Source organism: Pseudophryne corroboree, chromosome 3 (assembly GCF_028390025.1).
Source record: "Pseudophryne corroboree isolate aPseCor3 chromosome 3, aPseCor3.hap2, whole genome shotgun sequence".
In the NCBI taxonomy this organism is placed as follows: Eukaryota; Metazoa; Chordata; class Amphibia; order Anura; family Myobatrachidae; genus Pseudophryne; species Pseudophryne corroboree.
Genome location: NC_086446.1, coordinates 229,175,341 through 229,247,429, shown reverse-complemented (window position 1 = coordinate 229,247,429; position 72,089 = coordinate 229,175,341).

Here is a 72,089-nt window from a genome sequence, read left to right as displayed (position 1 = left end):
GAAGCCATGCACTAACCCTGTTTTTACCTGTTAGAAGGGGTGTAGTACTGCTGACCGGCGGTCTCCTGACCGCCGGTCAGCTTACCGACGCCGGGATCCCGGCAGCATACCGACGCCGGGATCCCGGCGGGGAGGGGCAAGTGCGGGCTCGGTGGTGACCTGCGGTTGCCACGGGTTCTATTTCCACTTGTGGACACCCACGAGTGGAAGTAGTCCCTGTTGGTCGGCATGCCGACCATAGGGATAGTGACCCGTCGGGCTGGTGGAAGAGGTCATGTGACTGTCGGTCAGCTGACCGGCGGTCACATGAATACCACCCGTTAGAAGGGGGCGCCAAAGGAAACTTTCTCCTTGGGCACCACAAGGTCTAGAACCGGCCCTGAATGTAATTCAAACTAGATGTAATTGTTCTGTGCCAGAATTGTGGCACAGCAGGCAGTTACTGTTTGCCTTCCTTCTTGTGAACTTACCTCATTATAGCACATTTCTATAAGGGTGGCATGTACTAATCTCTGACAGCATATTACGCCACACTTCACATTGATACTAATAGCATCTTCTGATAAGAGCTGCCCTTTGCGATGCCGGCACTTCTGGGTTTTGCCCCGGGGAGTCCATCTGCGCATGCACAGAGGAATGTGGGGAGTGCTGTGAGCGATCTGATTGGATCCCTCTCAGAGCACAATGCAGAAAGGGTAATGCCACCCAAAGATGGCGTTACCCACTGCACCAAAGCCCAGCATTGCCCAGCTTAGTATATATGGGAAATGCAGCCAGTCTGAAAATGGGCTTTTGCCTGTATTTTCCCTTTAGTGCATCCCACCCTCAGTCTCTCTCTCTCTCTCTCTCTCTCTCTCTCCACACACTATATTCCTATCTATGTAATATAAGTATATGATAAGTAAAATAGAATCTCATAAAATTGTCTCCGCCCCCTCCCCACAGGCCCGTGAAGTTTGGCAAAATACCGCAGAGGGCAAGGCTTACTGATGTACAGATGTCCATCAATGGTTACTATCGATGATATGGTGCAATGAACCATCAATGGTTACAAACTACAGTATATGGTAATGTACCATTGATGGTTTTAACCATTGGTGGTACATGCATGCACAAATAGACGCGGTATGTGGGGCTATGGTAGCATGCCGTGAAATTGCAGTAAGTAGGAAAAAGTCTAGTGTTCAGATAAGAGTACCTTTACTGATCTGTGTTAGGTGTCTGTCTGCAGAACACCCCCAGTGCAAGCAGCCTTCCGATCATGTACCTTTTTTCTGTTCCTCCTTTTCTCAACCCTAATCTGTCATCACCCCCCTCCACTCCTAGAAGTAACTTCTTTGTCCATCACCCCCCTCACCCCCCCCCCCCCCCCCCCCCCGAATCCAACACAGCACAATGCCAATGTGGAACCCTAACCCACCAGCTACCCAGGAAGAGAGGAGTGCTCAGCAGGACAAAGCACAGTCAGCAGTAATCAAGCAGCACTAATGTCAGACTGTTTAATTTAAATAAATTATACATATTTACAGTGTAAAAAAGTGTATGTGCACAATGCCTTTGTGAGATGCCTAAGTCACCCTTGTCAAAGACTGCCTCCTCCTGCCATACTCTGCCTCCCCTGTCACACACTGCTTCTCCCTGCCACCTACTTACTGTCCCTGTCACCCTCTGCCCCCCCAGTCACAAACTGCCTTTTCTTGATACCCTCTGCTTTCTCAGTCACCCACTGCTTTTCTCTGTCACCCTCAGCGTCCCTAGTAAAACCACTGCCTATTCCTGCCACCCTCTGCCCCCACTATCACCTGCTGCTTCTCCCTGACATGCTCTGCCTCCCCAGTCACCCACTGCCTCCATCTGCCTCCCTCAGTCACTCACTACCTCCGTCTGCCTCCCCCAGGTACCCATTGCTTCTCCCTGTCACCATCTACCACCCAATGCCTCCTTCTGCCACCCTCTGCTTCCCACTGTCACTCACTGCCTCTCCTTGTCACCCTCTGCATTCTCAGTAACCCTCTGCCTCCCAAGTCATCCTTTCCTTCCTTCTGCCACCCTGGTCATCCACTAGCTATCCCTGTGCAACATATCACCCACTTCTACTCCCAGTCACATGCTGCCTCAGCCAGTCACCCATTGTTTCTCCCTGTCGCTATCTACCACCATCTTTTATTTAAACAGATTGACAGGTTGCAGGCCATACAGTAGTAAAGTATACTACAAATATTTTATATATATATATATATATATATATATACATACATACACACACACACACACACACACACACATACTGTACAGGGATCTGCTGTGCTCACCATTCCCAGGAGAGGGGTGCACTCACGTACTCCTCACCCCTAGGTTGGGGTGCGGTGGACTGTGACCACCTAACTCAAATATACATATACAGAGAACCCTGCACTCTCCTTAGCAGCTTCAATCACCTTTATGCTTTATGGGCCCTACAGACTGGGAAGCCTGCCACCGAGCTGCCCGACCGCTGATACGACAGACGGGTGATCCGGCGGCGGGGGGAGGTGATGAGGGGAGTGAAGTTTCTTCACTCCCCCCATCACCCGGCTCCATAGCAGTGCATGCAAATATGGACGAGATAGTCCATATTGGCCTGCATGCACAAGCGACGGGGCACCAACGATGAACAAACGCGGGGCCACGCATCGTTCAACTTTGGTGCCTCCACACTGAAAGATATGAACGTGCATATCTTTCACTGGTATCGACCAGTGTGTAGGGCCCTTAAGTATACATCTGAATAAACAATGGGGTTTTGGTTTATGAATTGTACAATGCATCCCGTGGAGTGGGTTGCAAGCTTATATGCTTTGTACAATTCATAAACCAAAACCCCATTGTTTATTCAGATGTATACTAAAGCATTAAAGTGAATAAAACTGCCAAGGAGAGTGCAGGGTTCTCTGCAGGCCCATCTTAACAGCAGTGTAGGCCCCTGGGCACAGCAATGCACTGGGGCCCCTACTCATCCTCCAGTGGTAGGGGTGGCAGGTGCTATCAGTGGCAGCTTTGATGTCCCACGGGTGGTAGGGGGTGTTCTATCTTCCGCTCATCATGTGGGACCTGGAGTAGTAATTTCTGCTAATTACTCCTTTACTGCACAGATGGTGGGAGATGGGGCGGGAGGGATAACACTAAACTGTAGAAGGGGACATTGGGCTCAATAAGGGGCCCTGGTACATGATTTCCAGGTTGGTAGGGGGGTGTTTAATACATAGGGGAGAGGTGGATAGTGGAGTGGGCTTAATATTCATAATTTTCTTGTGGGAGGACAGCGTGCTGGACTACAGATATCTCAAGTTCCTGGAAATAGATTTCTTAGCTTTGAAAGGGATAAAAAGCTAGAGAGTCCCACATTTCAGGAGGTACTGAGTGCTTGAAGATCAGAGTTCAGGAGCCAGAGCAATTCACCAACGAAAATATAAAACTGCATACCAGGCATGTGGAGCTGGAGCAGGGACCAGCTGCTTGAAGGCTGATATCTCTGGTTCTGGGCATAATAGAGACAAGCTGCCAGTGTCCACCAAAAGGGAAAAGTCCCAGCTTTTGGCATATACCCTCAGAAAAACTCTACGTCAGCCAGAACTCGAGACATCTGGCTGGCAAAAGCAATTAACAGGCTTGCATAGGGTTCACTGCTTTGAAGTCAGATTTCTCCGGTCCCCCAGGGCAGATTTTCAAAAATCTGATACCCTGGAAAGAGGAGACCCTCAGCTATCAGTCTAGGGCCCTTATACTCTTGGGGCCCTTGGGCAAGAGCCCATACAAAAAGACGGCCCTGGTTCTCTGTATACATATGTATATTTGAGTTCGATGGTCACAGCCCACCGGACCCTAACCTAGGGATGGGGAGTACGTGAGTGTACTCCTCTCCTGGAAATGGCGAGTGCAGTGGATCCCCGTATGTGCATAATAGGGTTAATTTTTAATTAGCCCATTTGTGATCATATCTCTCTCTCATGCACCCCTAAGCTCATTTACTTTTAACCTGGGTCAGCTGCTGTTTAGGTGTGTTGGTGACTGTCTCACTTTGAAAGCCAGAAGTCAGATGGCAGGTAAGCTTTAAACATACTTGCCTACCTGACCCTCTCCATGAGGGAGAAAATGCTCTGTTCCTGGACTTTCCCGGTAATGTATGATTGCCATCACCTGTGGTGAGCTAGTTAATTGATAAGAAAGGTGTTTCACCACAGGTGATGGCAATCATACATTACCAGGAAAGTCCAGGAACAGAGCATTTTCTCCCTCATGGAGAGGGTCAGGTAGGCAAGTATGGCTTTAAACCAGGTAAGCACATTTTCCCCTATGAGACATCAGTAGCCAGATCCCTAAAAAATTTATGTGAAAGTTTATGTGATAGAGTAGGACATGCGGTGAAATGGGGTTTCGTGGAGTGGGCCGCAAGCTTACATGCATTTTACAATTCATAAACCAAAACCCCATTGTTTATTCAGATGTATACTAAAGCAGTGGTTCTCAACCGTGGTCCTCAAGTACCCCCAACAGTTCATGTTTTCCAGGTCACCTAGCAGTTGAACAGGTGTATTCATTACTCACTGACACATTATAAAAGACCCACAGATGGAGCTAATTATTTCACTTGCAATTCTGTGAGGAGCCCTGGAAAACATGAACTGTTGGGGGGTACTTGAGGACTGAGGTTGAGAACCATTGTACTGAAGCATTAAGGTGAATGAAGCTGCTAAGGAGAGAGCAGGGTTCTCTGTATGTATGTATATGTATATATATATATATATATATATATATATATATATATATATATATATATAGAGAGAGAGAGAGAGAGAGAGAGAGAGAGAGAGAGAGAGAGAGAGAGAGAGAGAGAGAGAGAGGCTCATTGAATATTCCGATATGGAGGCTCATTGAATATTCTGAAGTGCATCACTAAGGTATAGCTCTAGGTGGGATACATTAGAAGGCACTGCTTGAGATCTACTTGATGTATACCTATGTATAAGAGTAACACAGTTGACAACATGACCCAAATTTCATGTGGCGATGCCTATGATTGGTGTATAAGGAAAGCACTCACTCTAGAGAGGAGTTTTGTGTTATATGGGGACCTCACAAACGCCACTAATGGTACTATTATATCAGAGATGTTATTTCTCTTTGGGGTAAAGCATCTAAAGATTGTTGACAAGCAGAGGAGGGAAACTGCAGAGTTGAGTACAGTATTGATTATTACTGGCAATGAACTAGACCAGTGGTCTCCAACCTTAATTGGGGTGTGAGCTACTTTCTCAAAATAAAACCTCTGAAGGAGCTACCCCCTCCCCCAATGCGCGTGCATTCCTGCGAAAGTGGGTGTGGCCTCACAAAAGGGTGTGTGGCCTCACAACTACAAGTAATGCCACGCTGCGTAGTGCCAGATACACAAATAAGGGTGGTCTTCAGTATGCCGGCTGTCGGGATCCTGGCGCTCAGTATACCGGCGCCGGAATCCCGACAGCCGGCATACCGACACTTATTTTCCCTCGTGGGGGTCCACGACCCCCCTAAAGGGAGAATAAAATAGCGTGGCGCGCGTAGCGCGCCACCGTGCCCGCAGCGTGGCGAGCGCAGCGAGCCCGCAAGGGGCTCATTTGCGCTCGCTACACTGTCGGTATGCCGGCGGTCGGGCTCCCGGCGCCGATATGCTGGTCGCCGGGAGCCCCGACCGCCGGCATACCATACTACACCCACAAATAATGGCCCTCAGCAGTGACAGATATACAAATAATGCCTCCCAGCAGTGCCAGATATACAAATAATGCTCCTTAGCAGTGCCAGATATACAAATAATGCCCCTTAGCAGGGCCAGATATACAAATAATGCCCTCAGCAGGGCCAGATATACAAATAATGCCCCCCCAGCAGTGCCAGATATACAATCAATGCCCCCCATCAGTGCCAGATACACAAATAATGTCCCTCAGCAGTGCCAGATATACAACTAATGCCTCCCAGCAGTGCCAGATATACAAATAATGCCTCCCAGCAGTGCCAGATATACAAATAATGCCCCTCAGCAGTGCCAGATATACAAATAATGCCTCCCAGCAGTGCCAGATACACAAATAATGCCCCCCAGCAGTGCCAGATACACAAATAATGCCTCCCAGCAGTGCCAGATATACAAATAATGCCCCTCAGCAGTGCCAGATATACAAATAATGCCTCCAAGCAGTGCCAGATACACAAATAATGCCCCCAGCAATGCCAAATAAACAAATAATGCCCCTCAGCAGTGCCAGATACACAAATAATGCCCCTCAACAGTGCCAGATATACAAATAATGCCTTTCAGCAGTGCCAGATACACAAATAATGCCCCCCAGCAGTGCCAGATACAATGCCCCCACCAGTGCCAGATACAATTCCCCCCGCAGTGCCATTTAAAATTCCCCCTGCAGTGCCAGATAAAATGCCCCCCGCAGTGTCCGATACAGTGCCCCACACAGTGCTAACCCTTGCTGGCTTCTTCTACTGCTGCTGGTGCTGCTCCTCCTGTATGAGGGACGGAAGGGGAGGAGAGCATAGCGCGTGCCTCTCCTGTGAAGTCCGGAGAACGGCTGCGGTGAGGCTGACAGAGTCTCAGGCGGTGGCAGGCATTTAAAATATGGTGCCGGTAAGTGAGCCAATCAAAACTTGCGGTCCCGCAGCCAAATAGGTGCCTCTACGAGCTCTGATTGGCTGATGGCCGGCACCATATTAAAAACGAAGGGAGGAGGAGTGCCAGTGACTGCCCAAGCCTGTGCACTCTGTGAGCTACCGAAAATACTACGGTGAGCTACTGGTAGCTCGCGAGCTATGGGTTGGTGATCACTGAACTAGACTGTTCTTTACTCCCTATAGTGGTGGCTGTGAGGTGTAACCCCAAAAATAGGTGGAAAATTATAAAGCCTGAAAAGGAAAGCAGTGAAGGGGATGCTGAGCCCCCAGCTGTAAATGACATTCAATCCTAGACAAGTGGTATTCCCTCTGTGGCCATGGGTGAAGATGGCCATTCCCAGGGTACTGTTGAAGTTTTAGCCGATAGGGTAGTACACCAGTTAGAACGCTGGCAGCTATTAGGGAGCTGAGGATTTTCTCTGGAAAAATCCCTGCCCCAGAGGGGAGGAACCCTATGGGGCCTGGAGAGAAGTGTCCATTCAGCAGTCGGAAGAGAGGCATTGCCCTGATCATATAAAAAAAGGAGATTTATGGTAAGAACTTACCGTTGTTAAATCTCTTTCTGCGAGGTACACTGGATTCCACAGGGAATTATATCGGGAGTGTAGAGTTGGATCTTGATCCGAGGCACCAACAGGCTAAAAGCTTTGACTGTTCCCAGGATGCATAGCGCCGCCTCCTCTATATCCCCGGCTCCAGGCACTGGAGCTCAGTTTTGTTAACCAGTCCAAAGCAGTAGCAGGTAAAAGAGACGACAATAGTTAGTAGCCACAGACAATCACATTATCATGACAGGAGAAGGTACCAGCAGCTAATGCCATACCAACCCAAAGAAGCTAAGTGCGTCAGGGTGGGCGCCCTGTGGAATCCAGTGTACCTCGCAGAAAGAGATTTGACAACGGTAAGTTCTTACCATAAATCTCCTTTTTTGCAGAGGGGTACACTGTAATTCCACAGGGAATTACATCAGGGATGTCCTAAAGCAGTTCCTCATGGGAAGGGACGCACTGTAGCGGGCACAAGAATCCGGCGTCCAAAGGAAGCATCCTGGGAGGCAGAAGTATCAAAGGCATAGAACCTGATGAACGTGTTCACTGAGGACCATGTAGCCGCCTTGCACAACTGTTCTAGGGAAACGCCACAACGGGCCACCCAAGAAGGTCGAACAGACCGAGTAGAATGGGCCTTAATAGTAGCAAGGGCTCCAAGTGCAGCTTGTACATAAGCTTGTGCAATCACCATTCTAATCCATCTAGCAAAGGTCTGCTTATTAGCAGGTCAGCCACGTTTGTGAAAACCAAAAAGAACAAATAGAGAATCAGATCTCCTAAGAAAGCCGGTTCTCTTCCCATAAATACGGAAAGCCCGTACCACATCCAAAGACCATTCTTTGGAGGACAAACCAGGAGAGGTAAAGGCCGGAACCACAATCTCTTGGTTAAGGTGGAAATACAATACCACCGTAGGCAGATAACCAGGGCGAGTTCTAAGAACCACCCGGTCACGGTGAAAAATCAGAAAGGGTGACCGACAGGACAAGGCACCTAAGTCTGAAACCCTTCTAGCAGAGGCAATAGCCAGTAAAAATAGGACTTTAGGTGTAAGCCACTTAAGGTCCACAGACTCAAGAGGTTCAAACGGAGACTCTTGTAGGGCATCCAGAACAACCAACAAATCCCAAGGAGCCACAGGAGGAACATAGGGAGAATGAATCCATAAAACATCCTGAGTGAAGGTATGAATGTCAGGCAGAGTCACAATCTTCCTCTGAAACCATACCGACAAGGTTGAAATATGAACCTTGAGGGAGGCCAGACAGAGTCCTAATTCCAGGCCCTGTTGCAGAAAAGCCAAAATTTTTGCAGTACTGAACTTGTATGCATCGTAATTCTTAAGGGGGGTTCTGACGGGAGAGATGTGTGCTGAGCGATCTTAACACAGACTGTTCAGCACACATCTCTCCCCCCGCTCAGCACATCGCGATGTGCTGAGCGGGGGGAGAGACGGACGGGGGGCCGCTCACTTTACACAGCGGTGAAGAGAGCGACCCGCTAGATTGAGCCTGCATGCAGGCTCAATCTAGCACCGACGATAGCGATGCGCAGGGCCACGCATCACTATCGCTGGGGGGGGCATACACACGACAGATCCGTGCTTAAAATCTAAGCAATCTAGTCAGATTGCTTAGATTTTAAACACGAATCTCTCCTTTTGTATCCCCCTTTAGCCGCACACCAGGTGAAGTAAGAATTCCAGACCCTATAATAAATCCGAGCCGAAGCCGGTTTACGGGCCTTCAACATAGTTTGAATAACCACCTCAGAAAATCCTTTGGCTCTCAGAACTGAAGCTTCAAGTGCCACGCCATCAAAGCCAGTCGGGCCTGATCCTGGTAGACACAAGGGCCCTGAACGAGGAGGTCTGGGCGTTGTGGAAGTAGAAGAGGATGCTCTATTGAGAGACCCAGCAGGTCTGAGAACCAATGCCGTCTGGGCCACGCTGGAGCGATTAGAAGTAGTATTCCTCCTTCTTGCTTGAACTTCCTTATTAGCCTGGGCAGGAGTACACAGGGAGGGAACACATACAGCCAAAAGTTCCACGGAATTGCTAGTGCGTCCACGAAGGCCGCTTGAGGATCCCTTGTCCTTGCTCCGAAGGCCGGAACCTTGTGATTGTGTCGAGACGCCATCAGGTCCACATCTGGTAGGCCCCACTTATCCACTAGAAGTTGAAAGACTTCTGGATGAAGGCTCCACTCTCTACCATATAGTCCATGGGCTCCAAGGCCAGAACAATAGAGCGAAGAGTTTCCATACGGAATTTGGATATCTTCACAAATTTGAAGGAAAATTGGATACCTTCTCAAATGAATGAACACTGCCAATATGGCTGGCAGATGTTCCGCCCAAAAAAGAATCTTTGACACTTCCATCATTGCCATGTGGCTTTGAGTGCCGCCTTGATGATTTATGTATGCCACCGTGGTGGCGTTGTCCAACTGTACTTGAACAGGGATGTTCTGTACTAGACTCAACTCCAGAATGTTTATCGGAAGGTGAGAATCCTCCCTGGTCCACCGACCCTGAAGAGAGTGTTGCTCCAACACCATGTCCCAACCCCGCAGACTGGCATCCGTCGTTAAGAGGAACCAGTTGGAGATCTAGAAGGGACAACCCCTGCTCAATCGTTGGTCCTGTAACCACCAGCCCAGTGACATGTGAACTTCCGGAGTCAAGGAGATCATGGGAGTCCTGATCCGGTGAGGCAGGCCATCCCACTTGGAAAGGATTAACCTCTGCAGAGGGCGGGAATTAAAATGAGCGTACTCTACCATGTCGAAAGCCGACACCATGAGGCCTAGTACTTGCATCGCCGAGTGTATCGACACACGTGGGTGAAATAGAAAGCATCTTATCTTGTCCTGAAGTTTCAGGACCTCCTCCGGAGACAAGAACAACCATTGGCTGTGTGTGTCCAATAATGCCCCCAGGTGCACCATGCTCTGAGCAGGGACCAAGGAGGATTTTTCCAGTTGATGAGCCACCCATGGGCTTGCAGGAATAAGACCGTCAGTTCCAGATGACGGAGGAGAACCTCTGGGGAGTTCGCCAAGATCAACAAGTAATTTAGATACGGCAGGATCCTGATACTCTGACGGCGGAGCAGAGCAGTCATGACCGCCATGACCTTGGTGAAGATTCTCGGAACCGTGGTCAGACCAAAAGGTAAGGCCTGGAATTGATAATGTAGGTTGCCAATAGCAAACCGCAGGTATTGCTGATGCGACATGGCAAACGGTATATGTAGGTAAGCATCCTGTATGTCCAGGGATACCATATAGTCCATGGGCTCCAAGGCCAGAACAATAGAGTGAAGAGTTTCCATACGGAATTTGGATACCTTCACAAATTTGTTCAAAGACTTGAGTTTGAGAATGGGCTGGGAGGAACCATTCGGTTTTGGAACTAGGAACAGCGTGGAATAGTACCCCCTGCCTCTCTGAGCCAGAGGCACCGGCACTATCATTCCTGTGTCCAGGTGGGATTGTACCACCAAATGGAGAGTTTTTGCTTTTACTGGAACTAAAGAAATGTTTGTCGAGCAAAACTGGCGAGGGGGACGTTTCTTGAAAGAGATGGCGTTTCCGTGAAGTGACGACTTCACTTACCCAGGCACCTGAAGGGGTCTGTAACCATACCTGAGCAAACCGTAGAAGTCGGCCTCCCACCCTGGGGTACCCCAGGGGGAGACCCGCCCCTTCATGCAGCAGGCTTGTCCGGTTTGGAAGCAGGCTGACGGGCAGCCCAGGAATGTTTAGGTTTGAGCTTAGAGGTTTTAGAAGTGCGAGCCTGTTTCGGGGTAAGCCTGACCCTTTGCTTTACTTGGAGTTCGAAAGGAACGAAAGGAGGTACTTTTAGCATTCGGAGCCAAAGGATTAGTACTCGGCAGACATGCAGTTTTAGCAGACGCTAAGTCAGCAACAATCTTGTTCAGATCTTCCCCAAAAAGGATATCCCCCTTAAAGGAAATCACCTCCATGGTCTGTTTAGAGTCCAGGTCCATAGACCAGGACCGCAACCACAGAATCTGGTGAGCCAGAATGGACGTAGTAGACGCTTTGGCTACCAGGACACCAGCATCAGAGGCCGCCTCCTGATTGTAATGAGAGGCTGTGGTAATAAATGAAAGACACTGTCTGGCATTATCAGAAAAATTAGAAGGTAGCTCCGCTTCCACTTCTTGAACCCAGGCTTCAATAGCTTTTGCATCCCAAGAAGCTGCTATAGTAGGTCTATGCACAGCACCCGCTAGAGTATAAATAGACTTCAAGCAATCCTACTACACGCTTATCCGTCGATTCCTTTAGAGAGGTGATGGTAGTAACAGGCAGAGTAGAAGACAGCACCAGACGTGCAACATGTGAGTCCACCAGCGGCGGCATTTCCCAAATTTTACTTAACTCTGCAGTGAGTGGATAACGAGCTAGCATCTTTTTAGATAGGGAGAATTTATTTCCTGGAGACTCCCAGGATTCCTGACGTATGTCAACTTAATGGTCAGAATGGTCAGAATGTGGCAAAACTAATTTAGTGACCTTCTGATGCTTGAACTTGTTTGTGACGTGTAACAAATTCCTGTATATGCCTATAAGAATCCCTAGACAATAAACCAAAGTGGGCTCATTCTTATCAACATAACCAAGCGTGATGTTGTCTGATTGAGTCTCCCAATCGATTGGTCAAAGGTATTTAAACAGACAACCGAAGGAACTTGATATAGGAGAAGGTTTTATCTCCAATAGTACTTGTCCGCGATCACTGGCAGCTGCCGCTGGTGGATGACAACACGACTGGTGGCCGTATGCAGACACTGACAAAATCCCTGGGGTGAGTAATCTAAAAGCTTGATCTTCATCTTGATTACTCTATCACTGCCCGTCAGCCTGTTTATCCATAGGCAGGTAAGCTATACGTGAACCCATTTTGTCTGTTTAAAAGGTGCACATTTTTGTTATGTTTCTGTTCTGTTTTTTTTTCTGATAACGTACGTGCATAAGTTTCAGTTTCACATTTGCAAGGAAAAATTTGGTTTTATTTTTAAATGACGTGTCAGAATTGCAAATGCTCAATATTTTTGTGGTATAATCCTGCTATTGTGTTTGAATATTGTGAATTTTAAAGGTCTATTGCAGAAAAGTAATTTCAGTTTTGTAGGGAACCTTAAGACAGGTTTTGCAACAGTTGTGGGGTGTCATGTTGATAAAGTGATTGATTAGAAAAATGTATTAGTGATAAATTTCCGTATTGTCTTGATAAATTACCTGTTAATTATATACCAGGAACCTATCAAGTGGTTTGTTCTAAGTCTTTGTCATCCTTACCCCTTGGTCCCAGAGTTATATAGTTGGTGAAGGAAATTCTACTGATTATAAACAGCATTTAACCAGATGGCATAGAATTAGGTTAAGACATTGAACACTCACATATTTTTTTAATCCAGTATATTTTGTAGACAAATAAGGTAACCTTCTGAGATCAAATTAAGAGTTTCAGGATATAAGGGTAATATGGACTCAATGGAAAGGGAGTTCGGGCATCTTTGCCCTAAGTGCAAGTCAGAGTCAATAGAAAGAAGGCTCAGATATGACTGTCCAGGGTGTACGGGACACATACATCCAGGGACTGTGTGTCTCTTTTAATAACCGGAAACTGCAGTTGAGATTTAACATACAAGGTTTGGTAATAGCGGTATCAGTTTTTCATAGAAAAGTATACTAAATCTTTTTGCCACTTAAAATGTATTTCTTGCTGATTCAAAGAGATTAACATTGTTAGAAGACGTTAAAGCTATTATTGACAAAGGTAATATGACTCATATATGAAAAACGTATGGCTCAGTTGTTAAAGAGGTCTTTGTGGACTAGATAGAGTCCAGTCAGCAATATCAAAGTTTTGGTTTGTTGTGTCAGAGATTAAGATCTAAATAGTTTGCTTCATTTTTGGACCTATATATATATATATATATATATATATAAAAAAATGTTTAATTTGGCTTTCTCTCCCATAAATTTAGACTGACTTTTGAAGATACTGCGCAGTACAAGTAATGGTTGCGGCCCCGAAGGATATCGCAAGGTGACCTGATCAATCACGTGATGGGTTCGCACAATAGTACTCCTAGGGAAAAGAGTCCCCTAGACGTTGTCCAGTCAAAAGGGAGGGAAAGAAGCACTTCGAGGGGCAAGTGCAATTTTTAAAAGGGGGGTTTCAGATAAATGACAAACATTGGATTGACAGCAAGGGTTTTTCTGACACTGTTAGAATCTGGCAGACTGTCTCACAGGAGGTTGAGAATGAAATAAGACAGAGAAAAAGTGAACTATGTGGTATTAATGATGTTGCTTTACCCCCGCCATGTGTAACTGCACCCATAGTGCAACCCCAACCTGGGGTACTGCCCACAGCACATAGTACTAGAAGCTGTAATAAGTAAAAGTTAAGGGTTACTCCCTATAAGCAAGGTTCCTGGAAATGTAAATCGTCATCTAGATTGCGATAGCAAAGAGAAAGGAACCGACAGGCAAAGTAATCATACAGAAGCACAGCTACAGCCTGTTTATGTTGTAAATCCCATAGGGAAGCCACGAAAGCTGGTTCCGTATGGGCAAAGTACCAGTATATAAGTCTAGAATATTACAAAATCAGAAAATTAGATAATTGATATATCAAAGTTTATCGTAATAGTTATATTGTCAATTATAAAGTTGGGGATGGCAAGTAAGGTAACAATTCACCTGTGAGTTCTATGTGTCTGATGACATACGGATGTAAAATATTTTTGACTGCAAAATATGAATAATATCATAGTAAGTAAAAGTTGCATGAGGGAAAATAACTCACCTTATTCCTGAATGCCTTATAAGGTTTTAAAGATAATTAAGAAGCAGTAAGTTTAACTACATAGAACATGCTACTACAAATTATACTAATGGGTGGTCATGCATAATTATGTAGATATATATATATATATATATATATATATATAAATATCAAGAGGTTCGGCGGCACTCACGGCAAATAACGACAAGACTCAGCTCTGAGTCTTGTCGTTATTTGCCGTGAGTGCCGCCGAACCTCTTGCTGTTATTGGGGAACAGTCCGTGTTCCTACGGAGGGCACCGGCGCTTACACGTTGCTATACACACCTTGGGAGGAGTGCCGCTGGACTGTATGTATATATTTATATATATATATTTATTTCCATAAGTCATTTTGCATATATGCAGTGTGTATTTTAGCTTTTGTTTAAAAAATAATTCTCAGCTGTTAGGTAGCTGAAGACAGTAGCATAGTGGTCATTATTACAGTACGTTACTATTATTTAAAATACTAAAAGTTTTGTTAATGCAGTTTTGATAAAGGGGAAAATGAATCAGACATTCCAACCCCAGACAATGGTTTTAAAATGTTATGGCCTTTATTTTATGATCCTGTAGTTACCCATGGGTTATTTGCCCATATAACAAACAATTTTTGTTTTGCGACAAGGTTATCACAAAGGGAAAGGAGTAGAATATATTTGTTATAGGCAAAGATATCGTTCCAATCAATATTCCAGTGCATTTTTTTTGTTTTATTTTTTAGAAAAGATATGCAAGTGAAGAAAGGAAAAGTATGTAGGGCAAGTGAAGGAAGGAAAAAGTATGTAGGATAATAAATGGATCATAAAGAGAGGTGACTGGAAAAAGAAAAGTTGAGAAGCAATATGTAGGTCGCATGAAAGGTTGAAGACTAAAAGAAAGTCTGTTTTAAGAAAGACTAAGAAAGACATCTGACAGTGGTCAGTATTACATGGCAAGGTTACAGAGGTGATGCCATGATCAGAGGATTTGGAGCACCAGCAGCTCCAGAGTTAAAGCAAGAACTAAGGAACAAGACAGAAGAAGTACCAGAAGGCAAATCAATTATGCTTCTTCTACCAATATGAAGTACAGGCTTCTCCAGGTACCTCCCAGTGAACATAATGTCTCCAGAAGAAACAACAGAAGGTATGGTCCAGACACCTTGCCCACTGGAGAAGAATGTTTGTGTCTAATCATACTGGAGCCAGCAGAAGACAGCAGAGGGAGGTACCACAGGAACTGATGATATCAGAAACACTTAAAGAGACAGGAGATGCAAGAACTACAGTCACCAATACTAGTCCAGTTCTTGACCTCGGGTACATGTCCAGTGACTTTGCTGGGACATAATGTACTGATGCTTATCCAAGCAAGAATACAGTACAACCCAGTAGAAGTTGAGTTTTCCAGCAACTTATCAAAGGAGGTACATAACCATTTAGATGCAAGTGGGAACAGAAGTTCAGTATTGGCTCGTTCCCGCAGTACCAGTTGTGGAAAAAAGTAAGCAATACTGCTAGACCAGATTACCCCAGAGAGGGCTACATCACCAAGTGATTTATCCAGAAAACACACAGCTAATACAGTATGTGAATGACCTGCTGATTGCCACCACCACTGAAAAAGGTGCCAAGGAGAGACAATGTCCTTACTGAAGTTTCTGGAAGACCAAGACTGCAGAGCCTCACAAGGAGAAATTGCAGCTAGCAAAGCAAAAGGTAATCTTCCTAGGATACTCAAGGTACCCGACATCTAACAGAACAGAGAAAGAAATTCATAATGCAAGCTAAGATGCCAACTAGTGTCAAGCAAGTCAGATGATTATTCCTGGGACTAGTGGGCTACTACAGAGAATGGATACCTCTAGCACCAGTCTACATGCAAGCATTGTATGACAACACTGAAAGGGAGGGAGGGTCCACATCCTACACAGCAACAGATGAATGAAGCAATTGAACAATTAAAAGCAGCAGTTGCCTCATCTCCGGCCCTAGGACTACCTGAATATAGAAGAAGGAGGCCATGCATGGGAGTCCTTACGCAAAAATATGGACTAAGGCAATGACCAGTGGCCTACCACTCAAGCAGCTTGACAACATTACTCAAGGAGCACCTACCGGCATCAGAGCTGTGGCAGCAGCAGCAGTCCTAGAAGAGGACAAGAGCACAGGCACAATGCTGAATCATGGGCTTATCATCTAGGTACCACATGCAGGTACGAACAAGCAAGAACCTAACACCTGTCAGCAGCACGACTGAACAAGTATGAGGTAGCACTGCTAAGTGCAAACAACGTGACTATCAGAAGATGTACTACCCTCAACCCAGCAACCCTTTTCTCTGCATTCATAAATAAAGATGTTGAATCTCCAGATTCAAAAGGAGGGAGAAACAGATTATCTTCTCTATTGATGGATCAACAAGAAGATGATGAGGACCAAAAGGATGGCCCAGAAATGGAAGAAGAAAATAATAATTCTAATAATAAAATGTTTTCTTTTTCCCATGATTGTGTGGCATTAATGGAACAAGAAACTCAACCTTTGCCATATGTTACAGACACATCCCTACCTAATGCTCAGCATGAGCTATATGTGGATGGATCAAGGTATTATGAGGATGGAATTCCTTATACAGGATATGTAGTAACCACTGAACATGAAGTTGTGGATGCAGGATCCTTACCATCCCAGAACAGGATTGTGGGCCAGATATGGAAAAGCAGAGGCTTCAAGACGGCAAGTGGCAAAGACATACAACATGCTTCACTGATCAGACACCGGTTCAGAGCTCTGCAAGGGCCACAAAAAAAATTGCAGTAATGAAGATCCAGGCACACGCAAGAATTGACACTCCTGAAACAAGAGGCAACAATCTGGCAAGGTGCTGACAAGGTGCTTAAGACCAAATGCCTGATTATGCTACACTGATTGAACTTCAGAGCCGCCGTGGAACGCATAGCGCTATTGGCTATAGAAACGGAAGTGCGTCACCGGAAAGGACCGGTGGAACGCATACAACTTCCGTTTAAAACGATCGTGGAACGCATAGCGTTCCGAAATACAGTAAATTTTAATATTTTAATATTGTATGTTTGTAATTAATGCGTTTGCATAGTAAAGCACCTCAGCATGAGCTTTTGAAAGGGGAATATATGTGTGCTGCATATCTGGAGGTCATCTTTTGAACAAATAGTACTCTGACCACCAGGAATCACTTATGTTATCTGTACAAAAATATGATTTTTAGAAGATGGATCCTATGCATCATTAATTTATACCTATACAACTATAATGAATTATAGAATTCTGAGTTTTAAAGTAAGTGTGTGAATGTATAGACAATTAAGGATTCACATCCGGGTCATATTTCAGTATAAATAAGGATGCTTACAGGTATGGGATCATTCTGCCCTGAGGAAGAGTTGAGAACTCGAAACGCGTTGGCGGCATTCAGTGATCCTTTACCTGTACTTAGAACCAGAGGGGAACCTTGCCAGGTCCAGCGGTCAGCAGTTTGCGTGAAGGGAGGAGGGAGGAATTCCGGAACCTTCCGATTTTACTTTCTTCATTGCTCCATGCTGGGAGCTTGACACGGTACGGTTCCAATTTTATCAGAGAGTGGAGTTATCATTTTAATTGGATAAAAATATATTTTATGCTTTTTTTCATTGAATAAATTCCATTTTGAGCCTAAATTACTATACTATATACGCCATTTCTTTCTCTTTATGAACTACATCGTCACATAAGAAAATTAACTTTTAGAAGAAGGAACAGTCCAAGCGAAGCAAGTGATTTTATTTGGGACTAATAATTAAGGACACTACATGATCTCTAGAAAGTGGTAGCGCCTAAAGGTGTATTCAATATTTGTTGTTGTGTATTAGCCTTTCCGGTGATTGGGAGTCACCAGAATACACCTTGGGCTGCTTTATTCCCATTGAGCGCTATTTTCTATTCCACTCGTATATATCTCGTAACAATCTGGCAAGGTGCTTAAGCCAAGAGAGCAGCAAAATGCCCCCAGCAGAAAAGGCAAGCCTATACAGTAACCATTCCAGTGCCAGACCAAATGCCTGATTATGCTACACTGATTGAACTTCAGAGCCAGGCAGGAGAGAGTGAGAAAGTAGCCTGTGAAAAAAAAAGAAAGCAACCATACAACCAGTGAAGGTAGCAATCTACGCTACACAGACAGAAGAAACAGAAGAAGTAAAGACTCAAATGCCTGATCTACAGGATTTGAAGAAATTTCAGGAAAAAGCAGGTTCTAAAGAAAAAGCAACATGGCAGAGAAGAGGAGCCAGACAAGAAGAAGAAACTGGCTTGTGGAAATTAGAAGAGAAGTTATGCTTACCCAGAAGCTTATATCCACTTATGTGTCAAGTCAGCCATGGACTCACACACCTGGGAAAGGATCAAATTAGAAATTTAGTTAATGAAAGATGGATAGCTCCAGAATTGTATCCAGATGCAACCATGTTTGTACAAGCCTGCAGGATATGTGGAAATGTCCAATCCAGGACAGAAGGTCAAGACAACCCTTGGAGGAATCCCCAAAAGTTATTTTTCATTTCAAAGACTGCAAATCGACTATATTTAGCTGCCAAAGATATATTGGTAGTCACAGACATTTTCAGTTACTGGCCAATGGCAAAAGCTACAGCAAAATCAATAGCCAGAAAATTAGTTTCAGATGTTATTTGCAGATATGGAGTACCAGAAGTTATAGTAGCAGATAGCGGTATTTATTTAATTGAAGAAACAATGTAGTACATAATGTATGATTTGGGAATACAACAGACATTCCATGTGTTGTATCACCCACAGGTTATTGGGTGTGTCACAGAAACTAGGGATGCTAAAGTGTTTTTTTTTTTAGTGCTGGTTAATAGTAGAACCATATTCAGTAAAACCACAGGTTATTCACTTTATGAAATATTGTTTGATAGCATACCTAAGATAGGATGTTATTAGCCACAAGAGTTATAGCATAAATATGGTAATTTGACTGCATATGATAAAAAAGTCTTACTGAAGAAACTGACACCTCTGTATTCTCTAGTTTTTGCCTTTCTCCCAGATTCAGGAGCAGATCTGAATCCCCGCAAGCTTTAACCAGGAGATTGGGTGTATCTGGAATGACACGTGAGAAAGTCACTTGAGCCCAGAATTGATGGTCCATATCAAGTGTTGCTGACCATGCCCACTTCTGTGAAAATTGAGGAGAGAGACTTTGGTCCCACTGCAAACTTTCCCAAGTTAAGTTCGAACACACAAATACACAAACATGAAATACACAAACATGCAGAGGCTAATTGGGCCTAAACTAGACAGGCCACTATGGGTCATTATATTGGGAACTTCAGTACTCATTGTAGTCATAATATACTCTATGTCCCTCATAGGAGAGGGCAGGGACTGGCATGTCCGCCAATCCAAAGTCACAAACCAGTTTTTAGTATGTAAGAAGTATGGTATCAGAACCACTAGATCCTGTGTTAAGCAAGTTAGAGGAAAGATCATGAAATCTCTAGGGTTTCAAAGAGACCAGTTAGTTAAGAAATGCTGGGCTCACATCTGGAAAAGGAGGGGAATGGACATTTGTCCCCCTTACATATGAGCATATGGGGTTTCAAGATATCTTTGGAGCAAATACGTACTATAAAATAGAGTATGACAGTTTTAGATATGTATAAAGAGAACTCCAAGAATGTGTTGTACAATTATCACTAATGAAACAGATAATGCGCAAGGAGTGGTTCAGAGATATGTCCAAGAAATAGAAGATGAGAAACAGGCATATGCCAGCAAATATAATACCCCTCACTACCTGTTGGGGACTTGGGATAGGGGGCGAAAGGGAGGATAGTTTTCCTCTCCTGGTTAAAGGAGGATGGTTTTTCTCTCCTGGTTAAACCCAGCTAATTGGTTTAGTGGGATCAAAGGACAGATTGTTCAAATTGTGATGTTTTTTTATTAAAATTGTTGGCTTAGCAATTTGCCTATATCTGTGTTTTAAGATACTATTTTTGTTTCCTTTAAGCTTGCAAAAGTCTATAAACTCAAGATGTGAAACCTCCAAGTTTAAGAAGTTACAGAAGAGCTTGGCAAGAAAGAGCCATGAGCAGTCTACCTTGATGTATATGAGTGAACGGCCATCAACCCTCCGTTGGATAAAGCGAAAAGCACCGTCTCCCGGGGATATAGCCATTAGCACCATCATAGCTAGACTGTTTGCCTAGACTCGTTAGGTAGAGATTTTGTGATGCCTTGTAGCTCAAATGTAATGTCAGATTATTATAAATAGGAGGGACTGAAAGAGACAGCATCAGGCTAGAGTAGTTTTCAGCCATTTGTGAATAGCAGTAGCCATTCTGTTTAAATATAAAGAAATTATTTTGCTTTAAGGTTATAAGTAATGCTGACATTTTATTAGTCAGAGAGAAGTTCTTCTGAAAATCAAGGTTAAGTTAATCGCTTAACTCCTGGTACATTTTTTTGAGAACAGTGATGTTTTGAAGAACAGCAATGTTTTGGGAACAGTGTCTACAGACTGACTCTCAAGGATTATAATGTCTCATAATTTCTATGTGTGAGAAATGACGCTTATGCTTATGTTTTGTGACGTGTAACAAATTCCTGTATATGCCTATAAGAACCCCTAGACAATAAACCAAAGTGGGCTCATTCTTATCAACATAACCCAGCGTGATGCCGTCTGATTGAGTCTCCCAATCGATTGGTCAAAGGTATTTAAACAGACAACCGAAGGAACTTGATATAGGAGAAGGTTTCATCTCCAACAGTATCATCATCAATCTGAAGAATCAGTTAGATAGCCTTCAAGAGGTCAGGAACATCCACCTGTGTAATAGATTCCACATCAGAAGCATCTGCATCAGTGTCTGAGGGGTCAGTATATGCGCCATCTTCATCGGATGAAGTATCCAAAACATGCGTGGATTGTGAGGAAGTAATGGCCCGCTTAGATGACCCCTTGGTCCTAGGAGGGCGAGGGTTAGGCTTTTGTTTAAGCAAAGACTGATTTAATTGCTGCAACTGAGTGGACAGAGTATCTGCCCATGGTGGATTAACTGCAGGGGCCATATGTGGCTGCAATGGCACAGGAGATCCCACAGAGTGTGCAAGTCTCGTTACTAGCGTAGTCAGTAGATTAGAAAAAGCAGCCCAAGGTGGGTCTTGGTGTGCCACCAGTGCTGCAGACTGAGGGATATAGAACCCCCGGTACCTGGACCCTCAGCTGGAATATTTTCCTCAGATAAATCCGTGGCGTCAGCACTGCATGACGCAGGATGGACCACGGATCTCCCGCCCTGTGTAGCAGACATTATTTGGAAACATAGCCTTAGGGCGTAACAGTACAATATCGCCAGACAAACTACCTGACAAAAAACCCCTGTGGAGTGTGACTGCAAATGCAACACACAAACAGAGGATTTAACTGGTATATGGGGACTTTGAAATACACAGAGAAAAATACCAAAGTAGTATATCCTGTGAACACTATATATATTTATATGGAACCCTGACGCACTTAGCCCCCTCCAGGGTGCAGATTATAGGGATAGCAATATGTGTGAGATACACGGAATAGGAACCACACAGTCACATGTACAATGCAGAAATTATTACAAACAACAATAAAACTGTACTGGACTAGCAATACTAAGTAAAGCTATATATGTATACAGATATAACAATGCACAGTAAATACTGGATGTATATCACAGGATACTTGTACTAAATAACCCTTTAGTTGTGCACTTGTTCTTAACTAACACTGTCTAAACGACATGTAGAATACTTAAGTGTCCTTTAAATGCACAGAGGAGACATTGCCTAGCAGTCCCAGGATCAGTGCATCTCTGTGTAATGGCGCACGACAGGAAGTGAGGGAGAGAGAGAGAGATGCACTCCAGGGCGGGAACACCTGCTGTAGATGGCGCCTGGGGCTGGGGCAGGGGCTACAGGTCAGAGCCTTATCCCCTCTGCTGGACTTCACCACAGGGTACTACAGGGCCTATATCAAACGGATTTTAAGAAATCTGACCTGTGCCCCTTGCCCTGGTGGTCTAGTGGGGTCCCTGCACGGCCACAGTGTCCATGCCAGCGGCACGGTCTGTCTCTGGAGATCACGCCGGATCACGATTTCAGCGGGCCCCGTCTGGGAGACCCTCTTACCTCCTCCCTATGATGCGGCCACGCGATTCAGGAAAGCAGCAGCGGTGAGTATGCCTAATGGAACCGGAGCGCCTCCACTTTAAGTACCTGGCAACCAGGGCGCGGGAGTATACAGCGCTGCTGAGGGGGGTGAGGGAGCCACAGCACGATATGTCAGACTGACATATAGTACTTTTAAGTGCCTGTGCTGCAGCCCTTGAAGTTTTCTTTCTTAAAAAAAGCTGTTTTCAGGGCTGCCTAGCGCAGCCCTCCCTGTTAACTACCTGCACTGCAGGCACCAATTTACAAACTGAGCTCCAGTGTCTGGAGGCGGGGATATAGAGGAGGCGCTATGCATCCTGGGAACAGTCAAAGCTTTTAGCCTGTTGTTGCCTCGGATCAAGAGCCAACTCTACACCCCGATGTAATTCCCTGTGGAATCACAGTGTAACCCACTGCAGAAACAACAGATTGTACAGAGAAAAATGCTAGAAAAATAAATCCTTGTGTGGCTGATTACTTTCAGGCCTTAGAGCAGTGGTGGCCAACCCGCGGCTTTCGAGCCGCATGCGGCTCTTTCATCTGCCGCATGTGGCTCGGCCGCATGCGGCTCGGCCGCTCCTGGCCACCGCTGCCCAACTTCGGTGGCGGTGTCTCTACAATTCAGCGCCGGTCAGTGAGCCAATCAGAGCTCGCAGACCGGCAGCTGAGCGTCCTGTTAGGCTGCCGGACTGCGAGCTTTGATTGGCTCATGAACCGGCGCCTAATTGAAAAGAGATACCGGCGCCGGGGACATCTATATTTGGCACTGGGGGCATAGCTGGCTCTGGGGACATGTATATCTGGCACTGGGGGCATATCTGACACTGTGGGGACACTGGCACTGGGGGCATATCTGGCACTGTGGGGACACTGGCACTGGGGGCATATCTGGCACTGGGGGCATATCTGGCACAGTGGGGACACTGGCACTGGGATCATAGCTGGCACGGTGAGGACATGTATATCTGGCATTGTGGGGACATGTATATCTGGCACTGGGGGCATAGTTGGCACTGTGGGGACATGTATATCTGGCACTGGGGGAACATGTATATCTGGCATTGGGGGCATATCTGGCAAAGTGGGAACATGCATATCTGGCACTGGAGGGCATATCTGACACTGGGGGCATATCTGGCACTATTGGGACATATATATCTGGCACTGGGGACATGGCTGGCACTGTGGGGACATGTATATCTGGCACTGTGGACATAGCTGGCACTGGGGGAAATGTATATCGAATTGGGGGCATATCTGGCACTGTGGGCATAGCTGGCACTGTGGGGACATGTATATCTGGCACTGGGGGCATAGCTGGCACTGTGGGGACATGTATATCTGGCACTGGGGCATAGCTGGTACTGGGGGGCATGTATATCTGGCATTGGGGGCATATCTGGCATTGTGGTGACATGTATATCTGGCACTGGGGGCATAGCTGGCACTGTGGGGACATGTATATCTGGCACTGGGGGGGCATATCTGGCACTGTGGGGACATATATATCTGGCACTGGGGACCTAGCTGGCACTGTGGGGACATGTATATCTGGCACTGGGGGCATAGCTGGCACTGGGGGGGACATGTATATCTGGCACTGGGGGCATAGCTGGCACTGTGGGGACATGTATATCTGGCACTGGGGGGGCATATCTGGCACTGTGGGGACATATATATCTGGCACTGGGGACCTAGCTGGCACTGTGGGGACATGTATATCTGGCACTGGGGGCATAGCTGGCACTGGGGGGGACATGTATATCTGGCATTGGGGGCATATCTGGCACTGGGGGCCAGGGCCGTAACTACGTGTGTGCCAAGTGGGCTTGGCACACAGCGCAGTTGCCCTGAGGGCGCAACGGCCAGCGGCATGTAATGAGTCAAATTGACTCAATACATGCCGCCTCTGGCTGCTGTGTGCGCCGTGCGCCGCGCTGGAGGGAGAAGAGACCAGCGCCGGGCAGCGTTCAAGGAGGAGGAGGGAGGGGGAGCAGGGAGCCGCAGCAGCGCTATTTGATTGGTAGTAAGCGCCGCTGCAGCATCCCCCTCTCCTTCTGTATTGGCTGCCCGGCGCTGCTATGGATGCTGAGATGCGGTTCCTTCATCCCAGCATCCACAGCAGCGCCAGGCAACCAATACGGAAGGAGAGGGGGATGCTGCAGCGGCGCTTACTACCAATCAAATAGCGCTGCTGCGGCTCCAATCCCCCTCCCTCCTCCTCCATCTCACCTCACTGCCTGCACCGAGAGGGAGATGCCAGCACGAGGAGCCTGTCAGCGGGGAGAAGGTAAGTATATCCCTCCCTCCCTCTCTCTCTCTCTCTCTCTCTCTCTCTCAGGGGGACACCATCTGCCGCAATGTGTAAAAAGGGGGCCTGGCTGCCGCAATGTGTAAAAAGGGGTCCTGGCTGCCGCAATGTATAAAAAGGGGGCCTGGCTGCCGCAATGTGTAAAAAGGGGTCCTGGCTGCCGCAATGTGTAAAAAGGGGGCCTGGCTGCCGCAATGTGTAAAAAGGGGGACTGGCTGCCGCAATGTGTAAAAAGGGGGACTGGCTGCCGCAATGTGTAAAGAGGGGGCCTGGCTGCCGCAATGTGTAAAAAGGGGGACTGGCTGCCGCAATGTGTAAAGAGGGGGCCTGGCTGCCGCAATGTGTAAAAAGGGGTCCTGGCTGCTGCAATGTGTAAAGAGGGGGCCTGGCTGCCGCAATGTGTAAAAAGGGGGACTGGCTGCCGCAATGTGTAAAAAGGGGGCCTGGCTGCCGCAATGTGTAAAAAGGGGGACTGGCTGCCGCAATGTGTAAAAAGGGGGACTGGCTGCCGCAATGTGTAAAGAGAGGGGGCCTGGCTGCCGCAATGTGTAAAAAGGGGGACTGGCTGCCGCAATGTGTAAAAAGGGGGACTGTCTCTGCTGTAATGTGTAAAAAGGGGGACGCTGTCTGCTGTAATGTATAAAAGGGGCTCTACCTGGTGTAGTAGCGCTACTGTGCAGCGTAATTTGAATAATGTAGACTACTGTGCACCGTAGTATGAATTGCTATTATTTTGTGGCCACGCCCCTTCCCCGTGAAGCCACGCCCTATAATTTTTTTGCGCGCCTGCGCCGCGCACTGCCCCTATCTTACATGGGGGGAAGGGGGCGCCACTGTCGTTTCTTGCACACAGCGCTAAAATGCCTAGTTACAGCACTGCTGGGGGCATAGCTGGCACTGTGGGGACATGTATATCTGGCACTGGGGGAATATCTGGCACTGGGGTGTCAAAGTAAAAAAAAATATTGCAGTACACACATCACGTACAAACTACACACAGATGGCCTCCGCACGTGTACTTGTTCTGTCGTGCGTGCACATATTCGCAGTTTGCGTATGATCGGTCCTGTGCATTAGCGCGTGGTATGGGTATTTACGGTAGAGTTTATGAACGCATGGAAAGCTATCAAAACACATTACATATTTAAATCCAAATAGTGCACAATGTACACATAGCCTCCCTGTACCACATCAGAAAGTAACAACAGTTTAAATGGTTTCAGAACAAAGGGATTCACCTTTACAGAATAGGAGGGGACAGAACAAGGTTATAAGGTGGTGTTTGGTATCCAGCTGAAGGGTATATTGAGGGTAACATTCCGGTGTTGGTTTGAGAAAGATTGCATGTTCCTGCGGATAGTTATGTGCAGGAGCAGAATATAGATATAAACTGTATTTACTGTACATTATGTATGCTGCGGGAATCCAGAGGAGACCACCCACAAGAGCAGTTGGGAAAGACATCGCCTACCTATTCAAACCAACCTATGACCTCTCCTGTACTGTAAATGTGCATCCCTGTGTCCAATGGACAAAGAGATTACAGCTTCTATTGTATTGCTTTTGGAAGAATTGTATAAAGAGAGCCTGCTGCAGGCCTGGTCAGACACAAGACTCACAACGTTATCTATCAGATGACGGAGGACCGGACCGGGTAGCGCAAGCGAATCCACTCACGTATGTACCATTGAATGTAGCCATTTACTCTGTTATATTGTATTGTATTATTTGTATTGTAATCCCCTTTCAGCAATAATACGCTGTGGTGTCGGAACCCAGTGGTTTAATTACAATCTGGTGTCGTGTCTTCATTGCCCTGCTAAGGTTTAAAGTGTATTATCATTGCATTGCATTGCTGTAAAAGGTTTAAAGTGTATCTCTGGGTGTGTATGCGCTGTGAGTACTTTGTACCGTCAGCGCGGTGTTTGTACGCTAAGTCCGTACACAGCACGGACTTTGTACGCTAATAGCGTACAAAGTACATAGAGTGTGTATTAAGTACAGCAGCCGCAGCGGCTCCATGGTAAAGTGTATTTAAGGTGTGTTTAAGGTATAGCTTTCATTCCTAAGGATAAAGCAGCATTATCAATTGGGGGCTCCTCCGGTTTTCCACATACTTACTACCTAACAGGTCACAGCAGACTTAATCTATCAGCAAAGGGTGGACAGAAAGTTATCCTACGTATCCTTTTCCTGGTCGATGGATGCACTGAAAACCCTACTTGATTGCTGATTAGATGGTGTCTGCTCTGTATGGTTTGTAGAGATGCTGGTAGAACTCGTAAGGTAAACAGGAAAAAAAAGCTATTTAAAATCTGTGAAATTTTTTTGGGCGACAAAAGCGTACAAGGCACCCATACTTTGCATACTCTCTCACATTGTTGCCATAACATTCAAATTGCTAGATTCATTTAGACCTGTGTGAAACCGGAGATATTTGTTGCTGTATAGTGAAAAATAAAATAAGTAAGGAAATAAGAGTAAAATCACAAAACGCATTTCTGGCCAAGTAGTAAGAGGGTTAAAACGGAACAAGTGTGGATTGTGTTTAGTGGGCAATAGTAGTTTTATTGCTCACATTTATAGAATTGTGTGATTTGTGCTATTGCGGATGTACGGTTTTGTACACGTGTCTCGGACAAAGTACGGAACTGCACACGCAGCGTAAGAGACACGCACGGTCACGGGTTTACGCAAATTGCGTAAGAATACGGTCGCTAAGTACAAATTACATAATAGTTTGTTTCGTTTAAAGGTGGGACAGTAGCCACGCTACAATAGCACCAAACTACCCGGTTTCTAAAGAAATTTAGTATAAAAACAAAATTTAGTATAAATATTTTTTTTTTAAATTGTCTCTGGGGGTAAAGCTTCCAACTTGAATGAATCCTAATTTTCTGTACAGAAAAACAAAGTATACCTGAGTCAGCAAACGTAGGAGTGAGTGAATTTCGAACCCCGGGAAATCGGGATCCCGTCGTTTGGTACATCAAGTGAGTGGAGACTTGGTGGCGTGAGGTGGCTGTCTCACGTTAGTATAAGATTGAAATACGCAAATCGTTAGGTGATTTGTAGAGGAGCGTGATAGTGCATTGTATTGCGAAGTATTGAAGTTAAAAGGTTTTTGTATTACGCTTCAGACTGAGGGTTGCAGTTGGTACATCGACCCATGGTCGTATGGCAAATAGGTAACAAGTAACTATATGCTGTGCGATTGGACCACGCATTTGTGGGTGCGATATATATATAGCGCAACTGGATACCCCTTTACGAGCTTTTGCGTAAAGTCGCGGTACCATTAGCGCTGTATAGAGCATACGCAAGTGTGATTTGTGTATAAGGTTATAGGGAGTTTTCGCTGGTCTCTCTCAGGAAAATCTCCAGCGGTGTATATTCATTGGAATAGGTAAGTCACTCCTAAACACTTCCAGTAAATAGAAATCAGATAAGGGCCTCGCTGGGTACGCGGTGTTCATTATTGGAGTGAGTCATGGTACTTAGTGGAGAAGGAGTGGGTGAAAGCGCTCTAAGAACTTTCACCGTCTATTCGTATTGTGCATTGGGGATTGCGTAAAAGGAAAAAGTCCGCGATGGGATCCAATTGCACAAGCGGTGGACGTCTTGTAGCCAGGGTTCAGGTTAAAGAGCCGCGGCCCAAGGGGTCGGCGAGGTTTGTTATGTGTGGTAAATATGGATCACACACTGAAGACTTTTTGTCTGAATGGGTACGTATGACTAACAATGATAGGGTACCATTCCCTAGGGTGGGCAGCTTTGAACCAGAGGTATTACAGAACTTAAGGTTAAGGATATGTCTGATAAAATCCAAGAAACAAAGGATTAAACATACAGATTGTTTAAATTTATGGCAACAGGAGGGGGATATGCAAAGGGAATTAGCTCGCGCAGCAGGTTCCAAACCTAGCGGGAAAACAATGGCGACCGCACCACCACCATCATATATTGTGGGGGAGAAAGTGGCTACAGACAATGGTACATTAGTACAGGATAGGAGAGTAATTGATAAATGTACTAACGCTAACCCTTGCCAGCTGTATCCTGTTTTAAATTTTCCCCAGGACTGTGGGCAGGAAGATGAGCCCAGCACGATATCGGCACTCTCTCTAGCAGCCACCATACAAGACACTCAAGTGGGCATGGCCCAACCAACAAGAGCAGTAGTCAGGCCCCCTAGTGGAGGGATAAGTGAGGTCGTGTCCACAGGTAAGTACGGTACCGTACATTACGCTGAAACAATAGCACCTCACATTGTAAAATCCAACCAGAATGATGTAATTGAATTAAATCCTGTCAGGGTGATTGCAGTCTCCAATGGGAAGACTGACGCTCAGGGAGTCACTCCCATCAGGAACATTGCCATGCATTGTCCTTGGTCCCGAGCAGAGTTAAGGTCAATTATGTCAGAATTTCCCAATCCCAGAAAAGATCTAGCCAAAGGTTCATTAAAGAGTTAGGTAATGCCAACGAACCAACAAACAAAGATTGGCGAATAGTGCTACGGGTATGTTTACCCTCAAATATTGACCCCGCAAAATTCATAACCGATTGTAAGTTGGACGCAGAAGTACCTCTTACTGATGAATACAATCAGAAGAATGTACGGCAAATCAATCTGCAATTAGGAGTATATTTCCCTACTGTTGTCAAATGGATTAAAATATTTTCCAGAAGACAAAAGGAAGGTGAAATGGCATCCGAATATTTCCATCGAGCACTGCAGGAAATGTCTAGATACACTGGGATCGAGGACATAAAAGATAATGCGCATCACAGGGAGGTAGCTGTTACTGTATTAATGGAAGGGTTAAAGGAGGCATTAAGAACAAGGGTACAGACATCTCTACCAAACTGGAGAGGTATTTCGGTGGCTGCATTGAGAGAGTCCGCTATCGAGCACGATAGGAACATCAGTAAGCACAGGGAGTCTCAGGGGGAAAAGTTGATGACTGTGAGTATAGACGCGCTTACAAAAAGGCCATATCAGCCAAAACCCCAGACCCCTGATGGTAAGTCACGTGTAGTAACATGCTATACTTGTCACAAGGTAGGACATTACTCAAGGGAATGTAGGAATAAAGGTACACATCATGTATACCGACCCCTAGACCAGAATATGAACCGCACTACAATGCACATAATTGGGATCAGGGACCACTTAGGATAAAATACAAGCCACATGCAGGGGAAACAAGGAGGTACCCACCAAGGAGAGACTGGCAGGCCTCCGAAAACTCACAGCTACCCCCCTCACATATTGTAGCTGCCAATGCGCTGCGGGAGGGTTTCGCCACACAATAGGGGTTGGGCCACACCTGTAGTCTGCAGCCAGTGAAGTTAATTGCTAGCCTTGGTAGTGAACCTGAGGTCACGGTTGATGTAGCTGTAGTTGATGTAGCTGGTGTACCATTACCTTTTCTTGTAGATACAGGGGCGGCCAGGTCAGTGTTAAATTCAACAGTAGGTATAAAAACCACGGGTAAAACAATTTCGGCAATGGGAGTAACAGGAACTGTGCAACAATACCCTTTGAGTAGACCTGCAGAGATTATGATAGGGCCCTTGCAAACCAAACATTCTTTCCTGTTAGCTGCATCGGCTCCGACTAATCTACTCGGGAGAGATTTATTGTGTAAAATGCGGTGTGTCATATACTGTACTCCCGAGGGTGTCTTCTTGGATATACCTGGGAACCACGCTCAAGAAGTACAGGATAAATTAGATACCCCATAAAGGCTAATGTCTCATTCTACTGTTATAGACAAGTGTCCATCAAAGGTAGAGGAAATTATCTCACAAATACCGGGTTCTCTTTGGACCAAGATGGACAAGACACTGGATTGATGGCAAATGTAGCTCCAGTAGTAGTGCAAGTAAAAGATGGTAGGATAGCTCCAAAAATCCCTCAGTATCCTCTGAAGCCAGAGGTAGAATTAGGAGTGTACCCCGTCATAGAGCGGTTGCTACAACAGGGCATCCTAGTCAGGACGTCCAGCACTGCCAATAGTCCCATCTTCCCTGTGAAAAAGAGTGGGGGGAGGGGTTACAGGCTAGTGCAGGATCTAAGGGGCATAAACAAGATAGTTGAGAGCCAATTCCCCGTAGTGCCCAATCCTGCTGTCATCCTCATGCAAATTCCCCCTACTGCAAAATTCTTCACTGTCATTGACCTCTGTTCTGCCTTCTTTTCTGTCCCTCTACACCCTGACAGCCAATATCTTTTTGCTTTCACATACAGGGGAGTACAGTACACCTGGACTCGGCTTCCCCAAGGTTTCATTGACAGCCCGAGTATTTTCTCCCAGGCCTTGCATGATTGTTTACAATCCTTTCAACCTGAGAGTGGATCAGTACTAATACAGTATGTCGATGACTTATTGTTGTGTTCTGACTCACTCGAATCGTCCTTGAAAGACACGAAACAGCTTCTGTTTCATCTTTCCCAAACGGGACACAAGGTTTCAAAGGATAAGTTGCAGTTGTGCGAGACCAGGGTAAAATATTTGGGACATTGCTTGACGCAAGGACTAAGACACCTCACCGCTGATAGAATACAGGCGATTCGCGACATGTCTCTGCCACAAATGCAGCAGCAGATCCGCACTTTCCTTGGAATGTGCGGGTACTGCCGAAACTGGATTCCAGGGTTCTCTATACTGGCTTTACCTTTGCAAGAAATGGTCTCTTCAAACAAACCAGAACGGGTCTCACACACAGATGAGTCCGAACTAGCCTTTGAGAGACTCAAACAGTGCCTATCACAGGCACCTGCATTAGGTATGCCAGATTATGGGAAGCCCTTTGAATTATACGGTACAGAAAGTGCAGGGTGCGCAGCAGGAGTTTTAACCCAGAGACATGGTGATGCCAGCAGGCCGGTAGCTTACTACAGTGCACAGTTGGACACCGTAGCGCGGTCTCTCCCCACATGCTTGCGAAGTGTTGCAGCGATAGCTTTGCTAGTAAGTAAAAGCGAGGACGTAGTGTTAAGACACAACCTGACCATCCATACACCTCATGCAGTATCAGCCTTACTGAACTCCGCCCAAACCAGACATGTCTCATCTGCTCGGTTTACAAAGTGGGAATTATCACTGATGGCCACGGTAAACATCACCATTAAGAGATGCAGCTCACTAAATCCTGCAACTTACTTGCCAAGTGTGCCTGGACAGGCACAAAAGGTGGAAGATGAGAATAATGGTGAAGGAGGATTTAGTGCAGATACTGATACGCATGATTGGAATACCTGAATCATACTTTCACTGCAAGACCTGACATCAGTGACAGCCCACTGGAAGGGGTAGACTTTACCTTCTACACTGACGGTAGTTGCCACAGACAAACGGACTCAGGAGACCTGTGTACTGGATATGCAGTTGTAGACGACAGAGGTGTCATAGAAGCTGAACCCCTGGGCCCACCGCACTCAGCACAAGTTGCTGAGTTGGTCGCCCTAACCAGAGCATGTGAATTGGCCAAGGGTAAGTCAGCTAATATATACACAGATTCTAGATATGCCTTTGGAGTGGTGCATGATTTTGGGGCCCTATGGCGCCTCAGAAATTTCATGACGGCAGCTGGCACACCCGTAGCGCATACGTCCCACATAAAAAGACTTCTAACAGCGATACAGGAACCAGACAGAGTGGCTGTTATGAAGTGCAAAGCTCATACTTACAACCAAGACCCAATTTCACTTGGTAACAGCCGGGCAGACGAAGCTGATAAATCAGCAGCCAGCACCCCCATACAAATGAACATCAGATTACTGATGACATTTAACGCGATCAACACACAACAATTAATTGAAATGCAAGATTTGTGTTCATTACAGGAAAAGGCAGTCTGGAGGTCAAAGGGATATGGCCAGGAATCCTCGAGACTGTGGACAGGTGGACAAGGTAAGCCAGTGGCCCCCAGAGCATATCTTCCAAGCTTAGCTGAGGCGGCACACGGTCTGACTCATCTGGGTAAAGAGGGTATGTGTAAGCTGGTCAAAGCCTACTGGTGTGCGCCAGGATTCTCTTCTCATGCAGGTAAGAGAGCAATGACATGTTTTACTTGCTTGAGGAAGAATATTGGAAAGTCAATACCAACAGAGCCATCCCATATCCCTCCGACAGATGGACCTTTTCAGGTAATACAAATCGATTTCATACAGTTACCACCGTGTAGGAATTTTAAATATGTGTTAGTTTGTATTGACGTATTTTCTAATTGGGTAGAAGCGTTCCCTGCTGCCACAAATACTGCTACGTTCACTGCAAAGAAAATTGTGCAGGAATTTGTGTGTAGATATGGTATCCCTAGAATAATTGAAAGTGATAAGGGTACCCATTTTACAGGTGAAGTCTTTCAGGTCATCTGCAAGCTGATGGGAATTAATAGCAAGCTGCATACTCCGTACCGTCCACAGGCGAGTGCAAAGGTGGAGAGAGTGAATAGCACTATTAAGAACAAGCTGAGCAAATTAATGGTTGAAACTGGATTGTCGTGGCCAGAAGCTTTGCCACTAGTGTTGTACAGCATCAGAACCACTCCCAGGTCTCCCCTTAACCTATCACCCTTTGAAATTATTTTTGGTCGACAACCTCACGTAATGATAGACCCCCAGGATGATTTGAAATGTAATAATGAAGTGACTGTGAAATACTTGGTTGGGATGAGCCAGCAGCTGAGAAATCAAAAAAGAAATTTAAAGCTGGTGATTCCTGACCTACCGAACAGTAATTGTCATGACATTGAACCTGGGGATTATGTGATGATTCGAAATTTCTTATGCTCAGGTTGCCTCATAGACAGGTGGGAAGGACCATACCAAGTCTTGTTAACCAGCACAACAGCATTGAAGGTCGCCGAAAGAGAGACTTGGGTCCACTCGTCCCACTGCAAGAAGGTCGCTGACCCGGAGAGAATTCGTGACAAAGAGCAGAGTGTAGAGAACCTCGTATCACTGGAGTGTTTGTTTCGGGAAAGTTGAGAGACAGGACTGTTGAAGGGCATCTGAGCACAGAGAGTAACAAGAGATAGAACGGTTGTCGTGCCACTTTCTTTTTTTTTCACCTCCCCCTGCATTCTTTTCCTTTCTTTCTCCTTCTTATTTTCCTCCTTTCCCCTAACGAAATGGATCGATCACCAGAGACTGCGTTTCTGGTTCTATTAGTAATTCTGGTTTTGATAAGGACAGTTTGTTTTTGTGAGGGTCCCAGAAAGGTCGAGCAGGGATCTGGAATGGGTTCTGATGGCAAGTATGAATTTGTAGGATCTCAGAATCAGCACATCATTTTGGTAAAGGCTGGCATCAGTAAGCGCTCTGGTAGTCAGGGAGCTCGGAGGCACTGTGAGGGGTTATTGTCTGATGAATATTGTATTTGTAGGAATTGTGAGAATATAGTTGAGGATGGGTGTATCCAGAGATGTCAGTCCAACCTTAATATCGACATGGACCGTCATCCGTTGAGTGATTACCACTCACTAGTGGGTAAGGTCTTAAACCAGACAGAATGCTGGGTGTGCTCACAGGTATCTCAAGGTCAGAGCAAGTCAGGATTAGTACCGTACCCTTTAGCAATAGATGAGGTACTCGAATTACGGGGTGGGAGACCGGTGGACAAGAAATTCAATATTTCTAGGCCCCCTAGTTTGAAGCTCCACCAGTATCATGTAGACAGATCCTTATTATGTTTTAATATTTCCAATTACCAAAAACCGGGAAATTGGGAAGTGACGTGGAATAACCAGACAATGACCTTTTCACACAGAGCTGATAAGATACCCATAGATTCTGAACTTGTATGCCAAATAGCCAACAGTGGGAGGTATTTTCGGTATAGGTATACTCGTGGAAGCAAGACCATGTGGGTTGGAAAAGTATCGCCAGGGTATTGTGCTCATATCATCCAACCTGATACTTGTACTGAGCAGATGGGAGAACTAGGGATAGGCTTCTTTACTTGGAAAGTTTGTAATATGGTGATGTCATATTTTGTCCCCTATGTTCTCCCAGATGATGCCTATTTCATATGTGGGAGGAAGGCGTACAAGTGGCTTGCCCTGAGCTCAGAGGGATTGTGTTATATTGGGAGAGTACTACCAGAGGTCATGACCATAACCCATGATAAGATGAAAGACGTTCACCGCAGTGCTCAGACTCCTTATACTCATACTCACTATGAACACATTATCAAGAGACACCTCATAGATAGGACAGAGCACGCAGCCTCTGATTTGATCCACGAATCCACCAGGATTCAATTCCTTCTCGCATTAGACATCACCCGTACTGCCAGAGGAATTATAAATTATAGGTATATCCATGCGCTAGCGAACTTGATAGATAATATCACTGAGATGTATGACGACACCTTCAGGTATACGGGAAGGGAGTTACAAGCTTACAAGAAGGAACTGATTCAGCACAGGATGGTCCTAAATAATTTCACAGCCGTGACAGGTGGATACTGTGTTACTCTGGCAACTCAATATGGGGTGAAGTGCTGTACGTATATTACGAACAGTACTGATGATCCAACGGAGATTATCGATCAAAAGATGGACGATATCTTGCAGTTGAAGTGGGAGTTCAGGTGGAAACACAACCTTACCTTGGCGACTGTGAGTAATGAACTGACCGGCTGGGTCTCATAGTTGAACCCACGAAATTGGTTCTCAGGTTTAGGAGAGTGGGCTCAAAATGTTATTATGAGTGTAGGGAAGTTTCTCCTTTGTATCCTGGGAGTCGTCCTAATTGTTGGTTTGATATTTAGGTGTGTTCGAATTCTAATGCGGCGCAAGCACGGTACAAAGTTTATGAGTCTAAGTAGCGAGGGAGCTGTTATAGCAGCAGACTTAATTTATGACCCATCCATAGAGACAGTGTTATGGTAAGGATTGCAAATGAATTTCATGGCCTGTTTCTTTCACCCGTTTTTCTTTTGTTTCCCCCTCTGCCCAGATACATCCATCCGGAAAAGACATCTGCCCTACCCAAAATGTTTATATGAATGTATTTTAGATATGTGTCTTATCTTCACCTCTGCAACCTCCAGTTAATAGCACACATAGTCGACAGGTGATATCCACATATACTAGCACTCACATATGTTTCCCCCTCCATGTATCATCAACTAAATGTGCACCCCATTTGTTTTAACAAGAAGCCGAAAAGAGCTCGGTAGTGTTTGTTGGCCCATTTACAGACCCTTGATACGGGATGAGAAGGATTTAATGTATACTTCGCAATACCTCGAAGCTTATTTAGAACATATACGGCACGATGATACATGCCCCTCAGACATGGATTCATACATACATGCTTTTTACTATCCCACTAGGTCATACATTTCCTACCTACCACTCTACCCCGACCATCCAAACTTCTGTAGATATTGTGTAGATATTTTTCTGTTTAGTGATTAGATAGTGGCAGTTATTGGTGACTGCCAAAGGGTGGACTGTCAAAGTCGAAAAAATATTGCAGTACACACATCACGTACAAACTACACACAGATGGCCTCTGCGCGTGTACTTGTTCTGTCGTGCGTGCACATATTCGCAGTTTGCGTATGATCGCTCCCGCGGTCCTGCGCATTAGCGCGTGGTATGGGTATTTATGGTAGAGTTTGTGAACGCATGGAAAGCTATCAAAACACATTACATATTTAAATCCAAATAGTGCACAATGTACACATAGCCTCCCTGCACCACATCAGAAAGTAACAACAGTTTAAATGGTTTCAGAACAAAGGGATTCACCTTTACAGAATAGGAGGGGACAGAACAAGGTTATAAGGTGGTGTTTGGTATCCAGCTGAAGGGTATATTGAGGGTAACATTCCGGTGTTGGTTTGAGAAAGATCACATGTTCCTGCAGATAGTTATGTGCAGGAGCAGAATATAGATATAAACTGTATTTACTGTACATTATGTATGCGGCGGGAATCCAGAGGAGACCACCCACAAGAGCAGTTGGGAAGGACATCGCCTACCTATTCAAACCAACCTATGACCTCTCCTGTACTGTAATTGTGCATCCCTGTGTCCAATGGACAAAGAGATTACAGTATCTATTGTATTGCTTTGGAAGAATTGTATAAAGAGAGCCTGCTGCAGGCCTGGTCAGACACAAGACTCACAACGTTTTCTATCAGATGACGGAGGACCGGGTAGCGCAAGCGAATCCACTCACGTATGTATCATTGAATGTAGCCATTTACTCTGTTATATTGTATTGTATTATTTGTATTGTAATCCCCTTTCAGCAATAATACGCTGTGGTGTCGGAACCCAGTGGTTTAATTACAATCTGGTGTCGTGTCTTTATTGCCCTGCTAAGGTTTAAAGTGTATTATCATTGCATTGCATTGCTGTAAAAGGTTTAAAGTGTATCTCTGGGTGTGTATGCGCTGTGAGTACTTTGTACCGTCAGCTCCGCGTTTGTACGCTAAGTCCGTACACGGCACGGGACTTTGTACGCTAATAGCATACAAAGTACGTAGAGTGTGTATTAAGTACAGCGGCCGCAGCGGCTCCATGGTAAAGTGTATTTAAGGTGAGTTTAAGGTATAGCTTTCATTCCTAAGGATAAATCAGCATTATCAGGGGGGACATGTATATCTGGCACTGGTGGCATATCAGGCACTGTGGGGCAGATATGTATTTGGCACTGTGGGGCAGATATGTTTTTGTCACTGTGGGGCATATGTATACTTGGCACTGTGTGGCATATGTGTACTCGGCACTGTGGGGATATGTGTATCTGGCACTGTGGGGACATGTGTATCTGGCACTGGGGGCATATATGTATCTGGCACTGTGGGGACATGTGTATCTGACACTGGGGGCATATATGTATCTGGTACTGGGGGCATATATGTATCTAGCACTGTGGGGACATATGTTTCTGGCAGTGTGGAGGCACCCATGTGTCACGTTTGAATAGAGAAAGGAGGCTCACAAATGATATGTGATCTAAGGTGTGGTGATTACCTGCAGGAATAATCACCAATAATGTTTTCAAGTGACTGTATATATATCATTTTGTATTCTTTCAGCCGAGATGTGACAACATGGCTGACATGCAATGTCCTGCATTTGACCCCCATAGGTCCAGGCCAAGAGAGATCTGCAGTCCATAAAGTTTGAGATGACATCCCTACATCAAAAGCAGAGATTTGCAAGCTCTGGACATTGAGGGCTGATAAGGCCATTTGTTGTTGTATCAACAGAGGGGCTGTAAACAGACCAGGAATCCTGTTTCCTGGCTAATGTCATAAACCTTGCTTTCTTTGAAAGAGATTGCTACAGTATACTCATTACCTCCCCCCTTGGCTGTTGCCAAGCACCAAGTATGTAAAACCTAGTGTAGGTGTTTTGTCCAGCAGGAAAGTGGTTAAAAATCCCAAGGGAGGGGGCCTGATGAAGCTGGAGACTATATCTGTCCCACTCATGAAAATAGGAGTGTGATCTCTTGGGGATACAGCTAGTATGCTGGAGGTGACCTGAGTTTCTGTGAAGTCCCCCACAACAGAAATACTTAAAACTTGTTTGCGTAAGTGTAAAGATTTCTGTAAGTTTTATTTCCTTTTCATTTATTGAGATTGCTGTATTCTGTGTGTGTTTTTAAAATATTCTTAATAATCTTTGTAACCTTTTTGTAACCAAAGCTCTGAAATATTCTTGAAATTAAAATCCTAATTTTAGTTCTGATCCTGTTGTTCTTATGAACTCCAACGCCTGTGTGGCTCACGTCTATCTATTTTTCTAAGTATTGCAGTGTGTGTGTGACAGGTAAAGCTAAAGACGCCTGCAACGTCCGTAATACGTTGAAAAGTCTTTGCTGGTGGCAGCTGAAAGTATTTAAATAATCCCGTGTGTCAAAATTGACCCCCGAACGGCGCATGCGGCAATTCTCAAATTGGCGTATTTGTGGAATTGGCCGGCAGCGTCGTCACAAAGTGGTGGCAAGCGGTGGGATGATAATTGTTTGTTTTTATCTAAGAACTTAAGTGAAGGTGGTAATAATTCCGTGAGCGGAACATCCACTTCACCAGAATCAGAACTCAGAGCTTTATTATAATTTTAAAATCCACACAGTGAGTGTCAATCTCTGTTCCCCTCCCCATCTCTTGTTTTTCTTTTCTATCTGTTTATTTGGCAAAAGCTGAGGTCCAAGATGTCTGAGTATAAGCAAATGAGGAAGGATGACCTTGTGCAGCTGTGCGAGGACAGAGGAATTGCCAGCACCAAAAGGACCAAGGATCAGCTGATCCAAGCACTCCAAGAAGCCAACCAGAGGCAGGATGCGGAAAGGGATCAGACTGAGGAAAATGCTGTTGGGGGAAATTCTCTGTCCCTAGATACTACAACAGATACTGGTACCATTGCTAGGAGGAGGTCGGAGCACTCTACTAGTTCCAGTGATGATAGTGCCTTGGACCATTATTTGCAAACTGTCCTCAAACATAGGAGGGATACGGATGATGTGACACCTCTACAGCTGATACAGCAATATCGAGAGGCTGAAGAGCGTAAAGCCGAACGAGAGGCTGCAGAGCGTCAGGCCGAACGTGAGTACCAGCTGGAGCTGGCGAGGCTCAGAGGCCAGAGTGCTGTTGGTGACTCGGGTAGGAAAAAGCCCCGGCATGATCAATTTCCGGTGTTGGAGGAAGATGGTGACCTGGATACGTTTTTCAGGAGCTTTGAAAAAACTTGCCGACAGTTTGCACTGGACACCAGTCAGTGGGCAAGCTATTTAACCCCAGGGCTGAGGGGAAAAGCCCTGGAAACATTTGCAGACCTTCCCCAGGAGCAGGATGGTGATTATGCTGCAATCAAGAAAGCCTTGTTAAAGCGTTTCAACATCACCCCTGAGGCTTACCGACAAAAGTTCAGAGACTCTAAGCGCAGTCCCTCTGATACCTATGTGGGACTGTTTGCGCAATTGTCAACCCATTTGCATCAATGGGTTGAGGGCTTGCAAGTGAAGGACTATGCTACACTGAAAGATCTCATACTCCAGGAGCAGTTCATCGCACTCTGCTCAGCTGAGGTCAAAGAGTGGGTCCTGGATCGGAACCCTAAGACATCCGAAGAGGCTGCTACCCTGGCAGACCAGTACACCAGCACCAGGGCTTCTGTGGCAAAGAAGAGCTGGGGAGCGCCAGGGCAAGTCGGGTGGAAAGAGCGGAGACCCGGTGGATCACCCCCACGGTCCTTTTCAATGAAACCAGCGGCTGCTGCATTTGTTGGGAGGGTGGGGGAAAAGCCTGTTTTGGCAAATGGCCGCAGGTGTTTTAATTGTGGTGAAGTGGGGCACCTCAGTTTTAGTTGCCCCAACAAGAAGAAACATCCCGCGGGGGGTCCGGCCATGAAACCGGTGCCGTCCGTACTGTATGTGGAAGGACCCGAGGAGAGACCACGTGACAATCTACAATCCGTCCAGGTAGGACACAAGGTGGCGTTTGGGCTATTAGATTCGGGTGCTGATCTGACTCTCGTCCATTCAGCGCTGGTGGACCCGGAGAACCTTATCCCGGGGAGGACTATTGCTGTACGGGGAGTGGGAGGGATCAACCCAGAGGTTCCTATGGCCCGAGTATTTCTGAACTGGGGGGTTGGAAGGGGTGTCCGGGACGTTGGGGTGCTGGACAATTTACCTGCCAGTGTGCTTCTGGGGACTGACCTGGGAAAGATGCACACTGCCTATGTAACTGGAAGTAATGTTGTTGATGACACAGTATTGCCAGATAACCCTGCTTCCCCTCAGGTGACCCTTGCTGATCCGCAAATGAATGCAAATGTATGTGATGCTGAGAATGTTACCAACCAGTGTGAACTAGAAAATAACATGCCAATGTCTATGTGTAGGGACAAAGAAATTACTCCCTGTATTGTTGAAAATGTTCAAATTGATTTGCAGGTACTGAGGGCCCCCGAAAACAGGCAAACGTCTATGTATAAAGGAGGGGCAATGATTCCTTGTATTGATGATAATACTGTGTTGAATACTGTATGTAATACCACGCCTGGGGTAGCAGTAATGACACGCAGTGCAGCAGTACAGAAAATCTGTGATTTAACCCCTGCAAGTGGGGAGGGTGACTCAAAAGCCAGAGATCCCCCTCCGCCCCCCTCCCTCCCTGTGAAAGTTGCAAGCTCAGATGCTAGCCTAGAGAAGGGAGTCAATGAGGATGATGTATTGTCTTGTATACGTGTTACCAGTACTTCTGATGATGCATGTATCAATGTAGGAAATAATGTGTCTGTCGGGGGTGCTGCCAGCATGTTAGGTACCAGGGCTGTGTCAACAGCTGAGAAGGGAGAAACACACATTGCTGTCCCTCCCCCTCAGACTCCCCTTCCTGCCCTGCTCTTGCATGCAGACACCCAGCAGGAATTCCCATACACTGAGGCTTCAGTGGAAAACTTATCTCTCCAGGTTGCACAGAGAGCCAGTCCCAATACAGCACAATGGCAGGAAGAAATTGTTTGGGAGAAGTGTCTAGGTGTATTTTCCCCAGTATGTGTTAATGAGGAAATTTCTCCCCATTGTGGCACCACTAGACCCACCGAGTTACAGACACCTGGGAATGATGTGGGCACACTGTATAAAGATGTGTCTGATGTGAGGTGTGACCTAGCTATAGGTACCAAGCAGAGGGCAATGCAGAAGGGCTGCACATTAACCCTTGGAAAGGAATCAGAAAATATTTCTGCTGATAAGAGACTGTCTCCTTTCAACTTAGCAATGAAAGTAGAAAACTTATCAGTGTCAGGAATGACTGTGCCTGACATAGGCACTGATGTATGTAAAAAGCCTGAAATTGTGTGTAATCAGAATGAGAATTCCCATTTACAAGTGCCAGGTGATAAGATGAATAAAAGGTTTGGACAGGAGTGTGATGCAAGTCCGGCCATGCAAACCCCCCTCTGTCCTGACAGAGAGCAGCCAGGGAGGGGTGGGCCACAGTCAGAAGCTGCAGAACCTCTGAGGGCGAGGGCCTATCAACCTTCTCCTGAGGCTGAGCCAGGGAAGGAACATGTTATTCTCTCTCCAGGTGTAGATAACAAGAGTGTAGAAGTATACAGTGGTTATTCACAGAGGTTGTGTGTGGAGGTGGGCGACCCCAGTCTTGTGGAGATGGGGCAGAGTGACAAAGACTGGAGCAGTGACGTCACTGATACAATAACAGCAGAGATAGCAACACAGGGAGCACCGTGTACGAAAGAGTGTGTTCCCATCACAAAACACATATTTGTCCACTATACCAAGGAAGGGCAACCAGCTGATTCTGACTTAGCCTCTGTAAGGACGCAGATCAGTCAGACAGGCTGGGGAGATAAATCAGGAAGAATATATCTCAGAAAGGGACATTTAGGTGAGGATCCCAATGTCCTAGGTATACCCCAAATGATGTGCAGGGAAACCTGTCCAGAGCATCCTGTAGGACAAGAGGCCCTGACCTCAGGGCCCGTGTGGGTGAGGGGCAGGCCACCATATCAGGAAAGGGCACAAGGTGAGATTATGTGGAAGAAGAACATAGTCACCTGTCCCACCGTGAGCATTAATAATGAGAGTACTCCCGTTGGTAATATATTCACCCATGTAGAGTTGAAAGTAACAGGGGATCATGTGAACCAAACGTGTAAAAATGTGTCTGATGTCGGTCAGAGTAAACTTAATAGATTGTCTGGAGACAATAGGAAACTCCTGAGATGGAGTCTCACCTTGCCGCAGGGTGAACAAGTGGTCAGTAGCGCAGCAATGAGTCGGTGACGTGGGTCACCGCCCCTTGTGCGCCATTTGCCGGGGGAGATGTCACGTTTGAATAGAGAAAGGAGGCTCACAAATGATATGTGATCTAAGGTGTGGTGATTACCTGCAGGAATAATCACCAATAATGTTTTCAAGTGACTGTATATATATAATTTTGTATTCTTTCAGCCGAGATGTGACAACATGGCTGACATGCAATGTCCTGCATTTGACCCCCATAGGTCCAGGCCAAGAGAGATCTGCAGTCCATAAAGTTTGAGATGACATCCCTACATCAAAAGCAGAGATTTGCAAGCTCTGGACATTGAGGGCTGATAAGGCCATTTGTTGTTGTATCAACAGAGGGGCTGTAAACAGACCAGGAATCCTGTTTCCTGGCTAATGTCATAAACCTTGCTTTCTTTGAAAGAGATTGCTACAGTATACTCATTACCTCCCCCCTTGGCTGTTGCCAAGCACCAAGTATGTAAAACCTAGTGTAGGTGTTTTGTCCAGCAGGAAAGTGGTTAAAAATCCCAAGGGAGGGGGCCTGATGAAGCTGGAGACTATGGCCCTCATTCCGAGTTGATCGGTCGCAAGGCGAATTTAGCAGAGTTACACACGCTAAGCCGCCGCCTACTGGGAGTGAATCTTAGCTTCTTAAAATTGCGACCGATGTATGCGCAATATTGCGATTACTAACTACTTAGCAGTTTCAGAGTAGCTTCAGACTTACTCTGCCTGTGCGATCAGTTCAGTGCTTGTCGTTCCTGGTTGACGTCACAAACACACCCAGCGTTCGCCCAGGCACTCCCACCGTTTCTCCGGCCACTCCTGCGTTTTTTCCGGAAACGGTAGCGTTTTCAGCCACACGCCCCTGAAACGCCGTGTTTCCGCCCTGTAACACCCATTTCCTGTCAATCACATTACGATCGCCGGAGCGAAGAAAAAGCCGTGAGTAAAAATACTTTCTTCATAGTAAAGTTACTTGGCGCAGTCGCAGTGCGAACTTTGCGCATGCGTACTAAGCGGATTTTCACTGCGATGCGATGAAAAATACCGAGCGAACAACTCGGAATGAGGGCCTATATCTGTCCCACTCATGAAAATAGGAGTGTGATCTCTTGGGGATACAGCTAGTATGCTGGAGGTGACCTGAGTTTCTGTGAAGTCCCCCACAACAGAAATACTTAAAACTTGTTTGCGTAAGTGTAAAGATTTCTGTAAGTTTTATTTCCTTTTCATTTATTGAGATTGCTGTATTCTGTGTGTGTGTTTAAAATATTCTTAATAATCTTTGTAACCTTTTTGTAACCAAAGCTCTGAAGTATTCTTGAAATTAAAATCCTAATTTTAGTTCTGATCCTGTTGTTCTTATGAACTCCAACGCCTGTGTGGCTCACGTCTATCTATTTTTCTAAGTATTGCAGTGTGTGTGTGACAGGTAAAGCTAAAGACGCCTGCAACGTCCGTAATACGTTGAAAAGTCTTTGCTGGTGGCAGCTGAAAGTATTTAAATAATCCCGTGTGTCAAAATTGACCCCCGAACGGCGCATGCGGCAATTCTCAAATTGGCGTATTTGTGGAATTGGCCGGCAGCGTCGTCACACCATGTATTGGCATTTTTATATGTACTGTATGTGGCACTGTACTGGGGCATTATATGCATGTGGCACTGTACAACATGACTAAAAATAGGGTTATGACACAAGGTCATACTCCTACAAATGTCATACCAAAAGATGTGCGCACAAAAATGGGGTGTGGCTTTGTGACAACTAGGCCACACCCCCATTTTTCACGCGCGCCTTCAGCGCAGCACATGGTAGTTGCTCTTGCCCTTAACTGCAGATCTTTTCTGTCTCTTTGCCTCCGACTGGTTGGCCACCCCTGCCTTAGAGTATACATAGGGGACTTTGGAAGATGTAGGTGACCTGATTGCCAGGTTCAACCACAGTTATCAGGAGTAGTTGCCCCAATATGTTTATATGTATAGGGTAGACAAATGAATCCACAAAATTGTAGACAAGGTAGGGTTATCCCATGAAGTAATTGATAGTAGTAGACTGAACCAAGTATTTTGAGGAGCTCGGACAACTGACCCCATGGCTCAGCATTTGCTGTGTACTTCTGTGTTATTAGAAAGTCCTACCCTTAATGACTTAAGGAAATTACCCATGAGGAGGTCGGGTGTGGATTATTAAATCTACAGTTAAAAGGTCTACACTCAATGGGTCTACCACTAATGGCCGACATGAAAATGGTCGACATGAAAAAGGTAGATCGTTTATTTTTTATTTTTGGGGTGTTCTGTAACTTTTCTGCCACAAACAAGTCTCATTAGTGTACCACGTCCCCGCGTACGGCTCGCTTCGCTCACCATGTGAGGGCAAAGTGCCTATTTATGCTACCGCTGAGCTCCCCACAGGTTACTTTTCCCAGTCGTAGTCCGCGTGGATGGTAAAGTATGTAAAAGTTGAAAAAATAAAATAAATAAAAGAAGGGGTCAATCATTGTCATGTTGAGGTGGAAGTGTGGCAACCAGAGGATGTTTTATGTGTGGACAGCAGAGTCATATGGCAGTGGAATGCTCTCAAGGCTGGGGTCAGATCAGACTAGGAGTTGTGGTACATTCAGATAATGCATTGAATTAGGGAAATGATGATGAGGCTGGCGAGCCACTACTGTCTTCTAGATCCAATAGATTCAATGTGGAGTGCCCAATGGAAGGCATGTTATTATCTGCTCCACGGGTGGTTGCTAAATTGAATGGACATCCCTGAACTGTTTTATTAGAGGTGCCATATGCCCAACTTCCTGAATAGACAAAATACTGTACATTTCTGAAGAGAGATGTGACATTTATACCGTGTTCACATTGCAATAGCCGGGAATTGGAAACGGATCAATTCCGGGTGCGATCCGGCTTTGGACCCGTGCAGTGTGAACAGGGTGACTTCCCGACCCTTCAATATGCCGGGTCGGGTTGCCATCCGGGGGTGGGGATAGAGGCGGCATCGGGGGCAGGTGCAGAGGCGGCGCTGGAGATAAGATCATCTCCAGCGCCGCTTCTCCCTATGCTGTGAATGGGTACCGGGTCACTTCGACCCGGGTAACCCGTTCACACTGCGCCTGACCCGGTATTTACCCGGGAATAACCCTTCTTTATTCCTGGGTTGAAATACCGGGTCAGGCGACCCGGGAATTTGTCCTGGACCCCGTTCACACTGCACATAAACCCGGATTACTGCGCATTCACGTGCAATAACCTGGATATTTGGATGGCAGTGTGAACGAGGTATAAGTGTCCCTGAAGAAAACTTAATTTGCATCTACACATCTTGTGAGAACATAGAAGGCAGGCCTTTTCAGCCTGAAAAGGGTGAGGACTGCTGGAAGAGGGTGGTTGTGGGAATATTAAGGATCAGAAGCCCAGACTACTCCGAGTTCACTGTACAAGGGAGTAGCTACATGCTATGAGTGGTCCAATCTTCTGCCTTATGTGGTCTTCCCCACACAGATCACCTAAACCTCAGAATCAGATAATTTAAGGTTCTGACTTTTTATTCCTTAAAGTCAATCTGTGCATTTCATAACTATGGGGGTAATTCCAAGTTGATCGCAGCAGGAATTTTGGGGGTCATTCCGAATTGTTCGCTCGCAAGCGGATTTTAGCAGATTTGCTCATGCTAAGCCGCCGCCTACTGGGAGTGAATCTTAGCATCTTAAAATTGCGAACGATGTATTCGCAATATTGCGATTACACACCTCGTAGCAGTTTCTGAGTAGCTTCAGACTTACTCGGCATCTGCGATCAGTTCAGTGCTTGTCGTTCCTGGTTTGACGTCACAAACACACCCAGCGTTCGCCCAGACACTCCTCCGTTTCTCCAGCCACTCCTGCGTTTTTTCCGGAAACGGTAGCGTTTTTCCCCACACGCCCATAAAACGGCCTGTTTCCGCCCAGTAACACCCATTTCCTGTCAATCACATTACGATCGCCAGAACGATGAAAATGCCGTGAGTAAAATTACTAAGTGCATAGCAAATTTACTTGGCGCAGTCGCAGTGCGGACATTGCGCATGCGCATTAAGCGGAAAATCGCTGCGATGCGAAGATTTTTACCGAGCGAACAACTCGGAATGACCCCCTTTGTTAGCAGTTGGGCAAAACCATGTGCACTGCAGGTGTGGCAGATATAACATGTGCATAGAGAGTTAGATTTGGGTGGGTTATTTTGTTTCTGTGCAGGGTAAATACTGGCTGCTTTATTTTTACACTGCAAATTAGATTGCAGATTGAACACACCACACCCAAATCTAACTCTCTCTGCACATGTTATATCTGCCTCCCCTGCAGTGCACATGGTTTTGCCCAACTGCTAACAAAATTCCTGCTGCGATCAACTTCGAATTACCCCCTATATGTCTTGTTTTTTCTCTGTAACTTAACCCTGGAGGTATTTTCTAAATAAATCCTAAAAAAATATCAGCGTTGTCTCAGTGCTCTGAGTTTACATGCCTGGATAGGCCCATGCTACTTATGTGTAATAACTGTGGATTTTTAAGTGTGCTGTAAGTGTCTGGCAATTGCAAGAGTGCTGTTCCAATACTATTCATAGTGACAATTGAGCGAAACCCATGTAACGACCACCAACCTGTGTCAGGCTGGTGTATTTGAGCGCAGTCTGGGACGCAGTGCTGCAACAAAAGGGATGAGGAGGCTCAGGGTATAAAAGTGTCAAATCACCTACGAGTGTTCATGGAGAGAGATCTGGGCACAGAGAGTCCTCGCTGGCTTCTGATCTGTCCAAGAAGAATTTAATTCCATGTTTCCAGGAAGCGACATTGGGCTGGTTGCTTGTAATATAGTATGTCTGCTGGAGACAAAAGTCATTAAATGTTCTGAGAGTCCATATACTTCTCCTATTGTAAAGGCCCATAAAAAAATTCAATCTCCTTGCGAATGCCCGTGCAAATGGATTCTTGGCACCATCCCTTCGCAGGGCGCCGATGCCCGTTGTAGCTATGCAGCGCGCCAGTGTAGTGTGGTGTATATTAGAGATGTGCACTTGAAATTTTTCGGGTTTTGTGTTTTGGTTTTGGGTTCGGTTCCGCGGCCGTGTTTTGGGTTCGACCGCGTTTTGGCAAAACCTCACCGAATTTTTTTTGTCGGATTCGGGTGTGTTTTGGATTCGGGTGTTTTTTTCAAAAAACCCTAAAAAACAGCTTAAATCATAGAATTTGGGGGTCATTTTGATCCCAAAGTATTATTAACCTCAAAAACCATAATTTCCACTCATTTTCAGTCTATTCTGAATACCTCACAATATTATTTTTAGTCCTAAAATTTGCACCGAGGTCGCTGGATGACTAAGCTAAGCGACCCTAGTGGCCGACACAAACACCTGGCCCATCTTGGAGTGGCACTGCAGTGTCACGCAGGATGGCCCTTCCAAAAAACACTCCCCAAACAGCACATGACGCAAAGAAAAAAAGAGGCGCAATGAGGTAGCTGTGTGAGTAAGATAAGCGACCCTAATGGCCGACACAAACACCTGGCCCATCTAGGAGTGGCACTGCAGTGTCACGCAGGATGGCCCTTCCAAAAAACACTCCCCAAACAGCACATGACGCAAAGAAAAAAAGAGGCGCAATGAGGTAGCTGTGTGAGTAAGCTAAGCGACCCTAGTGGCCGACACAAACACCTGGCCCATCTAGAAGTGGCACTGCAGTGTCACGCAGGATGGCCCTTCCAAAAAACACTCCCCAAACAGCACATGACGCAAAGAAAAAAAGAGGCGCAATGAGGTAGCTGTGTGAGTAAGATAAGCGACCCTAGTGGCCGACACAAACACCTGGCCCATCTAGGAGTGGCACTGCAGTGTCAAGCAGGATGGCCCTTCCAAAAAACACTCCCCAAACAGCACATGACGCAAAGAAAAAAAGAGGCGCAATGAGGTAGCTGTGTGAGTAAGCTAAGCGACCCTAGTGGCCGACACAAACAACTGGCCCATCTAGGAGTGGCACTGCAGTGTCACGCAGGATGGCCCTTCCAAAAAACACTCCCCAAACAGCACATGAAGCAAAGAAAAAAAGAGGCGCAATGAGGTAGCTGTGTGAGTAAGATAAGCGACCCTAGTGGCCGACACAAACACCTGGCCCATCTAGGAGTGGCACTGCAGTGTCACGCAGGATGGCCCTTCCAAAAAACACTCCCCAAACAGCACATGACGCAAAGAAAAAAAGAGGCGCAATGAGGTAGCTGTGTGAGTAAGATAAGCGACCCTAGTGGCCGACACAAACACCTGGCCCATCTAGGAGTGGCACTGCAGTGTCACGCAGGATGGCCCTTCCAAAAAACACTCCCCAAACAGCACATGACGCAAAGAAAAAAAGAGGCGCAATGAGGTAGCTGTGTGAGTAAGATAAGCGACCCTAGTGGCCGACACAAACACCTGGCCCATCTAGGAGTGGCACTGCAGTGTCACGCAGGATGGCCCTTCCAAAAAACACTCCCCAAACAGCACATGACGCAAAGAAAAAAAGAGGCGCAATGAGGTAGCTGTGTGAGTAAGCTAAGCGACCCTAGTGGCCGACACAAACACCTGGCCCATCTAGGAGTGGCACTGCAGTGTCACGCAGGATGGCCCTTCCAAAAAACACTCCCCAAACAGCACATGACGCAAATAAAAATGAAAGAAAAAAGAGGTGCAAGATGGAATTGTCCTTGTTTATGTTGTATAAACAGGACATGCACACTTTAACCAACCCATCATTTCAGTGACAGGGTCTGCCACACGACTGTGACTGAAATGACGGGTTGGTTTGGACCCCCACCGAAAAAGAAGCAATTAATCTCTCCTTGCACAAACTGGCTCTACAGAGGCAAGATGTCCACCTCATCATCATCCTCCGATATATCACCGTGTACATCCCGCTCCTCACAGATTATTAATTCGTCCCCACTGGAATCCACCATCTCAGCTCCCTGTGTACTTTGTGGAGGCAATTGCTGCTGGTCAATGTCTCCACGGAGGAATTGATTATAATTCATTTTAATGAACATCATCTTCTCCACATTTTCTGGAAGTAACCTCGTACGCCGATTGCTGACAAGGTGAGCGGCGGCACTAAACACTCTTTCGGAGTACACACTTGTGGGAGGGCAACTTAGGTAGAATAAAGGCAGTTTGTGCAAGGGCCTCCAAATTGCCTCTTTTTCCTGCCAGTATAAGTACGGACTGTCTGACGTGCCTACTTGGATGCGGTCACTCATATAATCCTCCACCATTCTTTCAATGGTGACAGAATCATATGCAGTGACAGTAGACGACATGTCCGTAATCGTTGTCAGGTCCTTCAGTCCGGACCAGATGTCAGCAGATGTTGACAGGTCGCGTTCCGCTTGACTTGACAATTTTGTCACCAGCAGGTCTTTGAACCCCAGCAGACTTGTGTCTGCCGGAAAGAGAGATCCAAGGTAGGTTTTAAATCTAGGATCGAGCACGGTGGCCAAAATGTAGTGCTCTGATTTCAACAGATTGACCACCCGTGAATCCTTGTTAAGCGAATTAAGGGCTCCATCCACAAGTCCCACATGCCTAGCGGAATCGCTCCCTTTTAGCTCCTTCTTCAATGCCTCCAGCTTCTTCTGCAAAAGCCTGATGAGGGGAATGACCTGACTCAGGCTGGCAGTGTCTGAACTGACTTTACGTGTGGCAAGTTCAAAAGGTTGCAGAACCTTGCACAACGTTGAAATCATTCTCCACTGCGCTTGAGACAGGTACATTCCACCTCCTATATCGTGCTCAATTGTATAGGCTTGAATGGCCTTTTGCTGCTCCTCCAACCTCTGAAGCATATATAGGGTTGAATTCCACCTCGTTACCACTTCTTGCTTCAGATGATGGCAGGGCAGGTTCAGGCGTTTTTGGTGGTGCTCCAGTCTTCTGTACGTGGTGCCTGTACGCCGAAAGTGTCCCGCAATTCTTCTGGCCACCGACAGCATCTCTTGCACGCCCCTGTCGTTTTTTAAAAAATTCTGCACCACCAAATTCAAGGTATGTGCAAAACATGGGACGTGCTGGAATTTGCCCATATTTAATGCACACACAATATTGCTGGCGTTGTCCGATGCCACAAATCCACAGGAGAGTCCAATTGGGGTAAGCCATTCCGCGATGATCTTCCTCAGTTGCCGTAAGAGGTTTTCAGCTGTGTGCGTATTCTGGAAACCGGTGATACAAAGCGTAGCCTGCCTAGGAAAGAGTTGGCGTTTGCGAGATGCTGCTACTGGTGCCGCCGCTGCTGTTCTTGCGGCGGGAGTCCATACATCTACCCAGTGGGCTGTCACAGTCATATAGTCCTGACCCTGCCCTGCTCCACATGTCCGTGGTTAAGTGGACATTGGGTACAACTGCATTTTTTAGGACACTGGTGAGTCTTTTTCTGACGTCCGTGTACATTCTCGGTATCGCCTGCCTAGAGAAGTGGAACCTAGATGGTATTTGGTAACGGGGGCACACTACCTCAAGAAATTACGGCGGATACCGGACGCACGTCTAACACCAACATAGTTGTCAAGGCGTCAGTTATCCGCTTTGCAACAGGATGACTGCTGTGATATTTCATCTTCCTCGCAAAGGACTGTTGGACAGTCAATTGCTTGGTGGAAGTAGTAAAAGTGGGCTTACGACTTCCCCTCTGGGATGACCATCGACTCCCAGCAGCAACAACAGCAGCGCCAGCAGCAGTAGGCGTTACACGCAAGGATGCATCGGAGGAATCCCAGGCAGGAGAGGACTCGTCAGAATTGCCAGTGACATGGCCTGCAGGACTATTGGCATTCCTGGGGAAGGAGGAAATTGACACTGAGGGAGTTGGTGGGGTGGTTTGCGTGAGCTTGGTTACAAGAGGAAGGGATTTACTGGTCAGTGGACTGCTTCCGCTGTCGCCCAAAGTTTTTGAACTTGTCACTGACTTATTATGAATGCGCTGCAGGTGACGTATAAGGGAGGATGTTCCGAGGTGGTTAACGTCCTTACCCCTACTTATTACAGCTTGACAAAGGCAACACACGGCTTGACAAATGTTGTCCGCATTTCTGTTGAAATACTTCCACACCGAAGAGCTGATTTTTTTGGTATTTTCACCAGGCATGTCAACGGCCATATTCCTCCCACGGACAACAGGTGTCTCCCTGGGTGCCTGACTTAAACAAACCACCTCACCATCAGAATCCTCCTTGTCAATTTCCTCCCCAGCGCCAGCAACACCCATATCCTCCTCATCCTGGTGTACTTCAACACTGACATCTTCAATCTGACTATCAGGAACTGGACTGCGGGTGCTCCTTCCAGCACTTGCAGGGGGCGTGCAAATGGTGGAAGGCGCATGCTCTTCACGTCCAGTGTTGGGAAGGTCAGGCATCGCAACCGACACAATTGGACTCTCCTTGTGGATTTGGGATTTCGAAGAACGCACAGTTCTTTGCGGTGCTTTTGCCAGCTTGAGTCTTTTCATTTTTCTAGCGAGAGGCTGAGTGCTTCCATCCTCATGTGAAGCTGAACCACTAGCCATGAACATAGGCCAGGGCCTCAGCCGTTCCTTGCCACTCCGTGTGGTAAATGGCATATTGGCAAGTTTACGCTTCTCCTCCGACAATTTTATTTTAGATTTTGGAGTCCTTTTTTTACTGATATTTGGTGTTTTGGATTTTACATGCTCTGTACTAAGACATTGGGCATCGGCCTAGGCAGACGACGTTGATGGCATTTCATCGTCTCGGCCATGACTAGTGGCAGCAGCTTCAGCACGAGGTGGAAGTGGATCTTGATCTTTCCCTATTTTTGGAACCTCAACATTTTTGTTCTCCATATTTTAATAGGCACAACTAAAAGGCACCTCAGGTAAACAATGGAGATGGATGGATACTAGTATACAATTATGGATGGACGAGCGACTGCCGACACAGAGGTAGCTACAGCCGTGGACTACCGTACTGTGTCTGCTGCTAATATAGACTGGATGATAATGAGATGAAATTAATATATATATATATATATATATAATATCACTAGTACTGCAGCCGGACAGGTATATATGTTTATTATGTAATGACGGACCTGCTGGACACTGTCAGCTCAGCACCGCAGACTGCTACAGTAAGCTACTATAGTAGTATGTATCAAGAAGAAAGAAAAAAAAAACCACGGGTAGGTGGTATACAATTATGGATGGACGAGCGACTGCCGACACAGAGGTAGCTACAGCCGTGGACTACCGTACTGTGTCTGCTGCTAATATAGACTGGATGATAATGAGATGAAATTAATATATATATATATAATATCACTAGTACTGCAGCCGGACAGGTATATATATTTATTATGTAATGACTGATGACGGACCTGCTGGACACTGTCAGCTCAGCACCGCAGACTGCTACAGTAAGCTACTATAGTAGTATGTATCAAGAAGAAAGAAAAAAAAAAAGACCACGGGTAGGTGGTATACAATTATGGATGGACGAGCGACTGCCGACACAGAGGTAGCTACAGCCGTGGACTACCGTACTGTGTCTGCTGCTAATATAGACTGGATGATAATGAGATGAAATTAATATATATATATATATATATATATATATATAATATCACTAGTACTGCAGCCGGACAGGTATATATATTTATTATGTAATGACTGATGACGGACCTGCTGGACACTGTCAGCTCAGCACCGCAGACTGCTACAGTAAGCTACTATAGTAGTATGTATCAAGAAGAAAAAAAAAAAAAACACGGGTAGGTGGTATACAATTATGGATGGACGAGCGACTGCCGACACAGAGGTAGCTACAGCCGTGGACTACCGTACTGTGTCTGCTGCTAATATAGACTGGATGATAATGAGATGAAATTAATATATATATATATATATATATATAATATCACTAGTACTGCAGCCGGACAGGTATATATATTTATTATGTAATGACGGACCTGCTGGACACTGTCAGCTCAGCACCGCAGACTGCTACAGTAAGCTACTATAGTAGTATGTATCAAGAAGAAAGAAAAAAAAACCACAGGTAGGTGGTATACAATTATGGATGGACGAGCGACTGCCGACACAGAGGTAGCTACAGCCGTGGACTACCGTACTGTGTCTGCTGCTAATATAGACTGGATGATAATGAGATGAAATTAATATATATATATAATATCACTAGTACTGCAGCCGGACAGGTATATATATTTATTATGTAATGACTGATGACGGACCTGCTGGACACTGTCAGCTCAGCACCGCAGACTGCTACAGTAAGCTACTATAGTAGTATGTATCAAGAAGAAAGAAAAAAAAAAACCACGGGTAGGTGGTATACAATTATGGATGGACGAGCGACTGCCGACACAGAGGTAGCTACAGCCGTGGACTACCGTACTGTGTCTGCTGCTAATATAGACTGGATGATAATGAGATGAAATTAATATATATATATATATATATATAATATCACTAGTACTGCAGCCGGACAGGTATATATATTTATTATGTAATGACGGACCTGCTGGACACTGTCAGCTCAGCACCGCAGACTGCTACAGTAAGCTACTATAGTAGTATGTATCAAGAAGAAAGAAAAAAAAAAAAACCACGGGTAGGTGGTATACAATTATGGATGGACGAGCGACTGCCGACACAGAGGTAGCTACAGCCGTGGACTACCGTACTGTGTCTGCTGCTAATATAGACTGGATGATAATGAGATGAAATTAATATATATATATATATAATATCACTAGTACTGCAGCCGGACAGGTATATATATTTATTATGTAATGACTGATGACGGACCTGCTGGACACTGTCAGCTCAGCACCGCAGACTGCTACAGTAAGCTACTATAGTAGTATGTATCAAGAAGAAAGAAAAAAAAAACCAGGTGTAGGTGGTATACAATTATATATATATACAATTATATATATATTAAACTGGTGGTGATTAATTAAACTGGTGGTCAGGTCACTGGTCACACTATCAGCAACTTGCAAGTAGTACTCCTAAGCAGACAATCACAATATACTGGTGGTCAGTGTGGTCACAATGGCAGTGTGGCTGGCACTCTGGCAGCAAAAGTGTGCACTGTACGTTAAAATATGTACTCCTGCTCTCAGACTCTAACTGCTCCCCACTGTCTCCCCCACAAGTCAGATATACATATACAGTCACACTACACTTCAGCAAGTAGTAGTACTCCTAAAAATGCTCCCCAAAATTACTAAATACTGTGTCTCTCTCTACTCTAGTCTCTTCTCTATAAACGGAGAGGACGCCAGCCACGTCCTCTCCCTATCAATCTCAATGCACGTGTGAAAATGGCGGCGACGCGCGGCTCCTTATATAGAATCCGAGTCTCGCGATAGAATACGAGCCTCGCGAGAATCCGACAGCGGGATGATGACGTTCGGGCGCGCTCAGGTTAACCGAGCAAGGCGGGAGGATCCGAGTCGCTCGGACCCGTGAGAAAAAAGCTGAAGTTCGGGCGGGTTCGGATTCCGAGGAACCGAACCCGCTCATCTCTAGTGTATATGCAAGTGCAGTTCAGATCTGATCGCCCGCTGTGCGAAAACGCACAGCAGCAATCAGATCTGAATGACCCCCATAGGTATGAAAAATTAAATCATGTGAATGACAGGAAATTTTAATCTGTCACAAATGCACTTTCTCCTAACAACCTTACTACATTATGCATAGTTTGCTGCATTAAGTCATTTGGGCTGATCTGTCTCATTTCATAACTCACAGCTGGCACGTAGCCAGGATGGAACATTAGGCCTAATTCAGAGTTTATCGCAGCAGCAAATTTGTTAGTAGTTGGGCAAAACCATGGTCCTCATTCCGAGTTGATCGCTCGGTAGATGCTTTTAGCAGCAGTGTAAACGCTAAGCCGCCACCCTCTGGGAGTGTATCTTAGCTTAGCAGAAGTGCGAACGAAAGGATCGCAGCGCTGCTACAAAAAAAAAGTGCAGTTTCAGAGTAGCTCGAGACCTACTCCTACCTTGCGATCACTTCAGACTGTTTAGCTCCTGTTTTGACGTCACAAACACGCCCTGCGTTCTGCCAGCCACTCCCCCATTTCTCCAGCCACTCCTGCGTTTTTATCTGGCACGCCTGCGTTTTTTCACACACACCCCGAAAACGGTCAGTTACCACCCAGAAACACCCACTGCCTGTCAATCACTCACCGATCAGCAGTGCGACTGAAAAGCTTTGCTAGACCTTGTGTAAAACTACATCGGTTTTTGTGAAAGTACATACGCTCCATACGCATGCGCAGAAGTGCCGATTTTTAGCCTGATCGCTGCGCTGCGAACAACGGCAGCTAGCGATCAACTCGGAATGTCTCCCCATGTGCACTGCAGGGGGGGGGGGGGGGGGGCAGATATAACATGTGCAGAGAGAGTTAGATTTGGGTGGGGTGTGTTCAAACTGGAATCTAAATTGCAGTGTAAAAATAAAGCAGCCAGTATTTACCCTGCACAGAAACAAAATAACCCACCCAAACGTAACTCTCTCTGCACATGTTAAATCTGCCCCACCTGCAGTGCACATGGGCCCTCATTCCAAATTGTTCGCTCGTTATTTTTCTTCGCATCGGTGCGATTAGTCGCAAACTGCGCATGCGCAACGTTCGCAGTGCGCCTGCGCCAAGTACATTTGCTAATAAGTTTGGTATTTTACTCACGGCTTAACAAAGAAATTTCTTCGTTCTGGTGATAGGAGTGTGATTGACAGGAAGTGGGTGTTTCAGGGCGGAAACTAGCCGTTTTATGGGTGTGTGCGAAAAAAAGCAGCCGTTTCTGGGAAAAACGCGGGAGTGTCTGGAGAAACGGGGAGTGTCTGGGTGAACGCTGGGTGTGTTTGTGACGTCAAACCAGGAACGAAACTGACTGAACTGATCGCAGTGGCAGAGTAAGTCTCCAGCTACTCAGAAATTTCTATTCGCAATTCTGCAAATCTTTCGTTCGCAATTCTGCTATGCTAAAATACACTCCCAGTAGGCGGCGGCTTAGCGTGTGCAAAGCTGCTAAAAGCAGCTAGTGAGCGAACAACTCGGAATGAGGGCCATGGTTTTGCCCAACTGCTAACAAATTTGCTGCTGCGATCAACTCAGAATTACCCTCATTGATACCATGCTATTCCGGGCATTATACAATGTGCTAAAGCTGCAGTGTCCCTTTAGACAATTAATGTGTCTTAATGACAAATGCTTCACTTTTGTTTATATACTAGAGCAAAAGCAGGAATACATTAAGGGGCTTTACTTGGCTAGCGTGGGAATAGATGGATCCTTTGCTGCACTGCTGCGGCATAAGCATGGAGAGAGACCCGTTCAGGGGTGCAAGTACCTGGCACAACAACACAGGAGATAAAGACGATGCATGTTTCCCTGCCAGACACTGAACAATAAAACAAGATTTTTGTTTTTATTAGTGGGATTTAACCCCCTGTGTTACCCTTTGCTGGAGTAATCTCTTATTGCTGTTAGACAGATTTAACTAATTATTTAACTATTTGTTACAGCTGGGAGATTTAAGGTAATTTAAACCCCGCTGGGTGCCACAGCATATTTAATAGCTCTGGGTGGATTCTATTCAGCTTCAGTAGCAGATTCTGCTAAATAGCAGACTCTGCTACTGCTATCATTCGCATGCTAATGGCCGCCAGTGATGTGATCCAATTCAAATGAGATCGCATCGCTGTCCCTGCAAAATAAGAGAAGGCCCCTGCCTGTGCAGCCTAGCTGCGAAGGAATGTGCAGAGTGGCCATGTTTCCAGTCACATGCGGCTGCCGGAAAATGGGCAGGACCCACCCCCGTCTCTGATGCCCTGCCCCCGCTACACCACATTGCCGCCACAGGCGGCAGAGGCATTCGCATCACTGCAATGTAAACGTATTTCCCGGCCTTGCACACACACAGAACACACACAGAACGGGAAGTGCAGGTGCTCACTCACAGATAAAGCAGAGAAATGCGTTCGCATTGTGATTGCGATGCAAGCTGACCATGGTCCTTAGTCTCTGTTCTGCAGCAGAGGAAAGCAGTCTGTGGCTCTCCAGCAGGACTATAACTCCCAGGATCCATGCTGTTTGCTGGGCCTGCTGGAAGTTGTTTGTGAACAACAGGTGGGGTGCCTCAGCCTGCTTTACACACAGTATGTATCATGTTGTAAATATGTATGACAATCGCTGACAAGGTTCCTGACTGTGCTGAAATCTATTTCTGAGTACACACTGGAGGGTGGGTAACTTAAGTAAAGCAAAGCCAGTTTGTGCAAGGGCCTCCAAATTGCCTTTTTGTCCTGTCTGTTGTGAAACGGACTTTCTGACATTTCTATTTAGATGCTATCACTAAAATACTAATCAACCATTCTTTGAATGGTGACCATATGAGATGGAGTCACGGTAGACAGGTCACTAATTGTAGGCAGTTCTTTTAGACCCAACCAGATGTCATAAGGTTTTGTTGGCTGATTTGCATCACCAGAAGTGGGTCTCCTAAGAAAATTAAGCTTTTCCCTGGCAGCCACAGTTGCTGGAGAAACTAAAGGAGGAGGTGTTGCTGTGTCACTTGCTGCTTGAGCTGGCCATTTGTTCACCAACAGCTTCTTGCTTCTCTTCAGATTTGTGTCCATCAAAAAGAAAGGCGTAACATATGACTTGACCTAAGATAAAGTATGGTCACCAAAATATAGTGATCAGATTTCAAAAGATTGACGACCTTTGGATCCTGGCAAAACAAATGAAGGGCTTGATCTACAAGTCCTACATACTTACTGTAATCGCTCCATTTCAGCTTCTCAAGCTGCATTTCCAAAAGTCTAATTAAGGGAATTACGTGACTCAAGCTGGCAGTGTCTAAACTCACTTAACATATGGCAACTTCAAAGGGTTTGAGAACCTTGTATAACACAGAAAGAATTTTCCACTGCGCTTGAATAAGGTACATTCCCCTCCTTTCCCTATGTCATAGTTCCTTGTGTAGCCTTGGGTGGCCTTTTGCTGCTCCTCCATCCACTGAAGCATATAAAAGGTAGAATTTCATCTAGTTACTACCTCTTGCTTCGGCTGATGGCAGGGAAAATTAAACAGTACTTGCAGGCACTGCAATCTTTGACATGCACTTGCTGAATGTCGAAAATGTCACAAAATATTTTGGGCCTCAGAGAACATCTTCTGCGCGCCCCTGTCATTTTGAAAAAAAAAATTGCACCACCAAGTTAATTGTGTGAGTAAAACATGGGATGTTTTGAATTCACCCAGCTGTAATGCTCTCACAATAGTGGTGGCTTTGTCAGAAATCACAAATCCTCAGGAGAGTCCAAGTGGAGTAAACCATTTTGCAATGATTTAGCAGAATTTTTCTAAGAGGTTGTCAGCGGTATGCCTCTTAGTGAAACCAGTGATACAGAGTAGCCTGCCTCTGAATGAGCTGGCATTTGTTAGATGCTGCTGTTGATGTTTGTGCTGCTAAAGGTAATACACCTACCCAGTGGGCTCTCACAGTCATGTAATCTTTAGTTAGCCCTGTCCCGCGTGTCCACATATCTGTGGTTAATTGGACAGTGGATACAATGGCATTTTGGAGGACACTAATACGTTTTTTTTTTAATGTCATTGTACAGACTGGGAATTGCTATTCTATTGAATTGGAATCTAGATGGGATTTGGTAGTGAGGACACAGGACCTCAATCAACTGTCTAAAACCCACTGAATTAATGGTGGATACTGGCCGCACATCTAATACCAGCATAGCTGTTATGGCATCAGTAATCCGCTGTGCAACTGGTGACTGCTGTCATACTTGCTCCCCCTTGAAAAGGATTGTTTAACAGTCAATTGTTTTGTTAAATTACTACAAGTAGTCTTCCTCGTCCCGTTCTGCAGCAGAAGGCATAGCACTCAAGGATCCTTCTGAGGAATCCCAGATAGGAGAGGAGTCAGTCATGCTTATGAAATTGGATGCAGGACTACTTCCAATCATAGAAGAAGAAAAAAAAAGGATTCCTGCGCACTTTTCTAGAATATTTTAAATTGACAAATTTACAAAGTTAGACATTTTTTTTTTTTTTTTTTAGGTTTAAATGACATAGGAGCGATTGTAAACTATATCATGGTTTTCTATAAGATGAGGTGAATAAATGTTATAGATAGGAAACACTTTTTTATATATTTTAATCTGGGCACACATTCAGTCACAGGAAGTAGGTGTGTCTAATATGTATCACTGTAAATATCTGGTCCTTCAGATCCTCCGTACACCTTGAAAAAGAACTGCTGAAGGATGAAACGCATTGGTGTTGGATTGTCAGTGCTGCCTGTGACCTGAAGGAGGTACAGCTCAGTAGGGGGAGCATTATACCTATATAACCCCTATATGCTTTGTAGAGATGAGCGGGTTCGGTTCTCCGAGATCCGAACCCCCCCGAACTTCACCTATTTTACACGGGTCCGAGGCAGCCTCGGATCTTCCCGCCTTGCTCGGTTAACCCAAACACGGGCGAACGTCATCATCCCGCTGTCGGATTCTCGCGAGATTCGTATTCTATATAAAGAGCCGCGCGTCGCCGATATTTTCACTTGTGCATTGGAGATTGAACGGAGAGGACGTGGCTGCGTTCTCTCCCTGAAAAGCTCCGTATCTGTGCTCAGTGTGCTGCAAATATCTGTGCTCAGTGTGCTGCAAATATCTGTGCTCAGTGTGCTGAAAATATCTACGTTCTCTGCCTGAAAATGCTCCATATCTGTGCTCAGTGTGCTGCAAATATCTGTGCTCAGTGTGCTGTATTGTGGGGACTGGGGACCACCAGTACATAATTATAGTAGTACAGTACAGTAGGTCATTGCTGTATCTTGCAGCTCTGTGTCAAGTATACTATCTATGTGCTGCATTATTGTGAGCAGTATATAGTAGGACAGTGCAGCATTTTGGTGACCAGCAGTATACATATTGTACAGTACAGTAGGCCATTGCTGTATCTTGCAGCTCTGTGTCAAGTATACTATCCATATCTGTGCTGCATTATTGTGAGCAGTATATAGTAGGACAGTGCAGCATTTTGGTGACCAGCAATATACATATAGTACAGTACAGTAGGCCATTGCTGTATCTTGCAGCTCTGTATCAAGTATACTATCCATATCTGTGCTGCATTATTGTGAGCAGTATATAGTAGGACAGTGCAGCATTTTGGTGACCAGCAGTATATATATAGTACAGTACAGTAGGCCATTACTATTGATATATTATTACTGGCATATAATTCCACACATTAAAAAATGGAGAACAAAAATGTGGAGGGTAAAATAAGGAAAGATCAAGATCCACTTCCACCTCGTGCTGAAGCTGCTGCCACTAGTCATGGCCGAGACGATGAAATGCCATCAACGTCGTCTGCCAAGGCCGATGCCCAATGTCATAGTAGAGAGCATGTACAATCCAAAAAACTAAAGTTCAGTAAAATGACCCAAAAATCTAAATTAAAAGCGTCTGAGGAGAAGCGTAAACTTGCCAATATGCCATTTACGACACGGAGTGGCAAGGAACGGCTGAGGCCCTGGCCTATGTTCATGGCTAGTGGTTTAGCTTCACATGAGGATGGAGGCACTCATCCTCTCGCTAGAAAACTGATAAGAGTTAAGATAGCAAAAGCACAGCAAAGAACTGTGCGTTCTTCTAAATCACAAATCCCCAAGGAGAGTCCAATTGTGTCGGTTGCGATGCCTGACCTTCCCAACACTGGACGGGAAGAGGTGGCGCCTTCCACCATTTGCACGCCCCCTGCAAGTGCTGGAAGGAGCACCCACAGTCCAGTTCCTGATAGTCAAATTGAAGATGTCACTGTTGAAGTACACCAGGATGAGGATTTGGGCGTTGCTGGTGCTGAGGAGGAAATTGACAAGGAGGATTATGATGGTGAGGTGGTTTGTTTAAGTCAGGCACCTGGGGAGACACCTGTTGTCCGTGGGATGAATATGGCCATTGACATGCCTGGTCAAATTACAAAAAAAAAATCACCTCTTCGGTGTGGAATTATTTTAACAGAAATGCGGACAACAGGTGTCAAGCCGTGTGTTGCCTTTGTCAAGCTGTAATAAGTAGGGGTAAGGACGTTAACCACCTAGGAACATCCTCCCTTATACGTCACCTGGAGCGCATTCATCAGAAGTCATTGACAAGTTCAAAATCTTTGGGTGACAGTGGAAGCAGTCCACTGACAACTAAATCCCTTCCTCTTGTACCCAAGCTCCTGCAAACCACACCACCAACTCCCTCAGTGTCAATTTCCTTTGTAGACAGGAACGCCAATAGTCCTGCAAGCCATGTCACTGGCAAGTCTGATGAGTCCTCTCTTAACTGGGATTCCTCCGATGGATCTTTGAGTGTAATGCCTACTGCTGCTGGCGCTGCTGTTGTTGCTGCTGGGAGTCGATTGTCATCCCAGAGGGGAAGTCGGAAGACCACTTGTACTACTTCCAGTAAACAATTGACTGTCCAACAGTCCTTTGCGAGGAAGATGAAATATTACAGCAGTCATCCTGCTGCAAAGCGGATAACTCAGGCCTTGGGAGCTGTGTTGGTGTTAAACGTGTGTCCGGTATCCACCGTTAATTCACAGGGAATTAGAGAATTGCTTGAGGTAGTGTGTCCCCGGTACCAAATACCATCTAGGTTCCACTTCTCTAGGCAGGCGATACCGAGAATGTACACAGACGTCAGAAAACGAGTCACCAGTGTCCTAAAAAATGCAGTTGTACCCAATGTCCACTTAACCACGGACATGTGGACAAGTGGAGCAGGGCAGACTCAGGACTATATGACTGTGACAGCCCACTGGGTAGATGTATTGCCTCCTGCAGCAAGAACAGCAGCGGCGGCACCAGTAGCAGCATCTCGCAAACGCCAACTTGTTCCTAGGCAGGCTATGCTTTGTATCGCCGCTTTCCATAAGAGGCACACAGCTGACAACCTCTTATGGAAACTGAGGAACATCATCGCAGAATGGCTTACCCCATTTGGACTCTCCTGGGGATTTGTGACATCGGACAACGCCACCAATATTGTGCGTGCATTACATGTGGGCAAATTCCAGCACGTCCCATGTTTTGCACATATATTGAATTTGGTGGTGCAGAATTTTTAAAAAAATGACAGGGGCGTGTAAGAGATGCTGTTGGTGGCCCAAAGAATTGTGGGCCACTTTCGGCATTCAGCCACCGCGTGCCAAAGACTGGAGCACCAGCAAACACTCCTGAACCTGCCCCGCCATCATCTGAAGCAAGAGGTGGTAACGAGGTGGAATTCAACCCTCTATATGCTTCAGAGGATGGAGGAGCAGTAAAAGGCCATTCAAGCCTATACATCTGCCTACGATATAGGCAAAGGAGGGGGAATGCACCTGACTCAAGTGCAGTGGAGAATTATTTCAACGTTGTGCAAGGTTCTGCAACCCTTTGAACTTGCCACACGTGAAGTCAGTTCAGAAGTGAGTCAGGTCATTCCCCTCATCAGGCTTTTGCAGAAGCAGCTGGAGAGATTGAAGGAGGAGCTAAAACGGAGCGATTCCGCTAGGCATGTGGGACTTGTGGATGGAGCCCTTAATTCGCTTAACCAGGATTCACGGGTGGTCAATCTGTTGAAATCAGAGCACTACATTTTGGCAACCGTGCTCGATCCTAGGTTTAAAGCCTACATTGTATCTCTCTTTCTGGCAGACACAAGTCTGCAGAGGTTCAAAGACCTGCTGGTGAGACACTTGTCAAGTCAAGCGGAACGTGACCCGTCAACAGCTCCTCCTTCACATTCTCCCGCAACTGGGGCTGCGAGGAAAAGGCAAAGAATTCCGAGCCCACCCGCTGGAGGTAATGCAGGGCAGTCTGGAGCGAGTGCTGACATCTGGTCCGGACTGAAGGACCTGCCAACGATTACTGACATGTCGTCTACTGTCACTGCATATGATTCTGTCACCATTGAAAGAATGGTGGAGGATTATATGAGTGACAGCATCCAAGTAGGCACGTCAGACAGTCCGTACATATACTGGCAGGAAAAAGAGGCAATTTGGAGGCCCTTGCACAAACTGGCTTTATTTTACCTAAGTTGCCCCCCCCCCCCCTCCAGTGTGTACTACTAAAGAGTGTTTAGAGCAGCCGGTCACCTTGTCAGCAATCGGCGTACGAGGTTACTTCCAGAAAATGTGGAGAAGATGATGTTCATCAAAATTAATTATAACCAATTCCTCCGTGGAGACATTCACCAGCAATTGCCTCCAGAAAGTACACAGGGACCTGAGATGGTGGATTCCAGTGGGGACAAATTAATAATCTGTGAGGAGGGGGATGTACACAGTGAAAGGGGTGATGAATCGGACGATGAGGAGGAGGTGGTCATCTTGCCTCTGTAGAGCCAGTTTGTGCAAGGAGAGACTGATTGCTTCTATTTTGGTGGGGGCCTAAACCAACCAGTCATTTCAGCCACAATTGTGTGGCAGACCCTGTGGCTGAAATGATGGGTTTGTTAAAGTGTGCATGTCCTGTTTATACAACATAAGGGTGGGTGGGAGGGCCCAAGGACAATTCCATCTTGCATCTCTTTTTTTTTATTTATCTCTGCATTATGTGACGTTTGGGGCTAATTTTTTTAAGTGCCATCCTGTCTGACACTGCAGTGCCACTCCTACATGGGCCAGGTGTTTGTGCTGCCCACTTGGGTTGCTTAGCTTAGTCATCCAGCGACCTCGGTGCAAATTTTAGGACTAAAAATAATATTGTGAGATGTGAGGTGTTCAGAATAGACTGGAAATGAGTGGAAATTATGGTTATTGAGGTTAATAATACTATGGGATCAAAATTATCCCCAAATTCTATGATTTAAGCTGTTTTTGAGGGTTGTTTTTTAAAAAAAAACCACCCGAATCCGACAAAAAATTTTCAGGGAAGTTTTGCCAAAACGCGTCTGAATCCAAAACACGGCCGCGGAAACAAATCCAAAACCCAAACACAAAACCCGAAAAATTTCCGTTAAACATCTCTAATGCTTTGTCATGTACCTTCACTAGAAGGTTTTTTCTGGTTAGGCATGTTTTTTGGCATTTTAATATCTTTTAATAATAAAAAGTTGATGGTATGCACTATGGTCTGTCCACCTTTTATGTCTTGCATGAACTCACCATAAAGAGGTCGTTAATATTAAAGGTGGAACAGGAGCCTATTAGATGCTTCACCAGAACTGAAGGAACCAGAAAAACATTGTGAAATAAGTGATTGCTATCATCATCCGTTTGGTTGGATACACTGAACAGGTTTTTGTCTATTGGAAGTCTAACTACAAATTGACTGAACAATATTGACTGAACTTTATTAATTAAAATTTTGGACTTTTATATATTTATATATTTGTAAATTTAAAATATCCTAGAAAAGTGCGCAGGAATCCTTTTTTTCTTCTATGGTTTTATTTGTGGATTGGTGATATCCACGGATATCCTGCTGCCTTTTATCAACGAGGCGCGCTAAGTGTATATTTTCTTTTTTATCTCTACTTCCAATCATGACTGAGGATGTTGATAATGAAGGTGTTAGTGGTGGAGATTGCAGACACTTGGATCTAACAGAGAGAAGGAAGCTAGGTGATGCTGGACTAATTGTTATGTTTTAAGTCAAAGGTTCTGAATTTGACAAAAACTTTTGATGAATGCGCTGCAAGTGTCGTAACAGGGAGGAAGTTCCTAGATGGTTAAGGTCTCTACCTCTACTTACTCTTGCTTTACAAATGGTACAGATGGCTTAACAATTGTTGTCCAGAGTTGGGTAGAAATAATTTCACATTAAGAGATTGCTTTTTCTTTGTCTCTTTGTCTCTTGCACCTCATGACAATGGGCTTCTTCATAGCATGGGTAATAACTGTTTCCACTATCGCCTATTTTACACAAACAACATCCTCGGCATCAACATCCTCATCATCAACATCAACATCCCCATTAAACTTATTAGTGCCAGCTACACAAATAAACTCCTCTTTCTGGCGCAATGCCACAGTAGCATCCTCGATTTCTGTGTCAGCATGTTGACTTATGCTACTCATCCCCACATTTGCGCAGAGTGCAGACAAATGGAAGGAGTATCCTCTTTGACTACAGTATTGGAAAGATCAGGCTCATACATGACACCTGCGGACACACTTAGACACTCAGGTATTTGTGACGTTTCTGAGCACACAGTTGGTTCCTGTGCCCTAACGAGTTTAATTTTTCAACACCTCCTTCACAGGGAGAAGGACTTACATTGTCATGAGAGTCAGAACCACCAGTCATAAATAAAGGCCAAGTCCTTAGCCTTTGCTTGCCACTTTGTATGATGAATTGCATATTGGCAACTTTCCATTTGATTTTGTATTTAGCACTGTAAAATATTGGCCTAACTTAAGACCTTTATGCCCTTGGGCATTGGCTTTAGACAGGGCTGGATTAACAATAGGGCGGGTGGAGCTGCAGCTCCAGACCACCCCATGAAAATAGGCCCACAGGCTCCACTGCAGTGGTGACAGGAAAACAATTTTTTTCCTGTCACCACCAACAGATGAGCTCACTCACCTCCTCCCGAATGAAACATTGCCTATTCACACCTTCAGCGGGTCACGATCTCTGCTAAGCCCAGCATACTCCCAGGGCTGTATGTAGCTCCGCCCCCATGTCAGATGAGGCTCCACCCCCTGTACAGCCCAGAACTGACACCCGAAGCTCCACCCACTGAGTTGCATGAAGCCCTGCCAAGTCACTCCTATCCTTCTCTCAGCAACTGAGAGATGGCACTGGCAGCCAGGCTGATCTGCCTAGCACAGGAGGGAAGGCAGTTGGCAATGGCTGTGAGGAGAAACTAACATGCCAGGAGTACCTTCCCACAGGTCAATGTAATGTCTGACCCCTGTGTATTTATGTATGCAATCGTGTGTGTGTATATATATTTCTATATATAGAAAGTGTGTATATCATGTATGTATGTGTGTGTGTTTTTTTTTATCTATCTATCTATCTATCTATCTATCTATTTATATATATATATATATATATATATTGTAACACTGTAGGGGTGCAAGGCGCCTTTTCCTGGGGAATATGGCAGCATGCAGCAGCTGAGGAACAACACAAGTCCAGTTTCTGGTACAACTGACCCCGGCCAGTTTTAATGAAACAGAAAATAAAACAAACCCCAAAATAAAAATACCTTGCCTGTCCGGCACTAACTAAACATAAGATATTCCTAACTGTCACTAAACAAAACACAGAGTTCTTCAGTACATACTGTACAGCTCACTTGCATCAGAAAGCATGTCTCTCACACACAGATCCTGCAGCCTTCCCAGGCAGTCTGCCCATACTAATCAGGTTAGAAGCACTATATCACTCTTACACAGCTGAAACCCTGATTAGCCCTCTGTGAGGCCAAAGACCCGAACTGGGCCCAATGTCTAGAACTCGCCTTATCTCTCTCTCAGAGCCTTTACCCAGCTTTTACAGCAAACTGAAAAGGTTCAGACAAAACAAAAAGCATTTTTCCTAGAAGTTAACATTTTCTAAAACATGTAAGACAAGAACCTGGGACAAATATACCTGCCCTCAAACACTATCCCAGTGTTCTTGTCACATATCCCCCTCCCCTGTTTCGACCTAGGGGCCGGAACACTTGTAGCCCCCAAACAGAAGATGCGAGACAATGCATCTGCGTTGGCCAATTGTGTTCCCGGTCTATGTTCGACAGTAAACTTAAAGTCCTGCAACTCTAGAAACCATCTAGTTACACGAGCATTCTTGCCTCTATTTACATACATCCATTTTAAAGGGGCATGGTCTGTCACTAGTCTGAATTGTCTACCCAAGAGGTAATATCTCAAGGTATCTAGTGCCCACTTAATGGCCAAAGCCTCCTTTTCCACAATGGCATACCTTTTTTCATGCTCATTGAGTTTCCTACTCAAATAAATGATAGGGTGTTCGTCCCCATCTCTGGTTTGGGACAGCACAGCACCTATCCCTACCTCTGAGGCATCTGTCTGTACCACAAATTCTTTTGAAAAATCTGGTGTTATCAACACCGGTTGTGAACACAAAGCCACTTTTAACGCTTGGAACGCCTTTTCTGCATCAGGGTTCCATTTCACCACATTTGACTGCTTCCCTTTGGCAAGGTCTGACAACGGCACCGCTGTGGTCGCAAAATTAGGAATAAACCGTCTATGGGCCCTCATTCCGAGTTGATCGGTCGCAAGGCGAATTTAGCAGAGTTACACACGCTAAGCCGCCGCCTACTGGGAGTGAATCTTAGCTTCTTAAAATTGCGACCGATGTATTCGCAATATTGCGATTACTAACTACTTAGCAGTTTCAGAGTAGCTTCAGACTTACTCTGCCTGTGCGATCATTTCAGTGCTTGTCGTTCCTGGTTGACGTCACAAACACACCCAGCGTTCGCCCAGGCACTCCCACCGTTTCCCCGGCCACTCCTGCGTTTTTTCCGGAAACGGTAGCGTTTTCAGCCACACGCCCCTGAAACGCCGTGTTTCCGCCCAGTAACACCCATTTCCTGTCAATCACATTACGATCGCCGGAGCGATGAAAAAGCCGTGAGTAAAATTACTTTCTTCATAGTAAAGTTACTTGGCGCAGTCGCAGTGCGAACATTGCGCATGCGTACTAAGCGGATTTTCACTGCGATGCGATGAAAAATACCGAGCGAACAACTCGGAATGAGGGCCATAGTACCCAGTAATTCCCAAAAAAGCCCTTACCTGTTTTTTATTCACTGGACGAGGCCAGTTTTGAATAGCATCAACTTTATTCAATTGGGGCCTAATCAGACCTCTGCCTATGGTGAAGCCCAAGTATTTGACCTCCTCCATTGCGAGGCAGCACTTCTTTGGGTTAGCAGTTAACCCTGCCATTTAGCTAGGAATTTGCTTTCCACAGTGGGTACCAAAACAAGAACTCTATCTCCAGGAGCAAATTCCCGTATCTTGGCACTCCGGTTATAGACCCTCTGTTGAGCACTTTGGGCCTGTTCCATGTGCTCTCTGACAACAGGTACCACGGCTGCAATCCTATCCTGCATTTGTGTTACATGCTCAATAACGCTTCTATAAGGAGTGGGCTGTCCTTCCCACGTCTCTTTGGCAATATCCAACAGCCCTCTGGGGTGTCTACCATACAACAAATCAAATGGAGAAAACCCCGTAGAGGACTGAGGGACTTCTCTGATGGCCATTAACAAGTAGGGCAACAAACAATCCCAGTTTTTCCCATCTCTCTCAACAACCTTTTTTAACATACTTTTTAATGTTTTATTAAACCTTTCCACCAACCCGTCAGTTTGGGGATGGTAGATGGACGTCCTGAGGTGAGTGACCTTAAATAACTTGCACAATTCTTTCATGATCCTTGACATAAATGGAGTACCTTGGTCAGTCAAAATTTCTTTTGGTATTCCCACTCTACTAAATACCTGCACCAGCTCCCTAGCTATCGCCTTGGTTGTGATAGTGCGTAAAGGGACAGCCTCAGGATATCGAGTGGCATAGTCCATAATTACCAGGATATACTGATGGCCCCGAGCAGACTTTAACAAGGGCCCCACGAGATCCATGGCTATTCTGTCAAACGGGACCTCTATAATAGGCATGGGAACTAGTGGGCTCCTGAAATGGGGTCTAGGGGCATGATACTGGCATTCAGGACAGGAAGAACAATATTCAGACACTTCTTTATAAACCCCTGGCCAAAAGAACCTTTGTAAAACTCTTTCAGTGGTTTTTTCTGCCCCTAAATGTCCTGCGGTAACGGGACTATGAGCTAAATCTAGTACCGTTCTCCGATAAGGCTGGGGAACTACCAGCTGTTCCACCACATCCTCACCCCTTTTGACAATGTGGTACAAGAGCTCATTACAGATGGCCATGTGGGGATACGTAACCCTGTCACCTGGTACCACAGGTTCCCCATTAACAATCTTAACATTCTCTCTAGCCTTTATTAAGGTAGGATCCTTTAACTGTTCAGACGCAAACAGATCCTTCTTTACCTCCAGGTCAGGCACGCTTTCAGTTCTAACTACTATGTCTCTGTTCCCGGCAAGAGGGTCCTCACTGGACTCCCCATCTGTCACTTCCCCAGCCAAACTAGCAAAAGGCAAAGGGACAGAAAGTTCCGAAGACCCACGTACATCCATAAAATCACCGGTATTATCAACTGGATTTTTACTTCTCACATCTGTTGATAACCGTGATTCCCACAGTTTCCAAAAATGAGGAAAATCCCTCCCTATTATGGCCTCATGCACCAAGGTAGGGACCAGTCCCACTTTAACCATTGCTGACCCACAACAAGTTTCTATATTCACCTCAGCAGTGGCATAATGTTGGGTATCCCCATGTATGCAAGTTACCCCAATAGGTATTTGCTGGACCTTTAAGGGGTTCACTAACCCAGCTTTCACGAGGGTAACTAAACTTCCTGAATCTAGCAAGGCCTCTACCCGGTTACCCTCTAAGAACACATCGCACATTTGTTTTTCCAGCTCAGGTGAAGGTACCACAGTACAGGCTAACCTAGCAAAGAAAGACATTCTGCGACATTCAAAGGCAGCATCACATTGCATGGGTTCTTGCGTGACTGGGCAATTGGCAATAACATGACCTGGCATACCACACCTAAAACATTTAACCACACGATTATCAACCCATTTGGGCAGCATAGACCGTTCTAGCCCCATTGGCCTGTTTCCAGGGCCAGTGTTTACAGTCTCTCCAGCCTTGCGTTCTCTTAACCGCCCAGCAACGTTTTCCCACGGAACAGTCTTACCAGTCTTTACTGAAGGGCGCTGTCGAGGATCTATGGGTTGCTGGGTGGTCATCAGTAGTTCCTCTGCTGCCAAATACCTCTCTACCATGTCCACTAATTGGTCAGCAGTACCCGGGTTTCCATGGCTCACCCACTTGCGCAGGACCATGGGCAAAGATCTCAAGTAGCGGTCCATGACGACTCTTTCCACCATCTGGGGACCAGTTAATGTCTCTGGCTGTAGCCATTTTTTTGTTAGCTGAATAAGGTCGTGCATCTGGGAGCGCGGAGGCTTCTCCATGGCGTACAGCCAACGGTGCACCCGTTGTGCTCGTACTGACAGCGTGACTCCCAGGCGGGTCAGGATCTCAGTCTTTAGTTTATCATAGTCCCGAGCCTCAGCAGGGCTTAAATCAAAGTAAGCTTTTTGGGGCTCACCTGACAGGAAAGGTGCCAGCAGACTGGCCCACTGTGCTTTCGGCCAGTTCTCACGCTCGGCAGTCCTTTCAAACGTGGTCAGATAGGCCTCCACATCATCAGCCTCTGTCATTTTCTGCAGGAAGTGACTGGCCCGTATAGAACTAGAGCTGGTTGGAGCACTGACGGCCACATCTCCAACCCGAGCTGCAAGTCTCTGCACCACTTCTGCTAAGGCCTCTCTATCCTGACGCTGTTGCCTGTAAAGTTCATCAACAACTGCCTGCTGTTGTCTCTTATTTTCCTCCATTGCCACCTGCTGCTGTCGGTTGGCCTCCTGCTGAGCCGCTGTAGCTTGCAGCAAGGCTTTAAGCAGATCCTCCATGTCGACAGATTTTTCAGGCGGCTTTGTAGCTGCTTTCACCCAGGACATATATCAAACCTTCAGGGGTGAGTCTCAGTAACTTCACACTGGGCTGTATCTGCATAAACCACCGTTTTCTGCAGGCCTCACCAAGCTGCTGCTTTCACTTATGCGCAGAACGGTGTGCTCGCATTCTCCACCAAGTTGTAACACTGTAGGGGTGCAAGGCGCCTTTTCCTGGGGAATATGGCAGCATGCAGCAGCTGAGGAACAACACAAGTCCAGTTTCTGGTACAACTGACCCCGGCCAGTTTTAATGAAACAGAAAATAAAACAAACCCCAAAATAAAAATACCTTGCCTGTCCGGCACTAACTAAACATAAGATATTCCTAACTGTCACTAAACAAAACACAGAGTTCTTCAGTACATACTATACAGCTCACTTGCATCAGAAAGCATGTCTCTCACACACAGATCCTGCAGCCTTCCCAGGCAGTCTGCCCATACTAATCAGGTTAGAAGCACTATATCACTCTTACACAGCTGAAACCCTGATTAGCCCTCTGTGAGGCCAAAGACCCGAACTGGGCCCAATGTCTAGAACTCGCCTTATCTCTCTCTCAGAGCCTTTACCCAGCTTTTACAGCAAACTGAAAAGGTTCAGACAAAACAAAAAGCATTTTTCCTAGAAGTTAACATTTTCTAAAACATGTAAGACAAGAACCTGGGACAAATATACCTGCCCTCAAACACTATCCCAGTGTTCTTGTCACAATATATATATATATATATATACCGTGTTTGTGCGTGCGGATTTATATATATCTAAATGTGTGTGTATACATATTTCTATATATAGAAAAGTATGTATATCCTGTGTGTATTCGTGTATTCGTGTGTGTTTTATATATATATATATATATTGATGATGTGATGATATATTAAAGCTTGGTTGCTTTATTTTTGCACTACTTACCACGTCTCTGAGT